The sequence below is a fragment of the Dipodomys spectabilis genome, unplaced genomic scaffold (assembly GCF_019054845.1).
Source record: "Dipodomys spectabilis isolate Male_0828 unplaced genomic scaffold, ASM1905484v1 ptg000134l, whole genome shotgun sequence".
NCBI lineage: Eukaryota > Metazoa > Chordata > Mammalia > Rodentia > Heteromyidae > Dipodomys > Dipodomys spectabilis.
This window is the reverse complement of record NW_024870811.1, coordinates 2,092,803-2,164,891: the sequence shown is the minus strand read 5'-3', so window position 1 is coordinate 2,164,891 and position 72,089 is coordinate 2,092,803.

Sequence of the window (72,089 nt, the reverse complement as noted above, 5' to 3'; positions counted from 1 at the left end):
TATATACACAATGGAATTCTATGCCTCAATCAGAAAGAATGACATTTCCCCATTTGTTAGGAAATGGAAAGGATTGGAAAAAATTATATTAAGTGATGTAAGCCAAGCCCAAAGAAACATAGGTCCCATGGTTTCCCTTATTTGCAATATCTAGTATATGTATGAGTCAAGCAGGAAAGGTCAGATAATATGATGTTAGGAAAATGAACCCTTTGATATGTATTTAAATGTTTTTTTTTCTTTCATGCATTTGTTTCTAACTCATTTATAAGATTATTTCTTTGTAGGTTTGTATGTTCCTCCCCCACAATATAACTCCTGCTTTCACTATATTTGATGTCGGTATAATTTGTGGAGGAGATGGGGGAAAACATGTCGTTTAAGGATACAGGTGGACCCGATGCAACTATGAGAAGTACAAATCGTCATGACAAAAACGAACTTTACAACTTTGGTGCTGGGGGGGGAGGGACTGGGTGGGTGGGTGGGGCTGGGAAGGGATGTGAAGGGTAAACAAAGGAGGAGGCTGCAGTGCTTGATAAGAAATGTACTCTTTATCTTGCCCATGTAATTTAACCCCTGTGTACAGTATGTTCACAAAAAATAAAAATTAAAATTAAAAAATAAAATAATTAAATAAATAAATAATATACTTCACTACATAAAAAAATACTACGTGTGAGTCCAACAATTTCCTCTAATTAGAGACCAGTCTGCCCCAGTTTATGAAAAAAGTCCTTTATTCAGGTGCTGCTACTTTTGCTGACTACCAATATAATTAAATCTGTAGTAGTCTGTAGAATTGCATACCACAGCTGTCATTTTAATTCACAAGAAATTCAGACATTAAAATGTTTATTTTTTGTCAGTTTTGGGGCTTGAACTCAGGGCCTGAGCTCTATCCCTGAGACTTGTGATCAAGTTAGATAACACTCTACCAATTGAGCCACAGAACCAGTTCTGTTCTTTTGAGTTGTTAATTGTAGATAAGAGTCTTATGGGGACTGTTCTTCCTGGGTTGAATTTGAACTGTGATCCTCAGACCTCAACCTTATAAGTAGGTGGGATTACAGGCATCAGACCCTGGCACCTGGCATCAAATAGTCATTTTTAAAATAATGAGCTGCTTGGTGCCTCTGGCTCACATATATAATCATAGAAACAGTTAAGATTACAGGTATGAGTAACAAACACGAGTGTGTTGTGTGTGTTGTTCATGATGGTTTGTATTGGCATGCTTTAATATTGTTTGTTATACTAAAATGCTGTTATTTTTATTTTAACCTAGGTAGGGGTGATAGGTGCTAGCCAGTGTTGAGATGGAGCCATGTGGAAGTTCTTGCCTTGAATGGCATGGAATTGAAATCCTCCTGCTCTCAGCTCCCCATGGACCTGGGATGATATACGTATTCCATCATGCATAGCTAGGGTTGGGGAGCATTGCAGGTAAAACTACACTGGTCTGGAACTGATGTCCCAAATATCTAGCTTTGCAGGCAGAATCTTGTTGTATTCCATTTCACTTTGAAGTGTTGTATGTACATACCTACAGAGTACAGTGAGAACACACTACATGTCTAATATATAGAATAGTCAATATAATTAGCACGTTTATGTCATAAAAGATTTAAACTAATGTATTTTGGTAACCTCCTGACACTGCTAGTTATTTTGGAACATACCATAAACCTGAATACATTGATAATATGCACTAGAAGATTGGAAGTTGATAGAGATAGAGACAAGTTAGACTATGTGTACTAAATATATATTCATCTATTTCTGCTCTGAAGAACATTATCATATATTCACCATAACAATACCACCATATATTCACCATGGCAATAATTTTCCTGCAGTGTAGAATTTTCCATTTCATAATCTGCCATCTTTTATCTTTTTTAACATTCTCCTTATAAGTATAAATATTTTTCCTGTGTCTTATAATGTTTTGAAATTATTATAAAATGGAATTAAAAAATTTGTAGAGTCCACTAAAATTATCTTTTGGTTTGATTTTGTGATTCCAAATCATTAACACCAAGGTTTCCTGAAAATTATGCTAGCAGACTATATCACTAAATTGTATTCTAATTACATCTAATTATTGTATTTTGATATAGGACTTTGCTGTTGTTGTTTTATGATATAGAATGTTGTGAAGCTGAAATGAAACTTGCAACCCCACAGCCTCCAGTAACAATGCTTTATCATCAGGTTCTGGAGGTTCATAATTATATGTCTAGCTAATCAGGAGGTTGAGACCTGAGGTTCAGTTCAGATAGCCTGACCAGGAAATTTTATGAGGCTCTCCAGTTCACTACAAAAAAACTTGAAGGGGAACTGTGGTACAATTGGTAGAGCATTACAGTCAAGGGAAAGATACCTCAGGATTGTCATAGAGCCCTTGAGTTCAAGTCCTAAAACACACATATGCACAGACACACATTCACACACATACACATACACTCCCCACATATGAGCACACAGTAGCCCACTTATTTGTGAAAGTTTTTCTTGATTATTTTGAAGGAGGAGGATAGTTTATGGGACACAGATGACAAGATTTTAGTGAGGAAAATTTTATAAACGACTAGCTTATAAAAAGAACAGGAGTACAGTTTTTATCTTTAAATCTTACATTCCTTCAACTATAGTATTTTTAAATAATAATCATTGAATTATGAGAAGACAATGCAGCACCTTTTCGCTTCTCCACTTCCCCTCTGTCATGAAATGTGACAAATGTATCAAAAATAGTCTTTTACAAGAATGTACACCTGTAAAAATGTCTGACTATATGTGCAAGGTTTGTTTTTCAATACTTGTATGATTTTCCCACCTCTAAGTACTTGCGTTTTTTTTTTTTTTAGGTAGGTAGAAAGTGAACTGTTTATTTTTTCTTTCTTTCTTCTTTCTTTCTTTCTTTCTTTCTTTCTTTCTTTCTTTCTTTCTTTCTTTCTTTCTTTCTTTCTTTTTCTTTCTTTCTTTCTTTCTTTCTTTCTTTCTTTCTTTCTTTCTTTCTTTCTTTCTTCTTTTTATTGTGAGAATACCATACAGAGGAATTACAATTACATAGGCAAGATAACGAGTACAGTTCTTATCAAGCATTGTTGCCTCCTTTTTGTTTCCCCTTCCCATCTGTACCCATACTCCCCCCACCTCTCTCCACTCGATCCTCTCCCCACACACACAACAAAGTTGTAAAGTTCGGGTATATATACACTATGAATTCTATGCTTCCATCAGAAAGAATGACATTTCCCCATTTGTTAGGAAATGGAAAGACTTGGAAAAAAATATATTAAGTAAAGGAAGCCAGGCCAAAAGAAACTTAAGTCCCATGGTTTCCCTTATTTGCAATAATTAGTATATGTCTGAGTCAAGCAGAAAAGGCCAGATAAGTTGATTTTTTTTTTCTTTCATGCAATTGTTTCTAACATATTTATATGATAATTTCTATGTTGCTTTGTATGTCCCTCCTGCACTGTTTAACCTTGCTTTCACTGTATTTGATGTGGGTATAATTTGTGGAGGGAAAGGTAAAAAAATAATTTAACTAGGGATACAGGTGGACCCATTGCCACAATGAGATGTACAAGTACTTGCTTTTTTTCCACATGACTGCACACAGGGGCTTTAAGAGCAAACAGAAGATTAGGAAACAAAAACCTAACAATGTCCTAGGAAGTAGATTTCAAAAATGGATGCAAGAAGCAAATGGCAGGCTGAGAGGGCCCTGAGAGCAAAATGATTTGGGTAGGATGAGAGGAATAGTGACAAATAAGGCATGGATCTGACCTAGGAAGTGTTCCTTGAGACTGAGACCATGCTGTTTCCTAGATCTAGTTGAGGATGTTGGGATTTGACAATGTCCACATGTGTTTAGAGTGATGTGGGAGGGGATATTTCAGCCTCCAGTTCGTCTTTCGGATGGTCGTATGTGGGCAATCAGTTTAGATCATTGAGATCTGAGAAATGACACTACTTCCCTCAAAATAAAATAGAATATGGAACTCTGAGAGCCAGGCAACTATAACTGACAGTCAAATCAAGCCAGATCACGTGGCCTGTGGTTCAGGAACAAGAAAGATGTTCCTGTATTATTTTATTATTTTATTGTGAACATACTGTACAGAGGGGTTAAAATTACATGGGGAAGATAGTGAGTACATTTCTTATCAAGCATTATAGCCTCCTCCTTTGTTTACACTTCACATCCCTTCCCTGCCTCCCCCTGCCCCCCCTATCTTCCTCCCTCCAACAAAGTTGTGAAGTTCGTTTTCGACATGACAAATTGTACTTCTCATTGTTGCAACGGGTCCACCTGTATCCTTATTAAACGACTTGTTTTTCCCCTTCCCCTCCACAAATTATACCGACATTAAACACAGTGAAAGCACGGGTTATACTGTGGGGGAGGGACATACAAAGCAACAAAGAAATAATTGTATAAATGCGTTAGAAACAAATGCATGAAAGAAAAAAAAACATTTAAGTTCAAGAGACTCAGATCTCAGGCGTGAGAGGTGTGAGTGCCTCACTCGATGCTGCAGACATTGGATCAGTGCCAAACCAGGAATCCAATGTCTCAGGCCTTTTTAAAGGAATCACAAGGCAACTCAGTTCAGGTATAACTATGACAGGAAACTTATTTAATCTCATCCTAGCCCACAGTACAACATTCTCTTGTGTGCTTTTATATGTGTATATTGAGAAAATATTTACTGTGTTCATTTCAATCAACTCTATTACTAATTTTGAAGTGTACTCCCATTTCCATGTTTCAAAGATCCATTCTTTTTACCATCTAAGAGTGACTAAGAGTCAGCCCAAACCCTAAATGTGCCTTATAATATATGGACCTTGGACTCAGGATTGTTGGAAATGCTGGTAATGGACCTGGTCCTGCCTACCAGAAAGTTGATCTCTTTTATGTTGGAAACTTCCTCCACCACTATAGAGAGTGGGGGACAATGGAGAAGTTGCTGGAAATTCTGTTTAAAAAGTGTGTTCCTCTTTCAAACCCAGGGCTGATGAGACACAGCTGGCAGATTATTGAAATATTTGGTACCTCTCAGACTGTTTCACTGGGGTCTTATCACAGGAGTTTGGCTTGAGACAAGGAGGTGCACTCTCAGGCTAATTTCTTAGGATTGGGCTGCCAGAAGATTTCATTTGACTCAGAAGGTAGTGGAGACTTAGCAGTTTGCTTGCTGAAAAACCAGGATTAAAGGAATGAGCCAGTGGCACCCAACGCCCACCCTCACCTAGGAAATCACTATTTGGAGGGCTTTGAAAGAATATAGACAGAAGAAAGGATGAAAGTTGAACTTGAATTTGGGGCCTGAGCACTCTACCATTTGAGCCCCAGGTATGGCCTTTGGCTGGTTAATTGAAGATAAGTGTCTTTAGAATTTTACAAACTAGTATTTCCATAAAATCATGTAGACATATCATCAGTTTTTGTCTGTCATTTTTCCATTACCATGTGGGACTTAGCTAGTAACATGTGTGTCGTGTTCAGGAAAGGAGATTCATACAGTTAGCCTCTTTCTCTCCTCCCATTGGTACAGATCCTTCTACAGTAACTGGGAGGAAGATGAACAAGATAAGAAGTGGATGTTGGCAAAAAGAGAACTTCTGTCCTTGCAACTGGGTATCTTGGAGGCTTCTGAATCAAAGTCAACTTCCTTCTTTGCACACCAGTTATGATGTTCACCACAGGGTTGAGGCTTAGCACTTTAGTAGATAGCAGATTACACAGTTGTGGATGTGGTTGTAGTTTTGGACTCTCATGGATGACAAGGAGGGCTGTGTATAACAAGTCAGATCCAGTGGGGAAACAACATTCTCCTCCTATCACATGTGGAACTTTAGAAGATTGCATTTGAGAAATTCCTAGATGTGGGTTGTGAGGAGCATCCTGCTTACAGAAGTCTCTTCCCACTTCTGAACATGCACGTCCAGCCAGAGAAACGCTATAGTATAAGGTTCAGGATAGGGAGGGCAGGCTCACATTTTTCTTCTCACCAATCTGCCCACAGCATGGTTTGCTCCATCTTCCCTATGTGGATGGACTTCTACCCTGATGATTTCTATGAGCACAAAAACTATGACACCCTGAAAGAACTTACACAGTATGTCAAGCTCAAGATGCCCTCTTCAGACTTGCTCTTCTGCTTACATATTCTTCTGTACCAGCTGGAGGAATGCATGACCCATGAGACCAAGAAAATGGGGAAGAAGTCCTTGTTTAGATGCCTCAGAGCTGGTGAGTAGGGATGGAACCTGGGTCCCTAGGGATGGGCCTAATTGGTCAACAGCCCTTAGAATGCCCCAGCTTCGCAAATATCCCTTTATGGATAGTCTTTGCTTGGTAATATCTGTTCTCCTTTTGAAAGAACTTGGAAGTAGCCACTCATTAGAAACATCCTACCTTCTCATCAGTGTTCATTCCAAACTAAATTTCTACAGCTTCCCCCATTAGATCCTCAAGAAAGTTTAGTCACACCTTAACTTCTAGAGTTATAACACTCCTGTACCTATTTTCATGCTCAGGTTTGCCTCACAGTAGAGCAGCTTCTGCAGAACTCCAGATAAAGAACTCATCAATCATGTCACCTATGGTGATTGATAGAGATTGGAAGCCATCACTAATCTCCAGAAAGCATGTGAATATCGAGGATTTTTTTTTTGAATTTGTAGAAAGGAACAAGCAGCTTTTGAATCCTATGGAGAACCCACTGGTTCTGAACCCCACATGTGATGCAGGTTCACCTCCATATACCACCAAGGAAGAAGATCCAGAATATCTTTCATTCATACTCAAAATCCACCTATATCGGCTCCAAACCAGTCAAAAAAAACATCTTGGTGTGCAGGGTAAATGTGTGCTAATGGAAAATGACCCCAGTCTATGTTCAGGAAAACCAATAAGTAAGGTTTAAAATCCAGAGTCAGTTGAGGAAAGGGAATCTTTCCTCACAGAATACCCAGACCCATCTGTACTCCTGTAGGAGATCTAATTTCCAATTGAGAAATTAGAATCTGTTCCTCCCTGGACTCAGGAAGAAAATCCTGTCTGTAATGAGGAAGTCAATCCCTTTGAGGCAGAATTTCTGCCTGAAGGCAACTTAGAGGCAAATCTAGATTTACAGATTCGTTTCACCCTTCCTGGGAAAATCTTTATTTTTCTTTTTGTTCTGATTTTTGTAAAATGTTCATTCTATTTATTTTTCTAAATTTATTAAAATGTCAATGATTTTATGTATTCTAGATTCATGAATCCAAAATATGTTTCTTTTTAAGCCTAAAAACTAGAGCATCGTGCATATGTGTTATGTTGGGGGAAAACACAGAGTGACAGGGGGCTGTACTAGAGAGCCTACTGCATATAAAGGGAACTGTTAAATGTACAGGGAACTGAAAAGAATCCAGGACATGCCTGCATGGGGAGATAAGGTGCCTAGAAAAGGTCTAGGACAGCGGATAAGATGTCCTAGAAAGCTATTCGTTCAATTGGGACAAATGCCACAATTCTTATAGTGGTATGTGGGACACCCTTCCAACAGTGAGTTCAAATCTGTATGCATATTTATTGTGCTTTGGGTAAATATGGAAGAAAAATTTGGCTCCAATAATATAAAAAATCTACTTAGGGTTGAAAATATTTGACAAAATATATAGGAAATATGTATACTGGAAAGTAAAAGCCATCATCAATAGAAAAAAGGCTTACATACATGAACAAACACAAAATCAGGAAGAAAAATAACACAGTTAAATCAGTTATATGTAAATACATATTATATTCATTAGGTTATAAATGGTATAATATATAATGTAAGAGATTGAATAACTCCATACTGCTTTCCAAAGTGGTTGAACAAGTTTACACTCCCACCAAATAATAGAATGGAAGAAAGACAGCCTCTTCAGTAAATGGTGCTGGCAAAATTGATTAACTACTTGTAGAAAACTAAAACTAGATCCTTATATATCACCCTGCACCAGAATCAACTCCAAATGGATCAAAGACCTTGGAGTCAAAGCAGACACTCTGAAAACATTACAGGATGGAATAGGAGAAACCCTAGGCCTCCTTGGCTCAGGCCAAAATTTTCTTAATAGAGACCCAGAGACACAACAAATCAAAGAAAGGTTGGACAAATGGGATTGCATGAAGTTGCAGAGCTTCTGCATGGCAAAGGACATAGCTAGCAAGGTCAATAGAAAGCCCACAGATAGGGAGAAGAACTTCACTAGCCATACAACAGACAAGGGTCTCATATCTAAAATATACTTGGAACTAAAAATATTAAATCCCCCAACAACAAATCCTCAAAGAAACAACTGTCCAATAAATAAGTGGGCTAAAGACTTGAAGAGAAACTTCTCTGAAGGAGAAAGAAGGATGGCCAATAGACACATGAAGAAATGCTCAACCTCCCTAGCCATAAAAGAAATGCAAATCAAAACAACATTGAGATACCACCTCACCCCAGTTAGAATGGCTATAATCAAGAAGTCTAACAACAACAGATGCTGGAGGGGATGTGGACAGAAGGGAACCTTACTTCATTGTTTGTGGGAGTGTAAACTTGTTCATACGTAGTATTTTTTGGTTGATTCTGTTTTGTCTTAGGATGAGAAACCTTATTTCTGCCAATGGCCATTTGGATATGTCTAACATCATTCACAGGCCATGGAGAATTAACAGTAAAGACAGGACACAGTCAAATGGCAATAAACTTACTTGTCTTTATGCCATGTTCCAAGTGAATTGTTTAGCTTATATGTCCCTATGGTCTATAGTTTCCTATTCCTACCTTCCTGAAAATACAAGCATATTCCACCAATTCAGATTTGAGTCAGGCAATATGTAGTATTAGTGCCAAGAGTCGAGGAAAATTGTAACACAACTAGGGAAGCATGAAACCAACACTTTAGTAGCTGGACAATGGGGACTCGGACCTATAATCCTAGCTACTCTGGAGGCTGATGATCACATTTCAAAGCCATCTGGAGTGAGAAAATCTGTAATACTCTTCTCTCCAATTTGCCACCCAAAAGCTTTAAAGCGAGTTGAGCCTCCAGAGGTAGAGTAGCCTTGATTACAAAATCTCAGGGGCAGCACCCAATCCTGAGTTCAAGCTGAAAGTCAGGCACAAAAACAATCAACAACAAAAAAAGAGAAACTGGGAGAAAGCTCAGGAAAGAATGGCATTGTCTAAAAGACAAATGTGTATGTTACTTGAATTGTGAAATGGTAACCTCACTGTACACACCTTAGTGACAATTACATTTAAAAAGGAATCTGAGAAATCCCAAAGGCATGGGGCCTTATGATGTGCATCTGCTTTCCAGAATTTCAAAGTCCCATCATCTGAGCTGGTAACACACAGGTTGTAGCCAAGGGTGATTAGAAAATATGAAGGCAAAGATCTTTTCAGCTTGTCCCACTAAATCTTTGATTAAGCAAAAAACAAAACAACGCAAAGTAAAAACAATAGACTTTAAGGTTAATTAGGCTGCTATTAAAGATTCAGATGGTATACTTTGTGGAGGGGAAGGGAAAAAACATATTGTTTAAATAGGTATACAGATGGACCCATTGCAACATGAGATGTACAACACATTATGTCAAAAAACGAACTTTACAACTTTGGCGGGGGAGGTGGGAGATGGGAATGGATAGGAAGGGGAAATAAAGGAGGAGGCAACAATATTTCATAAGAAATGTACTCATTACCTTGCTCATGTAATTGTAACTTCTCTGTACGTTATTTTCACAATTAAAAAATTGGAAAAAAAAAGATTCCAGGCAGAATTATTCTTTTATATCATGAGCTAGTACATATGTTTTGTAGATACTGAACTCACATATATCAGAAAAATATCCATGGATTCATAACTAGAAAATTTGAAATGTAAGGTATATTAATTAGATAAGTTTCATTGGGTAGCCAAGAAGAAAACACCACATGGTATTGTCAGGTAAAGTAGTTTATTAACTGAATTGGTGCCCATGCCATACATGGTGAGAAGGCATGTAAAAAAAATGGGGTGACCCAACCTAGGGCCAGGATGTTTCTAGGCCAAAGACTGGATGAGGTATGGCCAGGTGGGGGAAATGTCTGGCCACACTGGATCTGGATGTGACCTCAGGGCCTGGGACTCTCCTATGGTCAGACAGAAAGTGTGACCAGAGGCTGACCAGGTTGTGACTTAGCAGGAGGGGGAGGTGGCTGCCTCCAGGTGTGCCAGATACCTAGGTAACACATAAAGGGTGGAAACTTAGCCACGAAGTGAAGGGTGTCTTCATAGGTTAGGCATGGCTGGGGCAGACCTAATACCAAATACAAGTAGTAACTCTGCGTTGTGACTCCTAACTCCAAACCATTCATTCTCAATCATTTTCTTTCCTTCCTTCCTTCTTGCTTTCTTTTTTGTTTGTTTGTTTATTTCTTTCTTTCTTTCTTTCCTTCGTCCTTCCTTCCTTCCTTCCTTCCTTTCTTTTCTCTCTTTCTCTCTCCCTCTCTCTATCGATTTCTATCCCCTACCTCAGTATTCTCAACTCTCAAATAATGAACACTTGGTGAGTTGAACTCAGAAGCTGGGAAGAGCAGCTCAATTGGCCATTGTGATATTTAATTTCATGTTTCCTTACACCTCTTCCACAGGTCACTGGAATCAAATAAGGAACACAGCAGCATGGCATCTCAAAGCCATTTGGAGGAGGAAAGCAAGCACGTTCACTGCATTCTGTCAGGTCCACCCTGGGAAGGTGAGGCAGACTCCACCCTCCTCTTGGCTAAATCTCAGCACAGTTTCTGCGTCAGGAGAGGTGACTGCTTCCAAGTGAGCCAGTTACCTACATGACACAGGTATTGAGCAGAGGCTTATCCTCTTGTCATGCTGAGATTAATGGCATGATTCAACATGACCCACTAGATTGTTGCGATTGGGACTTCCTAAATTTTTGGTTAGGCTATGTTCAAATTGTGATCTATTTATTTCTGATTACTAACCATGATTATAGATGTGAGCCAATGTGAACCAGCACATCAGACCATTCAAAGTTCTTTATCACACATGGAAGACACGCAGTTTCCCAAGTGACATACAAGTTGACAGACAGCAAAATAAGTCCTTAATTCTGGTCGAGACGTGTTTTTAATGTAAAACGAAATTACTTAGCAAAATATCTGACTAATGTGATTATACTTACAAACTTACCCTACATTTTAATAACAAATCACCTATATTAGACAATGTTTAACCCAAATTACCTGTAATCATTTATTTTTGTCATATCTTCTAGAGGTAGGCAGAACTGGAGCACACACTATTAACTGAGGTGGTAGAATTTGACAGGATCATAGTTCTGAATCAGTCTAGGAAGGAAAGTATCACCCATATCATCCTACTAGGTAGGGATATTGGAATGTAATCATGATCCCTGCTTTTTACGCTTGGTGCAAAAGTTGCTACTCTATGAGTAATGTAACTTAAACAAGAAAGGATTGGTGGAGGGACTCCAGTGGTGGAGTATCTGTCTGGCAAACACAACATCAAAACTCAAATCAACTTCCTAAAGATAAAAATAAGAAAAGGAAAGAAAGAACAACTCACAATGAGCATATGTTCAATGTAAAAATTTACACTAAATCATTGTAGTTATAATGCCATCATATAATTCTAGGGGCAAATACATTTTGTGTCAAGGCTAAATGAGAAAATAACATACTATATACAAAGCTTTGGTAAAGCATAGGTCTGGCTTACAATGGTGAACACTTAAGTTTGCATGTGCAGTGCTGTGCTGGGTTGTTAAGGTTTATGGAAGTCCATCATTTTGATGAGCTTGGCATGATGAAATTACCTAACCATACAGTTCACTGAACAGATACTGCTGACATATATATATATATATATATATATGTATATATATATATATATATACACATAAATACACAATACACTAAATATACACATGTATGTATTTATATATTAAGTGGCATGTAAATCAAATAAAATTTAAAATGAATAAATTTAGTGAGCATATACCTTTCCCAAATAATTATTTTACCTGAATAACGTGTCTTAAAGTCTCCAATACTATATCACACTTACATGTTTGCTGATCCCCTTCAGCTTTTTTATGATATTGTTTTTTTCTTTTTCAGATGAAAAATCCAGCCAATAAATATACTTTTATAACATTCCTTTCTTTAGAAAATGAAAAACACGTTGTGTAATCTGGCTCTTTATGTGTCATCAAAAAATTGTTTATAATTTCAAGTACCTATTTTCTTAGACTTAGGTCTCACTCATTTCTTCCAATAATATCTATGGAAAGGAGAAAATGAAGGATCATTCTGTTACTTTGGGAGCTTTTGTTATTAATCACTGCAATAAATATTATGAAAATAAAATTCTGAAATTATTTAGAGAGATGACATGAAAGTTACCTTTCTACACACCTATGATACTCCCTCAACTAAGTCACAGAACTTGAAATAAGTAACATTTTAGCTGGGAGCCAGTGGCTCATGCCTGTAATCCTAGCTACTCAGGAGCTGAGATCTGAGGATGGTAGTTCATAGCTAGTCCTGGCAGGAAATCCGTGACGCCCTTACCTCCAATTAACCACCAGAAAACCGGAAGTGGCACTGTGGCTCAAGTGATAAAGTGCTAGCCTTGATCTAAACAGCTTAGAGACAGTGCCCAGGCCCGGAGTTCAAGCCCCATGACCATGAAAAGTAAAAAAGGAAAAAAGGGAGGAAAGCAATATTTTAAAGCTAATGTGCACATATACACAAATGTTGTCTAGAAATAAAATTATAACAGCTCCTGGACTGGTAAAAAATAGATTAAAGTGAAATTGCCTTCAATCATTTATTTAGACCATCTATACTGAGGGCAGGTTATTGGAGCTCACATAACTATCTAAAGAGGTAGAATTTGAGAGTATCACAGTTCAGAACCAGTGTGCAAGAAAAGTAATAAGGTTTTCATATCATCCTAAAACCTGGCATGTTGGAATGCATTTGTGATCCCAGCTACTTGGGAGATAGAGGTGAGGATCTTAGCCTCTGTTCGGCGCTCAGCAAAATTGATAACCTATGAGCAAAGTAACTAAATTGAAAAAGGATTGTTCTAATGGTAGAATACTTGTTCTGCAAACAAAATATCTAAATTCATACTCATTTCCTAAAAGAGGAACGAAAAGAGAAGAAAGATAAAAAGAGAAAAGAGAGAAATAAAAGAAAGTAGAGAAGGAGGAGGAGAGAAGGGGAGGAAGGAGGGAAGGAAGAAAGGAGGGTAGGAAGGAAGGAGGGAAAGAAAAGAAAGAAAGGGAGGAAGAAAGAAAGGGAGAGAGGTACAAATAAAAACCTCAGAATGTGTTAGATTTTAATAATGACCCCAAATCCTTTTAGATACAAATGCTGTCATTTAATTCTCTGGACAGAGACATTTTGTATCAAGCCCTGTTGTAAGGTCTTGGGACCCCCGAAAGACCACGAGAGACCACAACCAATGTGAAAAGCAGAAGAGTCCTTTCTTTTCAAGCTCAAGCTTGTTCTTCCATGCTCTAGGTAACTGGTGAGGGTGAGAGACCCCAAGCACAAAACCAGCACAGCTTTTATAATATTGAAAAAACAAGTTTAGGGAATTTCCACACAAGCAGTTACATGATTGGTTTGAGGCCACCCTAACTGCAATGTCTTTTTTCTGAACTATTGGTATGTTCTGTTCCTGGAACACTTGGGTAACTGTTCTGCTTTCTTAAGGGTGGGCAGGGTTGGTGGCAACCTGTGTTTTTTTTTCTCTCTCTTGGTTACTCTGAGGACAGCCTAGCACAAGATGGTGGCGTTAATCTCAAATTGGATTTACTTTGGCTCTTCATTCTCTCCTCTTCTAGAGCATCAGGGACCAATCATGGTCCCATAATTGGCACAGTCTTCTATATATACAGTTTGGTATTGGGGTCTCAGAGCTAATAGATGGATTGTGCTGATTCTCTCTTTTACAAAGGACACCAGTCTACAAGGTCCGATTGTGAGTAACAAAATTAACCGTATCAAAGGCCCTAACATTTCCTTCCAGCAATCCTGACTCCGTATGTCACAGCTAACATAATTTTATACCAACTGTACTCCTAAGCTCCAATTTTAAGACATACTCATAGTATTTGCTACATACTTAAACTTTCTGAGGTTTGTCTTCTTTACAAACATTTTAAGACGATCAGTGCTTTTTAAATCCTTTCTTATCCAGAGGATACCAATTTTTCCCCAATTCATTTCTTAAGGCTTTCTTTACTACCCTTCTGTTCTTTAAAATTCCATAAGCTTCTTTGTGGCTAGAGTTTAAAACTGCCCATTTTTCCTTTGTCTTGTGGAACCAAGTTATCTCAGAAAGCCTCAATGCACCAGTGGGATGAAAAGCATGCTAGATTTTTAAGGCTAAGATTAGGTCTGGGTCTCATTCCTCTTACTACTTCCACTGATTAAAAAAATCTCTCCTTTATCTTTAAAACACACATAGGAGGAAGCAGGCTATTACCATACGAGAGCCAAACTAGGCTGTGACCCTGGAGTGCCTAAGGCAAGACAGTGATATCCTTGCCCCCAATATCCACTGGGGGATTAGAGAGGGTTACTGGATATCACCAAAAGAATATTCCACAAGAGCTTAGTTTTAGCAGCTTTCAACCGGGAAGCAGTCTCAGGTGATGGAATCAGGCAGGAGTTCAGTCGACATCTACCACAGTGGAGATGAACTAGGTGATGATGAGATTTCCTCCAGGTGACTGCCAGGCTGTTGTTGACCTTTACCTTGCAGTAGCATGGTCTCTTCGTGGCTGCAAGGGACTGTCACACCTTGTGCTGGGCTGCAAATTCATACACAGACTGGTTAAGGATACATTGCATAGGCTTGGCAGTCTGTGACTCCACTAGTTTTTAAGACTGTTTAGACAATAATCCAGGACAATTTACCAAGATGCCAACTGTTTAAACTACAGTTTTTAATAAATCTAGGATTTTCTAGGCAGAAATAGAGGGCTCAGGTGTGTACTATTTTTTCCCATGCCTTTCCCTTCTGTCAATTTTACCACATTTTTAAAAAGGTGACTCTGGTCCCTTGTTCTTCAACGGGGAAGATGGACGAAGATTCATCTTCTGTCATTTCTTTAAGCTGATTCAGGGTTGTTGATTGTACCTAGCCAGGAAGCTATAACCTTAGCCCATTTTACAAAGAGGTTACCAGGGTTAAATGTCATTAAGAACAATATTTTAACTTTTGACAAATGCACAGACCTTTTGTTCTGGCTACAAGAGTGGAGCTTATTTAGCACTCTGGTTTGTTAAAGCATCTTTCTGGATGGTTTAGGAATGTGATCTCTAGTAATCCTAACAATGTGAGAGTTCACTATGCAGCCCTTCAGACAGATATCAATAGAAACACACTCTCAGGTTTACAAACATTTTTCCTGAGTAGATGAATTTCATGTAGCTGGTTTCAGCTCAAAAGTTACTGCCAATTAGAGCTTTTGGCACATACAGGGGTTGGGATCTAAACTATCCTCCATATTCTACAACCTTAGCTTTTTACTACTATCACAGATGACCGACAAGTTCCTGTCGCTTACAAGGTAGATAGTCATAGACATTAGGCATGCTTACAATCTATCTTTCCATTACCTTCTGGCTCTGACCAATTTTTGAAGGGCCACACACAAATGACTCTAGGATCTGATCTTATTTCTGCAATCCAAGCAGTGGCTTACAGTCTCTGAATGCTCCTCCATTGCTTTCATCCCAGAAGTGTCTTCTCCACACTGGGAAAAATGCCTCATTGGCATTTCTCTTAGTTGGTTGCTGGACTTGAACTCAGGGCCTGAGTGTTGTCCCTCAGCTCTACAGCTCGAGGCTAGCACTCTGCCACTTTTGAATCCTAAAGCAGCACTGCTTGCTCTTTCAGCTTTCTGCTGGCTGAGTAGAGGTGACATTCTCATATGGACCTTTTTCTACTCGGGCTGGCTTCGAACCGGTTTGCAGATCAATGAGTCTCTTAAAGGCCACTTTACTCAAATTAAAAGCAACAGGGTGGTCAACATAGAAGTAGCTTTTAAGCATGTTCTTACCTGAAACATATTAAGTGCTAAAGTTACATGTGACAAACTTTCAAGAATCCTCCCTCATTTTTGTGGGCCTGATGGGAACTGTTACTAAAAAACCTATGAGAGCAAACTGAAATGGGAATTAAGCAATTATTTTGGTAATCCTAATTTTTCCTTTTTGCACTTTGAGGCAAATGTTTAGAACAAATTTACTTTTAAACTTTATATACAGAAATCAATTCCTAATTTGTAAGCCTCCTATTAATCTCTGTTTCAATATTCTATACTTTAGTTTTTGGTTGCATTATGAAAAATCCCTTGAACTCTCGATGCTAGGTGTCACTCATTTCCTCTTGGATGCTTGTTTTAAAACAGATACACATTCAAACTTTTAAACTCAAATAACAAATTTTTCTTAATGCAAAAATTACAATCACCATCATTGTACCAAGAAGCTAGACATAAAACACCTTTATGCCTTAAAAAAATTCCTATGGCAGAATATCATTGAGAGCAAATCACATTATACAAATAAACTTTTTAACCCTCTTTTTAGGGCCACCTTAATTTTAATTTTAACACATCCAAGGGGCAGTTTTAGCAATGCTAATCAGATCATCACATCAATCATTTTTACCATTAGGTTTCCAGTGTCTATCTGCAGGGAAAGGGGACAGAATAAAGATGGGCCACTTGACCCTTCCTGTGGAATGGGCACGCACCCAGTCCAACTCTTTATGGTTAGATGAACTATGTTGGTGCCAGCTTCCCCTCTTTCGCCATGCATAGACTCCTCCCAGGGCCTGTTCCACCATGCATGTCCAGCAGAACTGTACTTGTGTCTGTTCACCCTTCACTCCTAAAACTGAGTCTTCTGTTGGCTTCTAATTTTCTCCTTTTTGTTAAGCCAGATATCTTGATTACAGTGTTGATTATGCATTCTAAAATACCAGATTTTCTAATTTTCAAGTTAAAGAATCCTTAAAAAGCCATTAAAAACAATGTGTAAATTCTTCAAAAGATTTTGGTAATGTCCAAACCTTATAACCTTTTGAATTTTAAACTTAAACTCACCCAATTGTTATAGCATGCTGACAATTTATATCATGAACATGTTCACAAACACATACAAAACACACTCACACAGATCTTTAAGCATGCAAAAATAAAAATCAGTTGTTTGTAGACATTCTAAAGTTTTCAAACAAAACATTAAGACAATATTTCTTTTAAACTAAGTAACTTTGTTGAGTTTCGTTTTCCCAGGGCTTGCTTGTTTAGCAGGGAATTTTACCAATTGGTATTTTGAATCTCTTCTGTTGGAGGAAGGCTGGGGGTGACGGGGGTCACCTGAAACTAAACTGGCCTGATTTTTTTAATCAATTTTAGATAAAATCACTTTACATTTTTGGGACTAGCTGAAAAGTCAAAAACAGCCACATAGCCTTCTCTGTGACTCAGGCCAGCTGGAGGCTGGAGCTTTTATTTCCCCAGAGATGTTCAAATAAATAAGAAAAACGCAAAACCAAAAACATACATTTAAAACTAATACCAATTCTAAAACAGAACTAGACAAGACAACAATCAAAGGCTGCCTTTGTCTCTACCAGAACTCTGTGCCATTCTCACTCAGCAAACTGTATTCAGAGTGTTCTGAGTGAGCCTGCCACTCTCACCCAGAACTTCTCTATCTCAGGAAACATAAAACAGAGAACAGTCAAATCTCAGTGAATGGGGTGACATCTCACCAACATTTGTTTACCCAGGGTCCTTCCAAGGTGGAAGGGAAGTCCCAATCATTTTGTAGCAAGGGAAATAAATCCCCTCTGACTGGTAGATTCTCCCCCATACTCACACCTCCCTGGGCCAAGGCCTAAGGCTAAGATAAACACCTAATGACAAACAGAACACTCAACACAAAGACACAACTTACAAAGGCACGCTGCAGCATTGTAAATTACCAACCAGAAAGTGCCAGACTATAGATGGAGAGTTTCCCCTAAAACAGAAAACTTCCCAATACAGATGGAAAACTTCCCAAAAAAAATGTCTGCATGAAAGTGTGAGACTACAAACGCAACATTTCCCAAAAAAAAATGTCTGTACTAAACAGCAATCTAACCAGAGGGGTCTGGGGACGTCTCCTCACAGACCCCGTTGGCAGTCTTATAGCGCGTCCACCAAGACTCCTTGCCACCCAGAATACAGACTCCGTGGGAAAACAGAATTACAGATACAGAACCTACAGGCAACCAACTATACAGAACAGCAATGCCTTGACTTAACAGATGGGTTTTTTGGGACTCTGTGGTGGGGCGTCTGGAAGGTCTCATGAGGGGGATTCCAGATGAGCCCCCAAAAATGTTGCATGGACTTGGGAACCCCGAAAGACCACCAGAGACCACGACCAATGCGAACAGCAAAAGAGTCCTTTATTTGCAAGCTCAAGCTTGTTCCTCCATGCACCCGGTAACCTGTGACAGTAAGAGACCCGAGCACAAAATCAGCACAACTTTTATAGTATTGAACAAACAAGTTTAGGGAATTTCCACACAAGCAGTTACATGATTGGTTTGAGGCCACCCTAAGTACACTGCCCTTTTTATGAACTATTGGTATGTTCTGTTCCTGGAACACTTGGGTAACTGTTCTGCTTTCTTAAGGGTGGGCAGAGTTGTTGGCAACCTGTGTTTTTTCTCTCTCTCTTGGGGTTAATCTGAGGGCAGCCTCCACAAGATGGTGGCATTAATCTCAAATTGGAGTTACTTTAGCTCTTTAGCCTGAATAAACTACAGCATACCACATACAAAGCTTTGGTAAAACACAGGTCTGTCTTACAATGTTGGACCAATAAGAGTGTATGTCTAGTGATGTTGCAGTTGTGTCTTAAGGTGTGTGGAGTTTTCCATCCTTATGATCTTATAATGATGAAATTGACTAACTACACAATTACCTGGGCAGATCCCTGCTGAGACCTATATATATTAAATCACAGCTTAACAAAGAACAATATTTACAATGAAATATGTTGACCAAAATTATTTTTACCTGATTCAGTGTGTTTTTTAAACTCTATATCACATGTACAACTTCCTCATTCCCTTCTGTCTCATTATGTTGTCTTTCTTTGTTTTGGTTTTGTTTTCAGAACCATGGTGTAACAGGGTATTTCTTATTTTCTTGTCTTCTAGTCTTCAGAAAGTCTGCAGTTAAATAGGCTTAAGTTCCTTTTGTTAGAAAATTAAAAGCAATTGGGTGGGGTCTTCATCATAATTTTGTCATGATCTCAAATATGTTTTCATATCTAACATTTTACTTGTATAATCTCACTTCAATCTTTTCCAAAGGTCACTTTAGTGGAAGGAGGAAATTCAAAGTGGATTCTGGTAGATAATTTCTGGTACATATTAAGGTAAGCAACTCCAAAATTATTCATTAGAAAGATGAGTTGAAAGTCATCTTTTTACACACTGATACTCTTTCCTCAACGAAACCAGAGGATTTTAAATAGCTAATATTTTTTAAGTTAATGGGCAGTAATGTGCACGAATTTTCTAGAAATAAAATGATCACTCATGAAACCTTACTGATACTTCAAAGAATACTTTCAATAAGAAGAATCACCTTCAGACATTTTCACCCAATGTGTATCTTCCTGGTAACAGAACACCAAACTAGATTAAGACATCTAATAGATATCTAATTTTTGTTGCCTTTTTGCAATACTTCTTTCTTCTCATATTGATTAGTATGAAGTCTATGACCATTATAAAATCATATTTGTAATAAAAGTTACTAGATGGGACCTTCATGGATGAGATGGTGTGGGGTTTCTGGTGTAGTCCTGTCTCGTTCAAAGGAGGAGTTGGTATTGGCCAACCTCTGTGGTGGAGCAGAGCGGGGCTTTGAGGGTGAAAGCCAGTCTGTGTAGGGCTTTGAGACAGCAGGGAAGGGACAGGAATGGCTAAACTTGTTAGGGACATGGTCTCTTGTGGAGTAGGCAAGATTTAAGATGGAGGCTGGCAGGGAGACAGGTTTTCAGTTGAAGAAGGCGGGTTCACTGGGGAGGAGTCTGTTTGGGGCAGAACTTTTGGAAGGAAGAACAAGGCTACAAAGGAGGAGCTTACTTAGAGGAGCGGTGCTGGTAGAGCACTGTGAGCCCTTGTGGGATATGTAGGGTGAGGTTTCCCATAAGGCAGGGCAGGGAATGGAGGCAAGAGGCAGACAGAAGGTGGGGATTCTGGTGCAGGAATGTGCAGCTATGAGGGAGAGGCCTTTCAGGTTCTAGATTTGAGAGGGCAGGGTGGTACTAGGAAGACATGGGCTAGTAAGGGGCAGGGTTTCTGGTGGAGAATGGCAGGCCTTTGGGAAGTGTGTTAGGGTGGAGGTGGAGTTTCCTACAGAGCAAGATGTAGTCACAATGTATGTAGGAGTTTTTCAGGACCAGAGCTTTGTGAGAGCAGTGATAGTATCCAGTGCTCTAGAATAGTTAGGATGGGGTTTCTGGTGTAGCCAGTCACAACTCGAAAAGAGAAGTTTGGGTGGGGATCTCAGAGTTGCAAGTCAGGACATGGACTTTGGACAGGGTTTCCAGTAGGGCAAAGCAACCTTCAAAAGGGACTATGGAGGGAGTGTTTTACAGTTGAGCCTGGTGAGACTTCCAGAGGGAGGGCAACTGGTGCAAGTGTTTTCCAGTGGAGCAATGTGGGTGTTGAGAGATGGAGTAGTGTGGGTTTTCTGGTGGAGTTTTTCTGGACCAGGGCAGGGCTTGGAGCCATGGGGCTAGTTGAAGGAGGAGCTTTGAGAAGGAGTGGAAAGGCTACAATGGTGTAGGATAATTATGGGCAGGGTATCAGGTGGAGTATCGTGTAGATCTTAGGGAAGAGCCAATAGGGGTTGGGTTTATCTGGGGAGCAAGGCAGGGCATTGAGAAGGTAGATGTGGGAGGTGAAGAGTCTTGTGGAGGAACAGGGCTGGCTCTCCAGGCAGGAGATGGGCTGTGTGAGAAGCTTCTGGCCAAGCAAGGTGGGGCTTCAAGGGAAGTTATAGGGAGGTGAAGGTTTTTTGATATAGCACGATGGGCTTTGTGGGAAGAGGTAGGTTCAGGGCTGTGTTTTAGAATTTAGGCCACTTAGAAGTAGGCTAGTTATGGGCAGAGATTCTGATAAAATCAGGAGGAGCTCCAGGGAGAAGGCTGGTTGGGGGTGGGGAAGAAAGGGAAGGGAGGATCTTGGAGGTAATAGAATATGGGAGCAATGGGACTGAGAGGGACTAGAGTAGTTAGGAGCAGGGTATCTGGTGGATGAGATGGGGCTTCGAGCGAGGAGCCCCATGTAGGCCGGGTTCTTGGTGTAGTATGTTGGGACATGAAAGGAGATATAGATGTGGCCTGGTATCTGGTGGTGCAGAACAGGGATTCCAGGAAGGGGTGGAGTGGAAGAGGGATTTTACTATAGCAGAGAAGGCATTTCAGTAAAGCGTCTTGTTGCAGTTAAGCCTTTGAAATTTTATAGCAGGTCTACCAGGGGTAGGTTAGTTTAGATTAGGCTATTTAAGGAGGAAGCTGCCTGGAAGTGGGTTTCCAGTGGATCCAGTCAAGTTTTATGGGATGGGGGGGATAGGAAAGGGGCAAGACAGTGCAGAGTGAGGCTACAAAAAATGAACAGTTACCACGAATAAATACCATATAAGAACACCATTTTCTGTCAGTGTAGACTTATATTACTTTTATGTATGCAAGAGATGCTGGAGAAAGTAAACAAGTAATAATCCGTCCTAGTGAAATTTTTCTTTATTCTAGTTGATTGAAAATAAAACTACAGGACGCATTAGGCTCAGAGGCACACAGGAGACTAAGACACATGAAGGACTAGAATTCATTCCCCAGCACCAACATTAAGGACCACAAATAAAAGTTTAAAATGTCTCACTTGGTCATAATGGACAATATTGTCTTAAAATTGTGAATGAACAGAACTTTTACTCTGACCATTTTAGAAATCCTAAAGCTAAATAAATAGTAATGTTTTTAACTTTATACAATATTGGAACATGTACTAAAAATAATTAGGAAAATATAAAACTGTACGCACAATTTCGTTTTCCAGTATCAATTCAAATCTAAAAGAATTTAAAACCAGAAAATTGCCATATAGTGAGGTTGCAGCATGGTTTCTTTTCCATCATCAAAATGGTGACTTAAGCAATGTGTCTTTATCATTGGATGCATCGATGTTAAAACATATCTAAGAATATGAAGCACTACTGAAGAAACTCAGAAGGATCTATGAAATGATGTTGGAATAAAATTAATGACTAATTACAGCAGGAATTGATCTTCACTAGGGCCATAAATACTTTCCAGAAGAAAAGGCTACATTGAAAAATAAACAGTGAAAAGGAAGCAGGTAGGCAGACCTTGAAGTAAACATTATCCAATGAACAACATCTAATGAGGCATGATTGCAATCTTCTTTTACATAAGTTAGAGTTACTGACCTATGTTCTTCCCTAATGCCAAATAACAAAGTCATGAAAATGCAGTAATCATTTTCAGGACATTGGAATTCAATGAATGTATTGCTAGAATGTAAAGATAGATGTCTGATCTAAGGCGTGAAGAAAATATCCCCAATCTCTGGCCCTCCACTGTGAGAAGTGTACAAGACAAAGCACAAGGAGAATGGACAGAAGTACAGTAGTGCGTACCAGTAGTTCCCAAGATGCATTGATAGATGTAACAGGGGAGAATATCAACAAGATCACCATAGGACTTAGCATGGAGAGTAGAAAGAAGAACAGTGAAAATGCAAGGAGAATTGCAAAAGATTCCCTTCCATATTTGGCAGAAGAGTGCATGGCATTGAGGTCTAAACTACGTGGAGGTATTATAGAAAACTACCTGTGCTCATATGGTGCCACGAGAAGTGAAGAACTTATGATTTACAAGACATTGAATAATCATAAATGTCTTGCTTCAGTAGTGCAGAGTTAAACCTTGATAAATTCTGTTTTGAAACACCTAACAAAGTATAAAACCAAGACAAGAAGATTCAAATTATATATACGTGATTTGACTGTTTGCAACAATAGAGTTCAAAAAAATCAAATCACATAATGTGGATGTAAAAGGATAACATTACTAAGGTAATCTTTATACAATACACATTTTATGTGAATAGTCCTGATTATAAATGATTTGTTTTCCTTACAGATTTTGGATGCACAATACCAACAAAAAACAAAAACAAAACAAAATAAAAAACACTTGGCAGCTAGATGCTTGTGCCTCATCCCTATTCCTATATAGTCACGAGACTGAGATTGGAAGATCATGGCTCACAGATGACTGGGGTAGCAATCCATGAGACATTTATGTTCAATTATTCATAGACAGAGTGAAACCTTGGTTCAAATAGTACAGACTGAGTCATTCATGAGTGAAAAAACCAAGCAAGAGTTTGAGGCTCTGAGTCAAGTTTCATTACTGTGTGTGTGTGCACGCATGTGCGTGTGCGTGCGCGTGCGCGCGCACACACACACACACAGAAATGGAATGAGAGAAGAGGGAGAGATAAAAGGGAATATTAAGAGTTTAAGGACTATAATAAGCATATATTAATAAAAATGAGGGAAACCATGGAACCTATGTTTCTTTGAGTCTGGCTTCCTTCACGTAATGTGATTGTTTTCCAAGTCTTTCCATTTTCTTATGAAAGGGGCTTTGTGATTCTTTCTGATAGAAGCATAAAATTCCATTGTGTATATATACCACATTGTCTTGATCCATTCATCTATTGAGGGGCATCTTGATTGGTTCCAATAATGCTGCCAGAAACAAAGTTGTAGATTTAGTGTGTTTAACTTGAGATCATTTTGACAAATGCCCAAGAGTGGGATTGCTGGTTCCAGAGCTATGTACATTTGACCTTACAAAATAATGTTAATTGAAATGAACTCCAAGACATGGAAAAAAGTTTTGTTTTTTTTTCAGATGTCAACCTTGATGTCGGTAGATTGTCTAGATCGTATTTTATTTGATTTGTCTTTTGTCATTGTTTATCCCTTGCAATCTCTGTCTTGATTCTGGTACCTTCCACCTTGTATATAGATTTATCTGATTTGTATAAGTAAAGGGAAAAATATAGTGATGAAAGAAGTACAAAGAGTGACGCATTGCAACAATGATATTCACAAGACACTATATCAGAAATGAAATTTACAACTTTGGGGTGGGGAGGAGGTGTACCGGGTGGGAAGGGATAGAAGAACAACACGGTGTGGGTAACAATATTCAATAAGGAATGTACCTTACTCATGTAAGTGTAACCCCTCTGTATAGTATTTTTGAAATAAATTTAAAAATTGAACCTATCCTAGAAAATATATAGTTTTCAAAATAATACATCTGTCACAGTACTTGTGAGGGGTTCTAGAGTCAAGCTGTTAGACTTGGAAAAGGATAGATTGGGAAGCCATCTCAAACAGCAATCAAAAGTCTGAGAGCTGTGCTCTGGAAAGGTCGGTCAAGGGAAGACAGGGGTATGAGTCATTACCTCAAGAGTATTTAAGTTAGAGCTGTTGGACACTAAAAGATTGAGACTTTGGAGACAAGATGGATGTCTGTGCTATGGTTGTAATGACTATTGCTCCTTTGCTCCCTAAAAATAAAGGCATTTAATTATCACCATGTATCCAAACAATACCTCATGTTAATAGTTGTAACCACAAGCTAGATTGATGTCTTAGTTTGGCAACATACCTGTAGCTACTAACCCCCCCCCCCGCACTGTAGTAGAATGAATATAAAACATGTTTAGGAGGATATGGGGATCCAGAAGCTGGCAATGAGAATTTGGATCCTCTGATGTCATCTTTCCTATCACTTCCTGTGAATTCTCAGTTCTTTGGCCAGGTATCCTATCATCTTTGCTGTCCCATGGTTGTGGTAAGTGACAGTACTGATATTCTGAACACTTCAAAACAAACCATGAGAAAACACTTCCTCAAAGAACATTGACATATGTATAAGAGCACCTGGAAAGATACCAAACATCAGCAGTCACCCAGTGATCCTCTAGCAAGAATGTACAATTCAGGAGTATCTTTACTTCTGATAATATGAGATGGATAATTGTCCCTTTTGTATATATGGTATTTGATATTGCATACATTTTTAGAAACACATATACATTGTGAAATAATGTGATTTATTTCACAGGTCACAGACCATGTCACTGGATTGATAACCCTAATGCCTTATCTCAGTTGCCTGATTCAGATTTAGATGAGTGTGAATTGCCTAATTATGAATATTTCTCCATGAAACTCAACAACACAGAATGAAGTGTCAGTGTCAGGCCATTCTATACTTGCAAGGATTTTTTCATATATTAGAATAATATACACTAACACTGCTCAGCACTCGTGGCACATTGATGTGTTATATGTTCTTCAGATCAGAAATAGGCTATAGCTTAATGTAGAATGATGGGCTATACATTTTCAACGAAAAAGTGATGATTACCTCCTGCAATTATTATCAGTGAAGAATCCTTCCTATACATTTTAATGACTTAGATTCTGCTCTGTGCCTTACCATTATCAGGCAGGGTCACACTATATCGAGCTACAATACTGCAGCAACCTTAGCTGCCTTTGAATTTTAAATCCAATATTGATACCAAGGTCAACTCTGCAACTCTAATCACATAGACAGTGGACAACTGAACTTTTCAAGCCTTGTTAAAAATTCAGCTATTACTGCTCATTGTCAGTGTTAAAGATCTCACTCCTTTAGACTTATTGTCTATCTTCTAGTATTTCCAACACTGCCTTAGATGTTGGTTTTTGAAGTAGATCTTTTAGTTTGCATTTGATTTATGGAGGTGCTAGTGATGTCAGTTGAATTGAATATATAATAATGTAAGTTATTTGATATTTTGACATATGAATTTAATTTTGGCAATTGAGGAAGTGAATACACATCACTCACAAAAGTTGCTTTATGCGTATTGGTATTGCTATATTGTGAACTTCCTAAAAGCCAGCAATGGGATCACATGTCCCAAATCCCATCACTTCTGTCACTGAGACAAGTCTAGAAAGGTCCAGACCAATTGACTCTTCACAGAGAGAAGCTATCTACAAAGAAGCAGGAGAGAATAGCAAATAAAGCAAATGAGTCTCCCAACAGTTTATTTTATTTTATTTTATTTGAGAACATACTGTACAGAGGGGTTACAATTACATGGGCAGGATAATGCATACGTTTCTTACCAAGCATTGCAGCCTCCTCCTTTGTTTACCCTTCACCTCCCTTCCCAGCCTCCCCCCGCCCCCCCACCCAATCCTTCCCCCCCCCCACACCGACATTGTAAAGCTCGTTTTTGACATGACATTTTGTACTTCTCATTGTTGCAACAGGTCCACCTGAATCATTAAACGACTTATTTGTCCCCATCTCCTCCACAAGTTATACTTACATCAAATATAGAGAAAGCGGGGGTTACACTGTGGGGGAGTGACATACAAATCAACAAAGAAATAATCTTATAAATGCGTTAGAAACACATGCATAAAAGAAAAAAAAACATTAAAATACGTATTCAAGGGTTCGTTTTCCTAACATCACATTATCTGAACTTTTCCGCTTGACTCATACGTATACTAGATATTGCAAATAAGGGAAACCATGGGACCTATGTTTCTTTGGGCCTGGCTTACTTCACTTAACATAATTTTCTCCAAGCCTTTCCATTTCCTAACAAATGGGGAAATGTCATTCTTTCTGATGGAGGCATAAAATTCCATTGTGTATATATACCACATTTTCTTGATTCATTCATCTACTGAGGGGCATCTGGGTTGGTTCCATATCTTAGCTATTGTAAATAATGCTGCAATAAACATAGTTGTGCTGGTAGCTTTAGTGTGGTCTTGTTTGTAAACATTTGGGTAAATGCCCAAAAGTGGGATTGCTGGGTCATAGGGGAGTTCTATGTGAAGTCTTTTGAGGAACCTCCATACTGCTTTCCAAAGTGATTGAACAAGTTTACATTCCCACCAACAATGAAGTAAGGTTCCTTTCTGTCCACATCCCCACCAGCATCTGTTGTTGTTAGAGTTCTTGATTTTTGTCGTTCTAACTGGAGTGAGGTGGTATCTCAATGTTGTTTTGATTTGCATTTCTTTTATGGTTAGGGAGGTTGAACATTTCTTCATGTGTCTATTGGCCATCCTTCTTTCTTCTTCAGAGAAGTTTCTCTTTAAGTCTTTCGCCCACTTATTTATTGGGCAGTTGTTTCTTTGAGGATTTGTTGTTGGGGGGTTTAATTTTTTGAGTTCCAAGTATATTTTTGATATGAGAACGTTTTCCATTGTATGGCTAGTAAAAAACTTCTCCCAATCCGTGATCTTTCTATTGATCTTGCTAGCTATGTCATTTGCCTTGCAGAAGCTCTGAAACTTCATGCAATCCCATTTGTCCAACCTTTCTTTGATTTGTTGTGTTTCCGGGTCTCTATTCAGAAAATTTTGGCCTGAGCCAAGGAGACCTAGGGTTTCTCCTATTCCATCCTGTAATGTTTTCAGAGTGTCTGCTTTGAGTTCAAGGTCTTTGATCAGTTTGGAGTTGATTCTGGTGCAGCGTGATATATAATGACCTGGCTTTAGTTTTCTACATGTAGTTAACCAATTTTGCCAGCACCATTTACTGAAGAGGCTGTCTTTCTTCCATTCTATTTTTTAGCTCCCTTATCGAAGATTAGATGGCTATAGGTCTGTAGGTTCTTTTCTGGGTTTTCAATTCTATTCCATTGGTCCTCAGGTCTGTTCTTATGCCAATACCAAGCTGTTTTGATTACTATGGCTTTATGGTAGAGTTTGAAATTTGGTATTGATATTCCTCCAGCAGTGTTCTTTCCGTTGAGGAGTGTTTTTGCTATTCGGGGTCTTTTATTGTTCCATATGAATTTTTGGATTGCCTCTCCTATTTCCTTGAAGAATAAGGGTGGAATTTTGATAGGTATTGCGTTGAATTTGTAGATAGCCTTGGGAAGTATTGCCATTTTCACGATGTTAATCTTTCCAATCCAGGAGCATGGGAAGTTTTGATATTTTTTAAGTTCTGTGTTTATTTCCTTTTTCAAGATTTTAAAGTTTTCATCATAGAGGTCCTTCACTTCTTTAGTTAAGTTAATTCCTAGGTATTTTATTTTTTGTGGGGCTATTACAAATGGAGTTGCTTTCTTAATTTCAACCACACTTTTCTCATTGTTGGCATACAGAAAAGCCGTTGATTTTGGGGGTTAATTTTCTAACCTGCTACTTTGCCAAAGCTTTGAATCAGCTTGAGTAATTTGGGAGTGGAGTCTATGGGATTCATTATATATCATTCTTTAAATGGGATCATGTCATCTGCAAAGAGGGAGAGTTTTATTTCTTCTTTCCCTATTTGGATCCCCTTTATGTCTGCATCTTATCTTATTGTTGTAGCTAGGCATTCTAATACTAGATTGAAGAGAAGTGGAGAGAGTAGGCATCCTTGAATTGTTCCTGAGTTAAGAGGAAATGGCTTTAGTTTTTCACCATTGAGTATAATGCTGGCTGTAGGTTTGTCATATACACCCTTTATGGTATTGAGGAATGTTCCATGCGTTCCTAATTTTTCCAAAACCTTCATCATAAAGGGATGTTGGATCTTGTCGAATGCTTTTTCTGCATCTATTGAGAAAACCATGTGGTTCTTATCATTGCTCCTGTTGTTGTGATGAATAATATTAATTGATTTGCGTATATGGAACCAGGTTTGCATCCCAGAAATGAATCCTGTCTGATCGTGGCGTATGATTTTTTTGATGAATTGTTTATGTCGATTGGCCATAATTTTGTTGAGAAGTTTTGCATCAATGTTCATCAAAGAAATGGGTCTATAATTCTCTTTCTTTGATGAGTCCCTGCCTGGTTTTGGGATGAGGGTTATGATGGCTTCATAGAATGTGCTCGGTAGTGAGCTTTCTCTTTCACTTTCATTGAAGCTTTGGAGGAGAATTGGTGTGAACTCTGCTTTGAAGGCCTTGTAAAATTCCGCTGTAAAACCATCTGGTCCTGGACTTTTCTTAGCTGGGAGGTCTCTTATTGCTGTTTCTATTTCAATGCTTGATATGGGCCTGTTAAGATAGTTTAATTCATCTTGGTTTAGTGTTGGCCTGTCAATATTTGCTAGGAAGAGGTCCATTTCTGTCAAGTTCTCAAACTTATTAGCATAAAGTTTTGAGAAGTATTCCCTTAAAATGTTCTGAATCTTGGTTGTTTCCGTGGCGATGTTTCCATTCTCATCTCTGAGTTTATTAATTTGGGTGTGTTCTCTTCTTTTTCTGATAAGATTTGCTAAGGGTCTGTCAATTTTGTTAATTTTTTCGAAGAACCAACTCTTTGTTTTGTTGATTCTTTCTATAGTTTTTTTGGATTCCAATTCATTTAATTCTGATTTAATTTTGATTATTTCTTTCCGTCTACTGGATTGGGGTTTATCTTGCTGCTCTTTTTCAAGGAGGTTTAGATGTGTCATTAAATTCTTAGTTTCAGATCTCTCCAATTTGTTGATTTAGGAGTTCAGAGCTATAAACTTGCCTGTGAGTACTGCCTTTGCTCTGTCCCAGAGGAGCTGGTAATTTGTGTGCTCATTTTTGTTGAATAGCATGAACATTTGAATTTCCTTTCTAATCTCTTCCATGACCCACTCATGATTCAGCAGTGTGTTGTTCAGCCGCCATGTGATACCGGATTTTCTTTGGTAGCTTTTGGTGTTGAGTTCTAATTTTATTCCCTTGTCATCAGAGAGAATGCAAGGTATAACTTCAATGTTTCTGAATTTAGACAAGTTTGCTTTGTGGCCTAAAATGTGGTCTATTTTAGAAAACATTCCATGTGCTGCTGAGAAAAACATGTATTCTGATGATGCTGGGTGAAATGTTCGGTAGATGTCTGTTAAGTCTACTTGATCTATGCAGCTGTTTAGATCTGCGGTTTCTCTGTTGAGTTTTTGCCGAGTTGATCTATCGAGTGGGGAGAGTGGTGTGTTAAAATCCCCAACAATTAATGTCTTTGGATCTATATGGGATTTAAAGGAAAGTAGTGTTTCTTTGATAAATTTGGGTGCTCCATTGTTTGGCGAATAGATATGTAGAATTGTAATATCCTCCTGAAGGAGAGATACTTTAATTAGCATGTAGCGACCTTCTTTATCTCTTCTCACAAATTTTCATTTGAAGTCTATTTTATCTGATATTAGGATTGCAGCTCCCGCCTGTTTATGGGGGCCGTTTGCTTGGTAGATTTTGTTCCAGCCGTTAAAATTGAAAATGTGTTTGTTTTTACAGGCAAGATGTGACTCATGCAGGCAGCAGATAGAAGGGTCTTATTTTTTAATCCAACTAGACAGTCTATGTCGCTTAATTGGAGTGTTCAGTCCGTTAAAGTTAAGACATAGGACTGAGAGGTATTTGGGAGTTGTTGCCATGTTTTCCACCTTGTTGGGGGCTGCTAAAACTGGGTTGTTCCTATGGTTCTTGGATTCTCAGTTTGGGTGCATTTTCTTGGCCTTTATTGCGGTCTTATTGGTTTTCTATGTGTAGGACATCTTTAAGAATCTTTTGTAGGGCTGGTTTGGTGGAGATGTATTGTTTCAATTTTTCTTTGCTATGGAAGGTTTTTATTTGGCCTTCAGTTATGAAGGAGAGTTTAGCTGGGTACAGTATTCTTGGTTGATAGTTGTTTGTTTTTAGGGCATGGCATACATCATTCCAGGCTCTTCTTGCTTTGATTGTCTCTACTGAGAAACCTGAGGTGATTCTAATTGGTTTCCCTTTATAAGTGATTACCCTTTTCTCCTTGACAGCTTTAAGGATCTTTTCCTTGGTCTGAGTTGATCCTGTGTGGATTATAATGTGACAGTGGGATGTCCTATTCTGGTCTGGTCTATTTTCGGTTCTAAAGGCTTCTTGTATCTGAATAGGCCTATCTTTTTGCATGTTTGGGAAGTTCTCTGCTAGGATCCTGTTAAACAAATTTCCTAGACCATTAACTTCTGTTTCTAGGTGCTCCTCTACACCCATTATCCTTAGATTAGGCCTTCTGATGGTGTCTTCCAAGTGTTGGATAGATCTATCATATTTCTTGGACTTGTCTTGGATGGTTGTATGTTCTTTCTCTATAATATCTAGGCTGTCTTCAATCCCTGAGATTCGATGTTCTGCATGGTCTAACCTGCTGTGAAGACGCTCTACTTTGTTTTTTATCTCTTTTCCTTCTAATTAGTCAGCTTTGATGGTTTCAAGTTCTTTGTTGAAGATCTGTTTTAGGTCTTGTATGAATTTCTTTACTTCCTTAATTTGGTGTTCAGTGTTTGTTCTCAAATCACTTAGTTGATTGGTTATGGTTTCTTTGGACTCCCATTCCTTCTGTTGGGTTCCATTCAGCATTCCCTTTGTGGTCTCCCTGACTTCCTTCAGCTCTTTGTTAATGGATTCCATGAATGCCTTTAGTGATCTTTGTGTGTTCTCTACCTGGTCTCTCAATTCCTGAATTACTCTTTGATTAGCTTCCTCCCGTTTGTGGTATTCCTGCAGTTCTCTTTCCTCCCGTTTGTGGGATTCCTGCAGTTCTCTTTGAGTGTTCTCAGCCTGCTCACGCCTATCCTCCCTTTCTCTTTGAGTATTCTCAAGTTGTTCACGCAAATCCTGTATCAGTTTTTGAGTAGCTTCCTCACGCTTATGATATTCCGCTATAAACTTCTGGGATGCCTCCTCTCTCTCCCTGTCATGCTCATACAGAGTCCTTTGTAAGTTGTCAAACTTCTCATTTATCATGTTTGCCAGCAGTGTTTGTAGAGCTATTTGCGAACTCTCCTCTGAATTATTCATTATCTGTTCTGACCCCTGATTATCAAGATTGGGAATTGAGATACCGAGTTTGCCATTTTTCTTGTGTTTTTCCGCCCATTTCAGATGAAGATAGCACCAGTTTTGTGCTAGAACACTATCTTTCGGCAATCATCAACCAAAGTTTGCATTTGTACAGTCAATAGTCTACAGATACAATCTAGTTCAACAGATACATCTATTCAACATCAAACAACTATATGTTAATGATCTTCGAACCACAGAGAAGAATTTGGAAATCCAGAAATTATTAGGGTTAGGGAAAGATATGGTAAAAAACAGGAATAGATTGGTGTGGGGAGGCACAGCGAGAGTTAACTATGTCCTAATCACAATGCAGGAAATAGGTTAGGTAGGATGCAAGTAGAGAGAGAGAGGAAAAGAAGAAAGGGAAAGGGGAATGAAAAGAGACCTGAAAAAAAATAGAAACGTAAAAATTAATGTTATTATAGAGATTAAAAGGCCATCTATGTAGAGAGGAATGTGAATATATTGAGAGAAGGGGAGGGATATACAGGAGATGTGAAAAACTTAAAAAAATGCTTAAAATATTATATAGGTATAAAGAGGTAGTACTGCTATTAAGGAATTTAAGTCTCAGAGGTTTTGAATTCAGTAATAAATTTGTGGATTAAGTGTGTACACAATTGGGGATAGGGTCTTCTAGTTAAGTACGGGTTTATCTGAGGATGTGCAGGACAAGAGTTAAGTCACATAAAGAAGAACAAAAGAGAGGAAAAGGTGGAAAGGATAGGAAAGGGAGAAGAAAAGATCAGAAGTTCAGTAGAGCTAGACAAAAACCAAAAGATAGTTAAGAAAGAAAGAAAAAGAAAGAAGATAAGAAAAGAAAGGAAAACCCACATTCACGTATTTCTAAAATAAAAATTATAAGAGGAGAAAAAAAAAGTTACTGGAAAACAATTATTTTTTCAAAAGAATCAAAAATGAAAGATTAATAAAAGTTTTAGAAAAGGAAAAAAATTTTTTTTATATATATAAGGTACCAAAAAAAAAAAAGAAGAAGAAAAAAAAGAAAAGATGAAGAAAAAAAAAAAAGTACTTTGATTTTTTTTGGGGGGGAGGGGTTGGAAGAATCCTGTATCTCCGTTTTGTCTGTAACCAGCCTCTTGTTGGAGTCTCTGGTCAGCTTGAGGACCTGTGGCTTGATTGGTTTCTTAAGTCAGTTTGTACGAACAGGCAGAAAAATGCTCTGCTTTACCCAAGATTTTGAGTTCCCCGCCCAGGTTAGTTTACTGAGAGGGTGATCTGCTTTGAGAATCACAAAAGAGGGGGATGCAGTGATGAGGCTAGGTCCTGGGTAGAGTTGAGGGCTTTCAACAAACAGTAGCTTTTCCCTGCGGCTATTTTGTGAAAAAACTCACAGAGCCCAGGGTGGAGCCATTCTCAGGGTTTCTGTTTTTCAATTGATTGTTGAGGCTGCTAGAGGGATGAGCAGCCTCTGGCTCTGGTTACCCGGTGAGGAGAACCACTCCAATGGCTGGCGCCTGCGCTGGGTGATTTTCCCTGGATGGAACTGAGTCTGTGAGGTCACTTCACCATTAAGTTCTTGTGACCAGCTAAATGACTCATTTTATTCCAAGGCCTGAGCTGGAGCTAGCAGCTCCTCCGAGCTTTGTCGGTATCCAAGATGGAGATCACCGGTGCTGGGGGGACAGGGGTGGCCTTCCCTCCTCTGCTCCCTGAGGAGTGAGGACGTCGGGTTTCTACTCACGCCGAGTCTTGGATCCTGGGTCGTCACTTGTCTGCAAACTGCAGGATGAAGATGTCTGCTCCTTGTCGGTTCTTGCTGGTTTTGAGTAGAATTTGCTCGTCCGCTGCTTCTGGCTCCTTCATCCCGGACTCTCTGTGTCTCAAGTATGACCGCGGCGGTGGTCGCCTCCATGACCCTGCCGCTGCCGCGGTGGCTGCTGGCAAGTGCTCAGATGTGTCTCCTTGCCTTGGCTTCCCCACTCTTGACTAACTCTCTGTCCTGTGATGGCACACTTGGTGTGATTCTTTGGCTTAGGACTGTTCACTGGAACTCTAAAACTGCTTCCTATGCGAGAACTTGTTCAGATTCCAGCTTCTGCTCCGCCATCTTCCCGGACGTCTCCCAACAGTTTTGTTACATATTCTTTACACTTTGCCATTAAGACCAATATAATAGTATTCTTTATAACCTCTTTCCTAATCTTTCCTGTTCTGAATAGTTTTATTTATGGATCTCCAAGAAGTCCCATAAGAATAACATAAGAGGAGTTCCGGGAAGATGGCAGAGGAGAAGATGGAGGCTAAACAAGCTCTCGTTTAGAAAGCAGTTTTAGAGTTCCAGTGAACAGTCCTAAGCCAGAGAATCACACCAAGTGTGCCATCACAGGACAGAGAGTTAAGCCAGAGAGGGAAAATCCAGGCAAGGAGACAGCTCTGAGATGTTTCCAGCCGCCACTGCTGCAGCGGCGTTGGCCACATTCACCATACCTGCAAAACAGAGTCCAGGACGAAGGAGCCAGACACGGTGGGGGAGCAGATTCTACTCAACACCAGCAAGAACCCACAAGGAGAGGACTTCTTCATCATGCATTTCACAGACCAGAGACAAACCAGGAACCAAGACTCAACGAGAGTAGAAGCCTGCGGTCTTCACTCCTTCTCAGGGAACAGAGGAGGGAAAGCCACCCCGCCCCCCACCCTCCAGTTTCAGAGATCTCCACCTTGGATACCTACAAAGCTCGGCGGAACTGCTAGCTCCAACTCAAGCCTTGGACGAAATTTAGAGTCATTTAGCAGCTCACAAGAACCTAAAGAGACCTACCAGACTCAGCTCCACCCAGGGAAAAGTCACCCAGCTCAGGCATCAGCCTCAGGAGTAGCTTTCTTCACTGGGTAATCAGAGCCAGAGGCTGCCCCTCCCTTTTGCAGCCCTGACAATCAATTGAAATTCAGTAAACATAAACCCTGAGAATGGCTCCAGGCTGGGTTCTGTGAGTTTCTTACAAAGTAGCCCCCGAGAAAAGCTACTGTTTGCTTAAAGGCTTCAACTCTACCCAGAACCTAGCCTCATCACAGCATCTCCAGACATGAGAACAAAGCCATCTCCCTCTTTTGTGATACTCACAGCAGATCTCCCTCACATTGAACTAACCTGGGAGGAGGATCTCAAAATCCTGGGTAAAGCAGACCATTTTTCTGCCTGTTCAAACTGACAAGAAACCAACCAAGCCACCGGAAAACCAAACACCACCAGGAGACAAGAGGGTCCAACAAGAGGCTGGTTAGTGACACAAGGGCCAAACAGGATTTTTCCCACCCCTCCCAAAAAAATCAAAAAAAATTTTTATTTTTTTTGTACTATTTATAAAAAAATTTTTTTTCTTTTCTAAAGCTTTTTTTAATTTTTAATTTTTACATTTTTTGAAATGTTGTCTACTTACATTTTTTTCCTCTTATAATTTGTATTTTATGGGTATTTGTGTGTGTGCGTTTTTCTTTTTTTCTTTCTTTTTAAAAAATTATTTTTGTTTTTTGTTTAGCTCCACTGAACTTCTGATCTTTTTTCTTTCTTATCCTTTTCACCTTTTCTTCTCTTTCATTCTTCTTTATGCGACTTAATTGTTGTTCTACACATCCTTAGATAAACCTGTAGTTGATTATAAGACCATATCCCCCATTGTGTATACACAATCCAGAAATTTATTACTAAATTCAAAACATCTGAGACTTAAATTCCTTAATAGCAGTACTACCTCTTTATACCTATATAATATTTTAAGTATTTTTATTTTTAAGTTTTACATCTCCTTTATATCCCTCTCCTTCTCTCAATATATTCACGTTCTTGTATGAATACTTTGTATTCGTATCTGCATAATATATTTATTTTTTACTTTTCTATTTTTTCTGGTCTCTTTTTTTCCCTTTACTCTTTCTTTTTTTCTCTCTCTCTACTTTAATCCTATCCAACCTATTTCCTGCTTTGAGATTAGGACTTAAGTTAACTCTCCATGTGCCTTCCAACATCACTCTATTCCTATTTTTTACACACATTTCTCCCTAAACCTAATAACTTCTGGTTTACCAAATTCTTCTTTGCGGTTTGTAGCCCATTAATATATAGTTGTTTGATGTTGAATAGAGGTATCTGTTGAACTAGATTGTATCTGCAGACTATTGACTGTGCAAATTCAAACTTTTGTTGATGCTTGCCTTAAGAAAGTGTTCTAGCACAAAACTGGAATTATTTTCATCCCAAATGTTTAGAGTAAGCCGGAAAAACACAACAAAAATGTCAAGTCCGGGTATCTCAACTTCCACTTATGATAATCAGGGGATAAAACAGATAATGAATAATCCAGAGGAGAGTTCTCAAATAGCTCTACAAACACTGCTAGCAACATGATAAATGAAAATATTGAAAACATACAAAGGACTCTGTATGAGCATGATAAGAAGAGAGACGAGGCAAATAAAAGGTCAATACAGGAAAAGATTGCAAACCTACAAAGGACTCTGTGTGAGCATGAGGGGGGGAGAGAGGAGGCAATCCAAAGGTTTATAAAGGAATATCATGAGCGTGAGGAAGCTACTCAAAAAATGATACAGGATTTGCGTGAGCAGCTTGAGAATAATCAAAGAGAAAGGCAGGAATGGCGTGAACAGGATGAGAACACTCAAAGAAGACTTCAGGAATGGCATGAACATCAGGAAGCTAAGCAAAGAGTAATGCAGGAATTGAGAGAGCAGGATGAGAATACACAAAAATCACTAAAGGCATTCATGGGAGCCATTATAACAAAGAGCTGAATGAAGTCAGGGAGACCACAAAGGGAATGCTGAATGGAATCCAACAGAAGGAATGGGAGTCCAAGGAAACCATAACCAATCTACTAAGTGATTTGAGAATAAACACTGAACACAAAATTAAGGAAGTAAAGAAGGTCATACAAGATCTAAAACAAAGCTTCAACAAAGAATTTGAAGCCACCAAGGCTGACCAATTAGAAGGGAAAAAAAACCCAAAGTAGAAAGCCTTGACAGCCGGTTAGACCATGTAGAAGATCGAAACTCGGGGATTGAAGACAGCCTAGATATTATAAAGAATATACGACAATCCAAGACAAGTCCAAGAAATATGATAGATCTATGCAACACTTGGAAGACACCATCAGAAGGCCTAATCTAAGGAAAATAGGTGAAGAGGAGCACCAAGATAGAAGTTAATGGTCTAGGAAATTTGTTTAACAGGATCCTAGCAGAGAACTTCCCAAACATGCAAAAAGATAGGCCTATTTAGATACAAGAAACTTTTAGAACTCCAAATAGACCAGACCAGAATAGGACATCCCACCGTCACATTATAATCCACACAGGATCAACTCAGACCAAGGAAAAGATTATTAAAGCTGTCAAGGAGAAAAGATTAATCACTTATAAAGGGAAACCAATTAGAATCACCTGAGATATATCACCAGAGAAAATCAAAGCAAGAAGAGCCTGGGATGATGTATGCCATGCTCTAAAAACAAACAACTAGCACCCAAGAATACTGTACCCAGCTAAACTCTCCTTCATAACTGAAGGCCAAATAAAAATCTTCCATAGCAAAGAAAAATTGAAACAGTACATTTCCACCAAACCAGCCTTACAAAAGATTCTTAAAGATGTCCTACACATAGAAAACCAACAAGACCACAATAGAGGCCAAGAAACTGCATCCAAATTGAGAATCCAAGAACCATAGGAAGAACCCAGTTTTAGCAGCACTGAAGAAGGTGGATAACATGGCAGCAACTCCCAAATACCTCTCAGTCCTATCTCTCAATATTACCGTACTTAACTCTCCAATTAAGTGACATAGACTGTCTAGTTGGATTAAAAACAAGATCCCTCTCTCTGGTGCCTTCAGGAGTCACATCTTGCCCGTAAAAACAAGCATATTTTCAATATTAAAGGCTGGAATAAAATCTACCAATCAAACGGCCCCAATAAACAGGCAGGAGTTGCAATCCTAATAACAGATAAAATAGACTTCAAATTAAAATTTGTGAGAAGAGATAAAGAAGGTCACTACATACTAATTTAGGGATCTCTTCTTCAGGTGGATATTACAATTCTAAATATCTATTCACCAAACAACAGAGCACTCAAATTTATCCAAGAAACACTACTTTCCCTCAAATCCCACATACATCCAAAGACAATAATTGTAGGGGATTTTATCACACCACTCTATCCACTAGATAGATCAACTCGGCAAAAACTCATAAGAGAAAGAGCAGATTTAAACATCTACCTAGATCAACAAGTTTTAATAGACATCAACCGAATATTTAACCCAGCAGCTTCAGAATACACGTTTTTCTGAGCAGCACATGGAACATTTTCTAAAATAGACCACCTTTTGGTCACAAAGCAAATTTGTCCAAATTCAGAAACGTTGAAGTTATACCTTGCATTCTCTCTGACCACAAGGGAATAAAATTAGAACTCAGCACCAAAAGCCACCAAAGAAAGTCCGGTATCACATGGAGGCTGAACAACACACTGCTGAATCACGACTGGTTCATGGAAGAGATAAGAAAGGAAATTCAAATGTTCATGCTATTAAACAAAAATGAGCACACAAATTACCAGATCCTCTGGGGCACAGCAAAGTCAGTACTCAGAGTCAATTTTGTAGCTCTGTGTTCCTACATCAACAAATTGGAGCGATCTGAAACCAACAATTTAATGAGACATCTGAACCTCCTTGAAAAGGAGCAGCAAGAAAACCCCCAATCCAGTAGACGGAAAGAAATAATTAAAATTAAATCAGAAATAAATGAATTAGAATCCAAAAAGTCGATAGAAAAAATCAACAAAAAAAAGAGTTGATTCTTTCAAAAAATTAACAAAATTGACAGACCCTTAGCAAATCTTATCAGAAAAAGAAGAGAACACATGCAAATAAATAAACTCAGACATGAGAATGGACACATCACCACAGAAACAACCAAGAATCAGAGCATTATAAAGGAGTACTTCTCAAAACTTTATGCTTATAAATTTGAGACCTTGGCAGAAATGGACCTTTTCCTAAGAAATATTGACATGGCAAAATTAAACCAAGATGAGTTAAACCATCTTAACAGGTCCATATAAAGCATTGAAATAGAAACAGCAATAAGAGACCTCACAGCTAAGAAAAGTCCAGGACCAGATGGTTTTACAGCGGAATTCTACACAGCCTTCAAAGCAGAGCTCACACCAATACTCTTCCAAATCTTCAATGAAATTGAAAGAGAAAGCTCACTATCTAACACATTCGATGAAGCAATCATAACACTCATCCCAAAACCAGGCAGGGACTCATTAAAGAAAGAGAACTATGCACCCATTTGTTTGATGAACATTATGCAAAACTTCTCAACAAAATTTTGGCCAATCAGCTTCAACAACTCATCCAAAAAATCATACACCACTATCAGACAGGATTCATTTCTCGGATGCAAAGCTGGTTCCATATACGCAAATCAATTAATATTATTCATTTCATCAACAGGAGCAAGGATAAAAACCACATCGTTATCTCAATAGAAGCAGAAAAACATTCGACAAGATCCAGCACCCCTTTATGATGAAGGTTTTGGAAAAATTAGGAATCCATGGATCATTCCTCAGTACAATAAAGGCTCTATATAACAAACCTACAGCCACCATTATTCTTAATGGTGAAAAAGTAAAGCCATTTCCTCTTAACTCAGGAACAAGACAAGGATGTCCTCTCTCTCCACTTCTCTTAACTCTTGTATTAGAATACCTAGCTATAGCAATAAGAAAAGATGCAAACATAAAGGGGATCCAAATAAGGAAAGAAGAAATGAAACTCTCCCTCTTTGCAGATGACTTGATCTTGTATTTAAAGAATTCCATAGACTCCACTCCTAAATTACTCAAGCTGATTCAAAACTTTGGCAAAGTAGCAGGGTTTAAAATTAACCCCCCAAAATCAATGTATGCCAACAATGAGAAAAGTGTGTTTGAAATTTGTAAAGAAACTCCATTTGTAATAGCCCCACAAAAAATAAAATACCTAGGATTTAACTTAGCCAAAGAAGTGCAGCACTTCTATGATGAAAACTTTAAAAACTTCAAAAAGGAAATCAAAACAAAACTTAGAAAATGGCAAAAAACTCCCATGCTCCTGGATTTGAAAGATTAACATCACGAAAATGGCAACACTTCGCAAGGCTATCTTCAAATTCAATGAGATACCTATCAAAATTCCAACCTCATTCTTCAAGGAAATAGAAGAGGCAATCCAAAAATTCATATGGAACAATAAAAGACCCGGAATAGCAAAAATGCTCCTCAACGGAAAGAACACTGCTGGAGGAATATCAATACTAAATTTCAAACTCTACTATAAAGCCATAGTAATCAAAACAGCTTGCTACTGGCACAGGAACAGATATCAGGACCAGTGGAATAGAATTGAAAACATAGAAATGAGCCTACAGACCTATAGCCTTCAAATCTTTGATAAGGGAGTTAAAATAATAGAATGGAAGAAAGACAGCCTCTTCAGTAAATGTTGCTCGTGAAATTGGTTAACTATTTGTAGAAAACTAAAAGTAGATCCTTTTATATCACCCTGCACCAGAATCAACTCCAAATGCATCAAAGACCTCGGAGTCAAAGCAGACATTCTAAAAACTTTACAGGATGGAATAAGAGAAACCCTAGATCTCCTTGGCGCAAGCCGAAATTTTCTTAATAGAGACCCAGAAACACAACAAATCAAAGAAAGGTTGGACAAATGGGATTGCATGAAGTTTCAGAGCTTCTGCATGGCAAAGGACATAGCTAGCAAGATCAATAGAAAGCTCAGGGATTGGGAGAAGATCTTCTCTAGCCATACAACGGACAAGGTCTCACATCTAAAATATACTTGGAACTCAAAAAATTAAATCCCCCAACAACAAATCCTCAAAGAAACAACTGCCCAATAAATAAGTGGGCTAAAGACTTAAAGAGAAACTTCTCTGATGAGAAAAGAACGATGGCCAATAGACACATGAAGAAATGCTCAACCTCCCTAGCCATAAAAGAAATGCAAATCAAAAGAACATTAAGGTACCACCTCACCTCAGTTAGAATGGCAAAAATCAAGAACTCTAATAACAACAGATGCTGGAGGGAATGTGGAAAGAAGGGAACCTTAGTGCATTGTTACCACTTTGGAAAGTAGTATGGAGGTTCCTCAAAAGACTCCACATAGTGCTCCCCTATTACCCAGCAATCCCACTTTGGGGCATTTACCGAAGTGTTTACAAACAAGACCACACTAAAGCTACCAGCACAACTATGTTTATTGCAGCATTAGTTACTATAGCTAAGATATGGCACCAACCCTCAGTAGATGAATGTATCAAGAAAATGTGGTATATATACACAATGGAATTCTATGCCTCCATCAGAAAGAATGACATTGCTCTATTTGTTAGGAAATCGAAAGATTGGAAAAAAATTATATTAAGTGAAGTAAGCCAAGCCCAAAGACACACCGGTCCCATGGTTTCCCTTATTTACAATAGTTATTATATGTATGAGTCAAGCAGAGAAGTTCAGATAAGCTGATGTTAGGAAAATGAACCCTAAGATATTTATTTAAATGTTTTTTTTTCTTTCATGCTTTTGTTTCTAACACATTTATAAGATTATCTTTGTTGCTTTGTATGTCCCTCCCCCACAGTATAACCCCTGCTTTCACTGTATTTGATGTCGGTATAATTTTTGGAAGGAAAGGGGAAAAACAAGTCTTTTAAATTAGGATTCAGGTGGACTGGTTGCAACAATGAGAAGTACAAGTTGTTATGTGGAAAACGAACTTTACATCTTTGGTTGGGGGGTGGGGGGAGGTTTGGGTGGAGGGGAAGGCTTGGAATGGATGGTAAGGGTAAACAAATGAGGAGGCTACAATGCTTGATAAGAAATGTACTCATTATCTTGCCCATGTAATTGTAACCCCTCTGTACAGTTTTTTCACAATAAAAAAATAAAAAAAAGAGTAAAAAAAGAATCAATGAAGAAATCTACATAAATCATATAAGAATTCATACAAATAGTTTGTTAGGGATATATAATTCAAAAGGAATAATTTCAGGAAAGTATTAATCACATAAAATGTAATGCATTGACTATTTATTGAAAACTTCAGCAGTTGTAGATTATTTATTCTGATAACAAAGTTTATAACCTACGTTCTAACAGTATTCCAAATAGAACATAGAACTAGAAACATGAAGGGTACCACTAAAGACAGCTACTGCTACCACTAGTAGAATAAAAATGAAATTTAGGCAAAACTGCTTCAGAACAAATGCCACAGGACAGCCACAACATTACTTCCATTGTTCATATGAAGAAAAGACCTTTTTTTGTAGTAAAGACCAATTTTCACAGATATTAACATCAGTTGGTTATATATTTCTTAAGGCCTTCAGGAGGGATGCTGTGACCCTGTTGATGGAAACTGACTTCTTTAGGACCAACTACACAATATGCAGACACCATTCCAAGCACTGCACCTACATTAGTGTAATTTTAGTGCTCATGAGTCTTCTCTAAGTTAGGAAATGAGTTAAGTATTTTATTAAAAACAGATGTAGGCAAGAAGGCCAAACAAATATCCTAAGTACCTAAGACTGATCAGTTGTAGACCAATAATTCAAATCCAGGTTTCCAACAGGCCTATCTGAGGATATTCTGTGTCACATTCATTACATTTCAAGAGCTATGGAGCCTATGAACCCACATTATCTTCCTAATTATGATTATAAGGGCAATAACAATGCTACAGAATATAAATATTTTTAAATGAAAAGGGTGTGGATAAAGACAGTGTAAGTGATCTTTATACCAAATAAAATGGGATTAATTTCTAAAGAAATACCTGAATGAACATCATTCAGCTTCTACTGTTTATTATTCCTGGAGTAATTTCTTAAGGAGAACAAATCCAGGCCAAAGGCCAAAGACATTTTTTCTGATGAACACAGGCTTTTAACATTAAGTACCTTGAATACACAGGGAATAGTTTGTTATAGATATATAATCCAAAAGAAATAATTTTTGTGACTACTTACTTTCTTGTTGTACCTAAGGAAACTATTACCTATTCTAAAACATATATAAATTTAATGGATATTAGTGTTATTGGTCTAAATTAGGTGTGCATAATATATGTAATGTATTCTATTATGTAACACATAAATGATATATTTATAATATATGTATCATTATTGATATTCTATGACCACTATAAATAATATAGGTATAAAACTGGTTTTAGTATTATTCTGTGAAGGATACAAGGAATGACAACTTTATTTAAATAAATATATTTGTATGTTTTAGTCACATAATTTATTTTTGTACCAGTACTGAGACTTGAACTACGGTCTTGGTCTTGTCCCTGAGCCATTTCACTCAGACTGGCTTCATATAGCTATCTTCAAATCTCAGCCGATAATTAGCTGGGATTACAGACATGAGTCATGTTCTATTTTTTGAATTCTTACATAATTATTTCTGAATGTTCAATTATATTGTGATATTCCATTTTTAACCAAATTGAGAATAAATAACTAATTATTGGGTAAAACTCTGTGTTGCAATCCAAATTGTAAGGACCCTACTTTACTATCAATTTTCAAAGTATTTCTAGTTTAATTCCTGGACAGATAAGTAGAAAAATTAAATTATGTGTGCATAACATACGTAATATACCATATTACATTACATATAAATTATATGTTTATAATATATGCATAATTTGTGATATTCTATAATTACTTTAAATAATATATTATAAAACTGGTTTTAATATTATACTGTGAAGGATACAAGGAATATCAACATCCCTACATTTTCAACAGTATATAAACTACGCTATAAACACATATCTTCAAGAAAGCACACCTCTGTAGTCACATATTCATCTTCAAATATTCTCTTAATCGCTATGAACATCTTCTAAGATTGGCTACACTTATCCACAGCAAACACTCTGCGATACTTTGTGGATAAAGTTGCTTGTCCTCATCCTTATAGCCTTTCACCTACTTCAGTGAAGAGCATTTTCTCCTGCTTTGCCTGTAGACAATCACCCTTTGTTATTTCCCAGCAAAGAAATTGTGGCTAGCAGGCTTGAGCACTGGTACATTCAGAGGTTCTTTGGTTGTGAATTTTCCCCTTCCTTTCTTGGTAAGAGAGCTGGAATAATGAAAAACATTTAAGGCAATGTGTTTTAGTGTAGATGAAAACATACTGATTTGAAAATACTACAAATATTCATTCTTAAATTTATTTTTAATTCATATATAATAGGGGTGGTTTTAGTGGTGCATGCCTTTAAATATAGCTATTTAGAAGTCTGAAAACCAGATAAATGGACCAGGAGACACTTATCTTCAACTGAGAACTAAAAACCTAAAAGTGGAGCTGTGGCTCAAATGGAAGAATGACACCCTGAACACAAAAGAAAAGTAAAAGAACTTAGGCCCTGAACGTAAGTCATAGTATTAGCACTCATATACTATATATTTGGTTCCTAAAATATTCTGTGAGTTAATTTGTCAAAACTTGGTCATGGATTACATATGAGGTGTGAAGAAGTATGTAAGTTCGAAATGACTCCAAGGTATTTTGACAAGACAACTGGAAGACTTATCACTTAATCAAATAGTACTGAGGGATAGGTTTGTAGATAAAGATCAAAGCTCAGGTTGGGATCTTTTGAGATTGCTAAAATCAGTAGTTAGGAGTTGTCAGTAGACAGGATGCTATTAAGGACTTGAATTAAAGAAAGAAGAGACTTGGAGGAAAAAAACAGAAATAATTACATGTACTGAGTAGTAACAATCATGAGAAGGAAGATTACAGAACTAAGCCCTGGGATACACAAATATGTAAAACATTACAAATGAAGAAATACAGTAATAAATATGTAATGCAGACTTGTATGGATAGGTATTTTTAATGTTTATGCAATGATTGTGTGATGACCTAAAATTTAAGAAATTGGTAAGGTCAACTATCCCTTGGACCAACCATAGCTGATAGTTTAAAGAAAATGGGTCCACAATAGTGTGTCTTGATTTGCCAAAGTGAAAACAGGTCAATATTTGGAAAGCCATTTTTTGGACAAGTGGTTGGAGTGACAATTACTGCAGTTTGTTCAAGTGTCAGTAGAAGGGTTCAGTTTTTAGCACAACAATAGAAATCTTTCTGGGATCTGATAGATTTTCCCACTGTCTTCAATTTCCATTTTTTCAGAAAAATAAAATATCATTACTGGAAGAGAGTCTAAAAATTAGGCCTTTGGCAAGCTATCAGATATGCAGTCTATCACATGCCCAAATAATAGAAAATGTGAACAGGTCTACATTGAGCACTCACAGTAGACAGGTCTCTGGACTTTCTCAGGAAGAGACTTCTGCCATTGTGGGATGGATAGGGCTGGATAATTTACAAAATAGCCATCATAGATTGAGAATATTCTGCTAAGTCGACAGATGAGATATTGAATGTGTTAACTGCATTTTATTGATTTTTATGAATCAGTTAGTCAGATTCTTCATACCATATGACGTTACTAGATAATGAAATGCATGTTTATTGCATTTTCTTTGTATAGCATATAGTATATTTTGAAATTTGGTATAAATCATTCATCTTTTTTTTTTTTCCAATATGGATTACTCCCAGTTCTCAAGAGTGGGGAAATGCCCTGGAACTTTGAACTTGAAGTCATATGTTGCCATGTGTCATATCCTATTTTCCTATACAGAGTTAGTAATAAATTATATGCAATTTATTTTTTATTTGTATTTATTGTCTATTGCAGAGTTTGAACTCGGGTCCTGGGCACTGTTTCTGAGGTCTTTGGCTCAAGGTTATCTCTCAACAACATTGAGCCAAAATGTCAATTTTAGTCTTGATTGATTAATTGGAAACAAGTGTCTCCCAGGAACTTTTTTGCCCAAGCTGGATTTGACCTGTGATCCTCATATATCAGCCTCCAGATTATCCAAGATAAACTGACTTAAGAAACCAACCAAGCCACAGGACTACAAGCAGACAAGGAGCTCCAACAAGAGGCTAGTTATGGACAAAAAGGAGATACAGGATTTTTCCCAACCCTTCCAAAAAAAATCAAAGAACTTGTTTTTCTCGTCTAATTTTTGTACCTTTTATAAAAATTTATTTTTCTTTTCTAAAACTTTTTTTTTTAAATTTTTACCTTTTTTGAAAAAAAATTGTTTTCTAGTAACTTTTTTGTCCTCTTATAATTTTTTTTTAGGAGTACATGTGTGTACGTTTTTTTTCTTTCTTTTTTAAAAAAAAATTTGTTTTTTGTTTAGCTTTACTGAACTTCTGATCTTTTTTTCTTTCTCTCCTGTCCTTTTCACCTTTTCTTCTCTTTTGTTCTATTTTATGTGAATTAATTGTTGTTCTGCACATCCTCAGATAAACCCGTAGTTGACTATTAGACCCTGTCCCCCATTGTGTACACACTTAATCCACAAATTTATTACTCAATTCAAAACCTCTGAGACTTAAATTCCTTAATAGCAGTACTACCTCTTTATACCTGTATAATATTTTAAGTATTTTTATTTCTAAGATTTTCACATCTCATTTATATCCCTCCCCTTTTCTCATGATATTCAGGTTCTTTTCTGAATAGTTTGTTTTTGTTTCTGCATAATATTTTTAATTTTAACTTTTCTATTTTTCATGGTCTCTTTTTTTCCCTTTCTCGTTCTTTTTTTCTCTGTCTCTATGTTCATCATATCCAACCTATTTCCTGCTTTGAGATTAGGACTTAGTTAACTCTCCCTGTCCCTTCCCACATCACTCTATTCCTATTTTTTACCCACATCTCTCCCTAACCCTAATAATTTCTGGTTTTCCAAATTATTCTTTGCGGTACGTAGCCCATCAATATATAGTTGTTTGATGTTGAATAGATGTATCTGTTGAACTAGATTGTATCTGCAGTCTGTGCAAATACAGACTTTGGTTGATGTTTGCCTTAAGTTAGTGCTCTAGCACAAAACTCTTGTTATTTACATCACAAATGGGCAGAGTAAGCCAGAAAACACAAGAAAAATGGCAAGTCCGGGCAGCTCAACTCCCACTCATGATAATCAGGGGACAGAACAGATAATGGATAACCCAGAGGAGAATTCTCAAATAGCTCTACAAACACTGCTGGCAAACAAGATAAATGAAAAGATTGAAAACCTACCAAGGACTCTGTATGAGCGTGAGAGGGAGAGAGAGGAGGCAATCCAAAGGTTTATACAGGAAAAGACTGAAACCGTACAAAGGACTCTATATGAGCGTGATAAGGAGAGAAAGGAGGCAATCCATAGGTTTATACAGGAAAATCATGAGCGTGGAGGAAGCTACTCAAAAATTGATACAGGATTTGCGTGAGTAACTTGAGAATACTCAAAGCAAGAAGAGCCTGGAAAGATGGATGCCATGCCCTAAAAACAAACAAATATCAACAAAGAATACTGTACCCAGCTAAACTCTCCTTCATAATTGAAGGCCAAATAAAAAGCTTCCATAGCAAAGAAAAATTGAAACAATATATCTGCACCAAACCAGCCCTACAAAGATTCTTAAAGATGTCCTACACATAGAAAACCAACAAGACCACAATAGAGGTCAAGAAACTGCACCCAAGCTGAGAATCCAAGAACCATAGGAAGAACCCAGTTGCCGCAGCCCCCAAGAAAGTGGACAAAATGGCAGGAACTCCCAAATAGATTGTCTAGCTGAATTAAAAACACGATACTTCTTTATGCTGCTTTCAGGAATTTTGCCCCTTAAAACAAAAACATTTTCTTTTTTTTTGTGAACATACTGTACAGAGTGGTTACAATTACATGGGTAGGATAATGCGTATATTTCTTATCAAGCATTGCAGCCTCCTCCTTTGTTTAACCTTCACATCCCTTCCCAGCCTCCCCACGCACCCAATCCTCCCCCACCCCACCCCCCACACCAAAGATGTAAAGCTCGTTTTCGACATGACAACTTGTACTTCTCATTGTTGCAACAGGTCCACCTGTATCCTTAAAAGACTTCTTTTCCCCATCTCCTCCAAAAGTTATACTGACATCAAATATAGTGAAAGCAGGTGTTATACTGTGGGGGAGGGACATACAAAGCAACAAAGAGATAATCTTATAAATACGTTAGAAACGAATGCATGAAAGAAAAAAAACATTAAAATACATATCTAAGTGTTCATTTTCCTAACATCACATTATATGACCTTTTCTGATTGACTCATACATATACTAGATATTGCAATTAAGGGAAACCATGGGACCTATCTTTCTTGGCTCCTGGCTTACTTCACTTAATATAATTTTTTCCAAGACTTTCCATTTCCTAACAAATGGGGCAATGTCATTCTTTCTGATGGAGGAATAGCATTCCATTCTGTATATATACCACATTTTCTTGATCCATTCACCTACTGAGAGGCATCGGGGTTGGTTCCATATCTTAGCTATGATAAATAATGCTGTAATAAACATAGTTGTGCTGGCAGCTTTAGTGTGGTCTCGTTTGTAAACATTTGGGTAAATGCCGAAAATTGGGAATGCTGGCTCATAGGGGAAGTCTTTTGCGGAACCTCCATTCTGATTTCGAAAGTGTTTGAACAATTTTACATACCCACTGACAATGACGTATGCTTCCCTTCTGTCCACATTCCCTCTAGCATCTGTTGTTGTTAGGGTTCTTGATTTTTGCCATTCTAACTGGGGTGAGGTAGTATCTCAATGTTTTGATTTGCATTTCTTTTATGGCTAGGGATGTTGAAAATTTCTTCATGTGTCTATAGGCCATCCTTCTTTCTTCTTCAGAGAAGTTTCTCTTTAAGTCTTTAGCCCACTTATTTATTGGGCAGTTGTTTCTTTGAGGATTTGTTGTTGGGGAATTTAATTTTTTGAGTTCCAAGTATGGTTTATATATGAGACACTTGTTCATTGTATGGCTAGTGAAGATCTTCCAGATCCGTGGGCTTTCTATTGATCTTGCTACCTATGTGCTTTGCCATGCAGAAAGCTCTGCAACTTATGCAATCCCATTTGCCCAACCTTTCTTTGATTTGTTGTGTTTCCAGGTCTCTATTAAGAAAATTTCTGCCTGCTCCAAGGAGGCCTAGGGTTTCTCCTATTCCATCCTGTAATGTTTTCAGAGTGTCTGCTTTGACTTCGAAATCTTTGATCCATTTGGAGTTGCTTCTGGTGCAGGGTGATATATAAGGATCTAGCTTTAGTTTTCTACAAGTAGTTAAACAATTTTGCCAGCACCATTTACTGAAATGCCTGTCTTTCTTCCATTCTATTGTTTTAGCTCCCTTATCGAAGATTAGATGACTATAGGTCTATAGGTTCATTTCTGGGTTTTCAATTCTATTCCATTGGTCCTGAGGTCTGTTCTTATGCCAATACCAAGCTGTTTTGATTACTATGGTTTTATAGTAGAGTTTGAATTTTGACATTGAAATTCCTCCAACAGTATTCTTTCGGTTGAGGAGCGCAAAAACATTTTCAATGTGAAAGGTTAGAACAAAATCTCCCAACAATTGGCCTCCATAAACATGCTGGAGTTGCAGTCCTAATATCAGATAAAATAGACTTCACATTAAAATTAGTTAGAAGAGATAAAGAAGGTTGCTACATACTTATTAAGGGATCTCTCCTCCAGGAGGATATTACAATTCTAAATGTCTATTCGCCTAGCAATGGAGCACCCAAATTTATCCAAGAAACACTACTTTCCCTCAAATCCCACATAGATCCAAAGACATTAATTGTAGGAGATTTTAACACACCACTCTCCCCAATAAATAGATCAATTCGGCAAAAACTCAACAGAGAAACTGCAGATCTAAACAGCTGCATAGATCAATTAGATTTAACAGACATCTATAAAATATTTCACCCAGCAGTATCAGAATACACGTTTTTCTCAACACCACATGGAACATTTTCTAAAATAGACCACATTCTAGGCCACAAAGCAAACTTGTCCAAATTCAGAAACATTGAAATTAAACCTTGCATTCTCTCTGACCACAAGGGAATAAAATTAGAACTCAACACCAAAAGCCACCAAAGAAAGTATGGTAACACATGGAGTTTGAACAACACTCTGCTGAATCACAAGTGGGTCATGGAAGAGATTAGAAAGGAAATTCAAATATTCATGCTATTCAACAAAAATGAGCACACAAATTACCAGCTCCTCTGGGACAGAGCAAAGGCAGTACTCAGAGGCAAGTTTATAGCTCTGAATTCCTACATCAACATACTGGAGAGATCTGAAACCAACAATTTAATGAGACATCTGAACCTCCTTGAAAGAGAGCAGAAAGATAAACCTCAATCCCGTAGACCAAAAGAAACAATTAAAATTAAATCAGATTTAAATGAATTAGAATCCAAAAAAAAACTATAGAAAGAATCAACAAAAGAAAGTGTTGGTTCTTCGAAAAAATTAACAAAATTGAGAGACCCTTAGCAAATCTGATCAGAAAAAGAAGAGAACACACACAAATAAATAAACCCAGAGATGAGAATGAAAACATCACCACCGAAAAAACCAAGATTCGGAACATTATAAGGGCATACTTCTGAAAACTTTATGCTAATAAGTTTGAGAACTTGGCAGAAATGGACCTTGTCCTAGCAAATATTGACATGTCAAAACTAAACCAAGATGAGTTAAACCATCTTAACAGACCCATATCAAGCATTGAAATAGAAACAGCAAAAAGAGAACTCTCAGCTAAGAAAAGTACAGGACCAGATGGTTTTACAGAGGAATTCTATACAACCTTAAAGCAGAGCTCACACCAATACTCGTCCAAATCTTCAATGAAATTGAAAGACAAAGTTCACTACCAAACACATTCTATGAATCCATCATAACCCTCATTCCCAAACCAGGAAGGGACTCATCAAAGAAAGAGAACTGTAGACCCATTTTTTGATGAACATTGATGCAAAACTTCTCAACAAAAGTTTGGCCAATCAACTTCAACAATTCATCCAAAAAATCATACAACACGATCAAACAGGATTCAATATACGCTATTTCAATATACGCAAATCAATTAATATTATTCATCACATCAACAGGAGCAAGGATAAGAACCACATGGTTATCTCAATAGATGCAGAAAAAGCATTTGACAAGTTCTAACACCCTTTTATTATGAAAGATTTTGAAAAATTAGGAATCCATGGGACATTCCTCAATGCAATAAAGGCTGTATATGACAAACCTACAGCCAGCATTTTACTTAATGGTGAAAAACTAAAGCCATTCCTTCTTAACTCAGGAGCAAGACAAGGATGTCCACTCTCTCCACTTCTCTTCAATCTAGTATTAGAAGGCCTAGCTACAGCAATAAGAGAAGATGCAAACATAAAGGGGGTTCAAATAGGGAAAGAAGAAATGAAACTCTCACTCTCTGCAGATAACATGATCTTGTATTTAAAGAATCCCGTAGACCCTACTCCCAAATTACTCAAGCTGATTCAAAACTTTGGCAAAGTAGCAGGGTATAAAATTAACCCTCCAAAATCAATGGCTTTTCTGTATGCCAACAATGAGAAAAGTGTGGCTGAAATTAGGAAAGCAACTCCATTTGTAATAGCCCCACAAAAATTAAAATACCTAGGAATTAACTTAACCAAGGAAGTGAAGGATCTCTATGATGAAAACTTTAAAATCTTGAAAAAGGAAATCAAAACAGAACTCAGAAAATGGCAAAAACTCCTATGCTCCTGGATTGGAAAGATTAACATCGTGAAAATGGCAATACTTCCCAAGGCTATCTACAAATTTAATGCGATACCTATCAAAATTCCAACCTCATTCTTCAAGGAAATAGAAGAGGCAATCCAAAAATTCATATGGAACAATAAAAGACCCCGAATAGCAAAAACGCTCCCCAACGGAAAGAACACTGCTGGAGGAATATCAATACCAAATTTCAAACTCTACTATAAAGCCATAGTAATCAAAACACCTTGGCACTGGCACAAGAACAGACCTCAGGGCCAATGGAATAGAATTGAAAACCCAGAAGTGAACCTCCAGACTTATAGCCATCTAATCTTCGAAAAGGGAGCTGAAACAATAGAATGGAAGAAAGACAGCCTCTTCAGTAAATGGTGCAGGCAAAATTTGTTAACTACTTGGAGAAAACTAAAGCTAGATACTTATCTATCACTTTGCACCAGAATCAACTCCAAATGTATCAAAGACCTCGGAGTCAAAGCAGACACTCTGAAAACATTACAGGATGGAATAGAGGAAACCCTAGGTCTCCTTGGTGTAGGCCGAAATTTTCTTAATAGAGATCCGGAAATACAACAAATCAAAGAAAGGTTGGACAAATGGGATTGCATGAAGTTGCAGAGCTTTCTGCATGGCAAAGGACATAGCCAGCTAGATCAATAGAAAACCCACGGATCTGGAAGATCTTCACTAGCCATACAATGGACAAGTGTCTCATATATAAACCATACTTGGAACTCAAAAAATTAAATCCCCCAACAACAAATCCTCAAAGAAACAACTGCCCAATAAATAAGTGGGCTAAAGACTTAAAGAGAAACTTCTCTGAAGAAGAAAGAAGGATGACCAATACACCCATGAAGAAATGCTCAACCTCCCTTGCCATAAAAAAAATGCAAATCAAACCAACATTGAGATACTACCTGACCCCAGTTAGAATGGCAAAAATCAAGAACTCTGACAACAACAGATGCTAGAGGGAATATGGACAGAAGGGAAGCTTACGTCATTGTTGGTGGGAGTGTAAACTTGTTTAACCACTTTGGACAGTAGTATGGAGGTTCCTCAAAAGACTCCACATAGAGCTCCCCTATGACCCAGCAATCCCAATTTCGGTCATTTACCCAAAGATTTACAAACAAGACCACACTAAAGCTACCAGCACAACTATGTTTATTACAGCATTATTTACCATAGCTAAGATATGGAACCAACCCAGATGCCCCTCAGTACATGAATGGATCAAGAAAATGTGGTATATATACACAATGGAATTCTATGCCTCCATCAGAGAGAATGACATTTCCCCATTTGTTAGGAAATGGAAAGTCTTGGAAAAAATTATATTCAGTGAAGTAAGCCAAGCCCAAAGAAACATAGGTCCCATGGTTTCCCTTATTTGCAATATCTAGTACATGTATGAGTCAAGCAGAAAAGGTCAGATAAGGTGAAGTTAGGAAAATGAACCCTAAGATATATATTTAAATGTTTTTTTCTTTCATGCATTTGTTTGTAACGTATTTATAAGATTATTTCTTTGTTGCTTTGTATGGCCCTCCCCTACAGTATAATCCTTTCTTTCACTGTTTTTGATGTCAGTATAATTTGTGGAGGGGCAGGGGAAAAATAATTCGTTTAAATAAGGAAACAGGTGGACCCATTGCAGCAATGAGAAGTACAAGCTGTCATATCGAAAATGAACTTTACAACTTTGTTGCAGGGGGTGGGGGGTGAGAAGGATTGGGTGGGTGGGTAGTGGGAGGCTGGGAAGGGATGTGAAGGGTAAACAAAGAGTAGGCTACAATGCTTGATAGGAATTATACTCATTATCTTGCCCATATAATTGTAACCCCTCTGTACAGTATGTTCACAATAAAAAAAAAGAAAAAAGAACAAAATAAAATAATTAAAAAAAGAAAACAATACACACACATATAACCCCAAAATAAGAATTATAAGAGGAAGAAAAAAAAAAGTTAATAGAAAACAAAAATTTTAAAGTTAAAAATTTAAAAAAAAAAGGTTTAGAAAAAATTTTTATAAAAACTACAAAAAAAGAGAATTTGATTTTTTGCGGGGATGGGGTGATCCTGTATCTCCCTTGTGTTCACAACCACTCTCTTGTTCGATTATCTGGTCTGCTTGTGGTGTTTGATTTTCCTGTGGTTTGGATTGTTTCATTAGTCAATTTGTTTGAGCATGCAGAAAAATGCTCTGCTTTACCAAGGATTTTGTGATCCTCCTCCCAGGCTAATTCAATGGGAGAGAGATCTTTGAGTTTCACAAAAGGGGGACATGGTTGTTTCCTCTAATTTGGAGATGCTGTGATGAGGCTAGGTTCTCGGTAAATTTGAGGCCTTTTACCAAACAGCAGCTTTTCCCTGAGGAGTTAGCTTCTGAGAAACTCACAGAGCCCAGCCTGGAGCCATTCTCAGGGTTTTTGTTTACTGAATTTCAATTGATTGTCAAGGCTGCTGTAGGGAGGGGCTGCCTCTGGCTCTGTTTACCCAATGAAGAAAGCCACTCCTGGGGCTGGCTGCTCAAGCTGGTTGACTTTTCCCAGGGAGGAGCTGAGCCTAGCAGGTCAGCTTAGGTTCCTGTGACCTACTAAATGACTCTTGTTTTCTTCCAAGGCTTGAGTTGGAGCTAGCTACACAGCCAAGCTTTGTCAGTGTCCAAGATGGAGATCTCCCGTAATGTGGGGAAGAGGGTTGGCCTTCCCTCCTCTACTCCCTGAGAAGGAGTGAGGATGTCAGGCTTCTACTCACGCCAGAGTCTTGGTTCCTCCCTCATCTCTGCTCTGTGAACTTCAGGATGAAGATGTGTGTTCCTTGTCAGTTCTTGCTGGTGTTGAGTAGAAACTACTCACTTGCCGCATCTGGCGCTTAAGTCCCAGACTCTCTGTGTTGCAGGTATGGCGGCTATGCCTGCCGCTGCTGCCGCCACATCTGTGGCCACTGGAAAGTGCTCATATCTGTCTCCTTGCCTGGATTTTCCTTCTCTGGTCTAACTCTCTGTCCTGTGATGGCACACTTGGTGTGATTCTCTGGCTTAGGGCTGTTTGTTGCAACACTAAAATTGCTTTGTATGTCAGAGCTTGTTTAGTCTCCAGCTTCTCCTCAGCCATCTTCCCAGAACTCATCAGAAAATAACATTTAAAATCAAGCCCATGCAGGAAAGTACAGGGGACATTTTTTCTGTGTGTGCCAGTCATGGGGGTTGAATTTGTTCTCCTTTATTCAAGGCTGATGTTCTATTATTCTCAGCTAATCGGTGGGATGACTACCAGCTAATTGGAGGTAAAGAGTCTCATGGAATTCTCTGTGCAAGCTGACTTCAAACTGATAATCAGATTTCAGCTTCCTGAGACATTCTGTGCTTTGCATGAGACACTTCTCTCCAATGAACCAACAAAAAGAAGAAAAAAAAAACACCTGGGGTTGAGATGTGGCTCCAACGGCAGAAATGAGACAATGATTTCTGGGACAGCACCCACACCTTGAGATCAAGCTCCAGGACCAGCACACACAAAAATAAAATAAATAAATGAAAAGAAAGGTGGAAGAAGAAAAGGGAGAGCCGATTTCAGAGGTTAAAATGAGCAACATTGAGTTAGCTTACACTTGTTACTGTACTTACTCAAGGGTCTCACATCTGAGGATCAGTACTCAAGGCAAGTCATGACAGGGGAGTCCATGAACTCTAATTAGCCAACTACAGTTTTTTGTTTTTTTTTAAAGCTCCGAATTGTGCTGTGGCTCACATATTAGAGGACTAGTATTAAAAATGTACTGGGAGGGGACTGGGAAGGTGACTCAGTGGGAGATTGTTTGCCTTGAATGCATGAGGCCCTAGGCTCAATTCCTCACCAACACATCAGCAAGAAAAGCCAGAAGTGGCACAGTAGCACAAGTGGTACGGCTATAGCCTCAAGCTGAAGAGCTGAGGAACAGCACCCAGGCCCAGAGTTCAGGCTCCATGACAGACAAAAAAAAAAGGAACTGGGACAATACCTAGGGTCTGATTTATAGCTCCAAGCCCAGCATACATATGGAAATAAAAAGTAGAAATTTAAAAATGTATAAGAAAATCCAATTAAATTTTCAAAATGAGTCATGAGTTTTTGGTTTTTGTGTGTAATCCTCTTTTTTTGGTCGGTTGTAAGGCTTGAACTCTGGGCCTGAGCGCTGTCCCTCAGCTCTTCAGTTCAAGGCTAGTGCTCTACCACTTGAGCTACAGTGCCACTTCCTTTTGTGTGTAATCCTAAATACTAAGATAGATTAAATCTGAGGGCTATGGTCTCTCATCTTCAAATCACCAGCAAAACAAATAAACAAGAAAACAGTAATAAATCTGTGATGGAGTTGTAAAGCACCAGGCTTGAATGAGAAAGCTATGAAACAGTGTTCTTGCTCAGAGATCCAGCCTCAGGATCACAAAAATGTAAATAAGAAGAGAACCTGGGGCTGGTGACTCATGCCTGTAATTCTCCAGGAGGCAGAAATGTGGGTATCCAGTGTAAAGGCCAATTCTAGCAGGAAAGTCCAGAAGACAGTTGCTTGTGGCCCATCCTGGGGCTAGAACTGTAGTACTCCCAGATTTTTGGCAGTTAATTGGAGGTAAAGATCTGAGACTTTCCTGCTCAGCCTGGCTTTGAACCATGATGGTCAGATTTCAGCCTCCTGAAACAGGCCAGGCCTTGCATGAGTTCTGGCTCCAGCACTAGCACACTCACAAAAAATGAATACATGCAAAGAAGACTAGAAGAGAAAGAAAAACCAATAACTGAGGTTGCAATGAGCCAATCAGCCCATTACTGGTGGTTCATAACTGTAATTCTGTTTACTCAAGAGGCTAAAATGTGTTGATAATATTTAAAGGCCAGACCGAGTAGGAAAGTCCATAAGACTTGTGTGTGTGTATGTCTATGTGTGAGTCCTGTGCTTTAGTTTGTACTGTTTTGCTCAAAGCTCTACTAATCTCAGCTTTTTAGTGGTTATAATTGGAGATATTATGTACTTTCCTGCCCAGGCTGGCACCAACATTGATTCTCAGATTTCAGCCTCATAAATCCGGTCTGGCTCTACATTATATTCATTTCTAATTAAACACCAAAACAGAAAAAAAATCCTGGAGTTTAGCTGTGGTTCAACTGTCAGAACTGGCAAAATTTCTGGGACAGCACCCAGACCCTGAGTTCAAGCTGGAGGACAAACACAGAAGAAATAAAAAGAGGATAGAAGTACAAAAGGAAGAGTCAGTGACAGAGGTTGAAATGAATCAAACATTGGTTTCTCACACATGTTGTACAAGGTCCTCAGGAGAATTAAATCTAAGGCTCACTGTTCATGGTCAGCCCAGGCAGGAGAGTCCATGAGACACATATATCTAATTTGCCACCAAAAATAAGCTACAATTTGTACTTTGGCTCATTCAGTTGAGTGCTAGTCTCAAACAGAAACTTTGGGACAAAACCTAGGCCCTGTGTTGAAGTCCTAGACATACATTTCAAAACAAACAAACAAAAAAATACCCACACTATTTAAAAAATGATGGGAAAAAGAAAACCAAGGTTTAAGTTTGTTCATGTGTGTATTCCTATACATTCTAGGTTCAAAGCTAGACTGGGCAAGAAAATACATGAAACTACCCCAACTACGCAGCCAAAAGTTGGAAGTGCAGATATGACTATATATGTAAAGCACTGTATTTGGTGCAAAAGCTAATTAAAAAAAGTGCCGATCCAGAGTTCAATTCTTAGTGCTAAAAAATTGTAGGAGAACTGAAGAAAGGCCAATTGTAAATTTAAATATAAGCCTGGTGTTTGTTGATCATGGCTGTAGTTGATCCCTGGCTACAAAATTCTTGGGATCAAGTTTCAAGGCCTACCCTAAAAGCAAAGTCCAGGAGACTGTGTGTGTGTGTGTGTGTGTGTGTGTGTGTGTGTGTGTGTGTGTGTGTGAATGTTTGTGTGTGTGTGTGTGTTTCTGTAATATCAGCTTCTGTGTGGTGAATTGGATGGCTTTGAAACATGGTCCTCAGATTTCAGCTACCTTATTTAGCTGGAAGTTGAGCTGTGGCTTAAGTGGCAAACTGGGCAAATATTTTCTGGAACTGCACGCAGACTCTGAGTTCAAGCCCCAGGACATGCACAGAAGAAAGAAAGAAGAGTAGAAGTAACCAAGGAAGAGCGAGTGACAAAGGCTTAAATCAATCAAGCATCAATGGCTCATACATATTTTACTACCTATTCAAGAGCCTGAAATCTGAGGATGATGGTTCATGGCCAGCCTAGGCAGGAGAGTCCATGATTCTCGTCTTTAATTAATCAACCCCCCAAAAAAGTGCCAAAAAGTTATGATGTTTCTCATGTAATAGAGGATATCCTTGAATAAAAACTTTTAGGACAGAATATGAGGCCCAATTTGTAGACCCAGGAACAGCACACACATGCAAAAAATAAAAAGTAAACAAAAGAAGGAAGTGGCAAGCACATATTAAAGTTTTATAATGACACAAGGGTTGTTGGTCCTGTGGATAATCCTAACTACACAAGAGACTGACATCTGAGGATTGTAGTATCAAGTCAGCTTGGGTAGGAACGTGCTTGAGATGCTTATCCCAGCTACTTAACACAAAGCCCTGAGCTGGAGCTGAAGTGGTAAAGCAACATCCTTCAGTTAAAAAGCTAAGAAACAGTCCCCAGAGCCAGAGTCAAGCTGCAGGGCCACTAAAAATTACAAATAACAAACAATCAACACAAAGGAGAGCGGAAGAAGAGAGACTGAAATCTGAGGATCCACAATTCAAAGTTAATGCATGCAAGAAAATCCATGAGACATTCAGGTATGTGTGCATCTGGGTGCCATCTTGCAGCTTGTGTGTGCCTCCTTGAACTTGTGCTGGTTTGTTCAAGGACAAAGCTCTACCACTCCAAGATTTTCAGTGGTTAATTAGAGGTCATGGTCTCATGGATTTTCCTTCTCAGCCTGGCTTTATTCATGGTAGGCTTTCCTCAGACTCTTATCTCCAATTAATTGTCAAAAAGAAAAAAAAAAACCTGGGAATTGAGTTATGGCTCAAGTGGCAGAATTGGGCAATCAGTTTCTGGGAAAGCAACCAGGCCCTGAGTTCAAGCCCTAGGACAATCACAGAAGGATTAAAGAAAGAGAGACTAGAAGTGCAGAAGGAAGATCCAATGAGAGATGTTTAAATAAATCAAGCATTGGTAGCTCACCGATGTTCTATCAGCTACTCAAGAGGATGAAATCTGAGGATCAGCATTGAAGGCCAGCCCAGGTAGGAGAATCCACGAGACCCTTATGTTTCATTTGTTACCAAAAATATGACACTAGCTGTGCTCTGGTTCATGTGGTATACAAAAATAAAGAAAAAAGAGTACAAGTTATGAAAGATGAGAGAAAGAGAAAATTATCATTTCAAAATGAGCCATGGGTTGTTAGTTTATTTGTGTATTCCTAGCTACTGAGGAAGTTGAAATATGAGGATCACAACTCAAAGCCAGCCTGGGTAGGAAAGTTATTGAAATTCTTATCTTCAACTACCCAGCAAAAGCTGGAAATGAAGGTGTAATAGTAGTTGTAGAGTACTGAAATATGGCGAAAATCTGGGAAATGGATCCCTGGTCCATAATTCAGCCCAAAGTCGACCAAAAACAAAACTGAAAGAAGAGAAGAAATGACCATTTGAGATTTAAAAATAAGCCTGGCGCTAGTGGTTCATGCTTATAATTTTAGCTTTCAGGAGGCTGAATTTGAAGACAGTATTTAAAGGCCAGTCCAAACAGGAAAGGCCATGGGGCTTTTTTCCTTTGTGCCAACCTAGGGCTTGAATTTGTGTAGGAGCTCTACCACTCCCAGCATCTTGGTAGTTGATGAAAAGAATCTTATGAACTTTCCTGTTCAGGCTGGCTTCAAACGGTGATACTCAGATTTCAGCCTCCTGAGTCTTGCTGGGCTTTACATGAGACTCATCTCCAAAAGGAAGAAAAATAAAACCTGGCGATTGAGCTGTGGCTCCAATGGCAGAAATGAGAAAATAATTTCTGAAACAGCACCCAGACCTTGATATTAACTTCAGGGCCAACACACATACAGAGAATAAAATAAATGTGGAGGAGGGTGGGAGAAGAAAGAGCCAATTTCAGAGTTTAAAATGAGCCAAGCATAGGTGGCAAACACCTGAGATGGTAGCTACTCAGGAGGCTCAAATCTGAGGCTCACAGTTGAAAGCCAGCCCAGATAGGAGAATTCATATACTCAACTCTATGTAGCTACTTAAAACCAAACCACATAAAAAAATAGACACAAGTTGTGTGGTGGCTCATGTCTTAATTTGCTAGTCTTGAGTAAACCCTTCGGGGATAGCACCTCGGCTGATTTGTAGACCGAGGACCAGCATACACAAGGAAATAAAAATACAAATAAAAAGGTGTAAGAATGGCAGGAAATATGGTTTAATGATAGAGTGCTTTTGTAGCATGTTTGAATTCCTGGGTCTGTTTCCTCAGTGCCTGATGAATAGAAAAGGCTGGAAGTGGCACTGTGGCTCAAGTAATAGAGTCCTCACCTTCAGTAAAAGAAGCTCAGGAACAGTGCCCAAGCGCTGATTTCAAGTCTCAAGGCTAGACGAAAAAAGTTGTGAGAAAATCCAATTAAAGTTTCAAAATTATCCATGAATTTTTGGTTGGTGTGTTTAATCCTAGTGATTCAGAAGGCTGAAATCTAAAGGTGGTTGTTCATAGCCAACCTGGGCAGGGATGTGCCTAAGTCTCCAACTAATCAGCAAAAAAAGCCAGAAATGAGGATGTGCTTGTAGTTGGAAAGCACCAGCCCTGAGGAAAAACCTATGAAACACTGCCCTGGTTCAGAGATCCAGCTTCAGGATCACAATAAGAGAATTAAATGATTGAAGTAAAGAACCTTGGGCTGTTGGCTCATGTCTGTAATTCTAGAAAAGCAGGAGGCTGAAATATAAGATCCAGTGTAAAGGCAAACCCAGTCAAGAAATTCCAGGAAACCATGGGACCCATGTTCCTGAGGGCATGGCTTACTAACTGAATATAATTTTTCCAAGTCTTTCCATTTCCTAACAAATGGGGCAAAGTCATTCTTTCTGATGGAAGCATAGAATTCCATTGTGTACTGAGTCAAGCAGAAAAGGTCAGATAAGGTGATGTTAGGGAAATGAACCCTAAGATATGTATTCAAATGATTTTTTTCATGCAATTTTTTCTAACACATTTATAAGATTATTTCTTTGTTGCTTTATATGTCCCTCCCCCACAGTATAACCCCTGCTTTCACTGTATTTGATGTTGGTATAATTTGTGGAGGGGAAGGGGAAAAACAAATTGTTCAAACAAGGATACACGTGGTCCCATTGCAACCATGAGATGTACAAGTCGTTATGTCGAAAACGACCTTTACAACTTTGGTGCGGGGGGTGGGGAGGGAGAGCGGGGACGATTGGGTGGGGGACAGGGAGAGGATGGGAAGGGATGGGAAGAGGAAACAAAGGAGGAGGCTACAATTCTTGATAAGAAATACACTCATTATCTTGCCCATGTAATTGTAACACCTCTGTACAGTATTTTCACAATAAAAAAAAGGAAAAAAATAAAAAGAAATTCCAGGAGACTGTTTTGTGTGTGATAGCCACACTGGAGATTGGATTTTTTTGATTGAATGGAAATAAGAGTTTCATGGACTTTCTTGCTCAGGCTGCTTTCAAACTATGATGGGCAGATTTCAGCCTAATGTATCAGGCCAGGCCTTGCATGAGTTCAAGCTCCAGGACCAACAAACACAAAAATAATGAAATAAATGAAAAGAAGAGTAGAAGAAGAGAAGAAAGAGGCAATACCAGAGGTTTCAATGAACCAATCATTGGTGGCTCATATCTGTGATTCTAGCTACTCAGGCTGAAATTTGAGGGCGCTGTTTAAAGCTCAGCTCAGTTATATGAGTTCATACGATCTCTCTCTGTATCTCTTTCTTTGTCTCTCTCTCTATCTCTCTCTGTCTCTGTCTCTCTCTCTGTCTCTCTCTCTCTCTCTCTCTCTATCTCTCACTCTCTCTCTGTGACAATCCTTGTGTTTGAACTTGCACTGTTTTCTTCAATGACCTACTTACTTTCAGATTTTTAGTGGTTAATTGGAGAAAAGACTGTTAAGGACTTTCCTCAATGTTCAGCTTCCCGAATCTGGCCTACCTCTACATGAGTCTCTTGTCTCCAATTAACTTCCCTCCAAAAGCCAAATGTTATGGTTAGTCCCATATATGCACTGAGACAGCATCTGAGCTCCAATTTCTACTCCCAGGACAAGCAAAAATGAAGAAAATAAGAAAAGAAGGTGGAAGCAAGCATATATTAAAGTTTTAAAATGACCCAAATGTTTCTGGTTATGTGTGTAATCCTTACTATACAAGAGGCTGACTTCTGAGGATTGCAATGTCAAATCAGCCTGGGCAGGAATGTGCTTGAGACTCATCTTCATCTACACAGCACAAAACCTTGAGCTGTGGCTGAGGTTGTAAAAGCATCAGCCTTGAGTGTAAAAGGTAAGATATAGGCCCCAGAATTAGAGGTCAAGCCACAGGACCAATAAAATTTTCAAAGAAGAGGAGATGAAGAGAGGTTGAAATCTGAGGATCATGGTTCAAAGCTAGCCCATGCAAGAAAGTCCATGAGGCTTTCTCTGTGTGTGCATCAGTGTGCTGTCCTATGGCTTGAACTTGTGCTGTTTTGTTCAAAGGTAGAGATCCACCACTCCCAGCTTTTCATTGATTAATGGGAGCTAAGATTCTCATGGACTTTCCTGCCTTGGTTGGTTTTGAACTATGATCCTCAGATTTCAGAAAACTGATCCATGCTGGGCTTTGCATAAGACTCTTATCTCCCATTAGCTACCAAGAATTAAAAAAAAACCTGGAGTTGAGCTGTGACTCAAGTGGTAAACTGGGCAATCACTTTCTAGGACAGCACTCAGGGCCTTATTTCAAGCACCAAGACAAAACAAGTATAGCCACAAGTTATATTTTGGCTCACGTGGTAAGCCACTAGTCTTGAAGAAAAAGCTCTGGTATTGTATCCAGGCCCTGATTTGTAGCCCCAAGACTAGCACATAAACAAAAATAACAAACAAGGACATTTTTAAAAACAAAAATTGGAAAAAATAACATATTAACGTTTTTAAACGTTTGTGGTTCATGTGTATAATCAGAGCACTTCAGGAAGCTGAAATCAGAGGATCATGGTTTGAAGCCAGACTATCCAGAAAAGTACATTAAAATCTTATGTGCAATAAGCCAGCAAAAAGCTAGGAGTGGAGCTATGGTTGAGTTTTAAAACATAATCCTTGAGTCAAAAAACTAATAAACATAAGGGCGCTGAGACTCTAGCCTGTAATCCTAGATATTCAGGGGTTTGAGATATGAAAATCATGGTTCAAAACCAACCTGCGAAGTAAAGTTAATGAGAACTTATCTCCAATTAACCACCAGAAAACCTGAAGTGGCTCTGTGGCTGAAATGGTACAGCATTCGCCTTAAGCTGAAGATCTCAAAGACAGCACTCAGGCCGAGGGTTCAACTCCACCCTCCTTAAAAATAGATAAGAAACAGCAATGAGGCCCAAAGATCAGGTCTACTGACCGCAATTAAAAGGCATTGAGGTTGAAGTCAAGAAAGAGCTGAGTAAAAATATTTAAATGTCAGAAGCTGGTTGCTCATGCCTGTAGATTCTAGCTACCCTGGGCACAGTTCAAAGCCAGCACTAGCAAGAAAGTCCATGAGATTTGTGTATGTAATTACCAGTACTAGGGGTTGAACTTGCCCTGTTTTACTCAAGTCTAGAGTACTACAACCCCCAGCTTTTTGGTGATTAATTGGAGATAAGAATCTCAGACTTCATCTGGGAAGTTGGCTCAGTGGTAGGGTGCTAGCCTTGCATGTATGAGGACCTAGGTTTGATTCCTCATAACCACATAAGCAAGAAAAGCCAAAAATGTTGCTGCAACTCAGTTGATAGAGCACTAACCTTAAGCTGGAATGCTGATGGACAGCACCAAAGCCTAGTTTTCAGCCCCATAACCAATGGCAAAATAATAATAATTTTAAAAAGCCCTCAGACTTTGCTGCTCAGACTGGCTTCCAACCAAGATCCTTAGATTTCAGCCTCCTTAGTAGTGCTGGGGTTCTCATGAGACTCTTCAAAAAGAAAGAACCTGGAAGTTGAGCTGTGGTTCAATTGGCAGAACTGAACAAAATCTCTGAGACAGTGGTCAGTCCCTAGATGGAGAAAAAAACATAAAAATTTCAAAAATAAATAATAAATTGTAATACAGAAAAAATCATGTTTAATATGATACAAAGGAAAACTTTTTTTTAAGTGCAGCAAACAAAAACATACTACAAAGTTTCAAAATGACATACTGAGAGTAAGGGGAAAAGGAAAAATTTTAATATTTATGTAAATATTAAATCCAAACTGACATGACCAAAACATAATATGATCAGAACCTTATCTCTCACTTGTAATTGCTTACAAACAATTGTCCCTCCAGTTTCAGCAGTAGCATGGGGATTTAGGAAGGACCTCTCTATGCAGCCTTGACTGAATAGGAATCTTCCTGCTTTAGCCTCTTGAGTTAGAAATACAGGCTTTGCCCTTATTTTAATACACAAATTACACTTTAAAACTCAGCATCAATATTCAAATAATGGATTATGTGTAAAAACATGAATAAACATCCACCAGAGAAGCTCTGAGCAATATAATCATAACAGTAGAAGTGCACCTACCACTTAAGGTAGGTAACAGAAGGAAGATTTAGCATTTTTTTGGAAGTTCAGGGGTTTGAACACAGGGCCTCATGCTTGCTAGGTATAAAATTCAGTGACATTAATTATATCCACACTACTTTTTTACCATTACCTCTGCTTGTGAACTTTCTTTTCAATACTGATGGAATCCACACAATGACCTGCAACAAAGGCTTTTTTGTTTTGTTTTTGGTCGGTCATGGGGCTTGACCTCTGGGTTGGGCACTGTCTCTGTGCTCTTCAGCTCAAGGCGAGTCCTCTACCACTTGAACTACAGCGCCATTTCTGGTTTTCTAGTGTTTTATTGGAGATAGTAGTCTCACATACTTTCCTGCCTGGGCTGACTTTCAACTGTGATCCTCAGATCTCAGCCTCCTGAGTAGTTAGGATTACAGGGGTGAGCCACCGTCCCCCAGCCCCAGAAATTTTAATCTTTCCTTTTTCCCTTAAGAAATAGTTTAGTCAATGTATTTCACATAAATAGATTATTTTGTGTCCATCCATGACAGACATATATTAATTGCAGCCTTTTTTGGATGAGTCATAATTTATGCACACCTCACATTTTATAAACCTATTCATCTGGGCCCATATTTAGCAGCTTGTTCTGAGAAGAATGGTAGCTATTTTGCTAGCCACCTCTATCCTCTGCAGTTTCCTATTCAAATTAGTCTTTGGTATCATTATGAATCTGCTCAAAGGCTAGAGCCATACAGGCTGGCTTTGAACCATGATCCTCAGATCTCAGTCTCCTGAATAGCTAGGATTATAGGTGTGAGACACCTGCACCAGGCCATCATTTCTTCCAAGAACATTTCAGGGGAATGGAATAGCACTGTACCACATACATTCATTAGCAACTGCCCCAGGGTGAGCCAGATGCTCATACCAAATCCACTGACTTGATACTGTCTTTGGTGTCCAAAAGGATATTGTTGGACCTAAGGTCTTCGTGTATGATTTTGTTTGGTGTAAGTAGTGAACAGCACTTACAACATGTGTGACAAGCCTCCTGGCTTCATCCTCATATAGGCGGCAGAATTTTCAGATCCACCCCAAGAGGTATCCCCTAGTGGCCAGTTCCATGATGAGATACACAGACTCTTCATTTTCTATTACCTGGTACAACCTGATGATGTGTTTGTGCCATACCTTCTTAAAAATGTCCACCTCATTCTTTATCCAATGATGAGGATTCTCACTTCCAGAGTATTTTACATGCCTGGGAGGAGGCTGTGAGGAGGGAATGGGCCAGCTTCACTTTTCCATAGGTACCTGTGTCGAAGAGCTCTTTCTTCTGGTATTGTTTGATGATCTCCTCCTTCAAGGAGCTTGAGATTGATTCTTTCTGTACTTCCATCCTTCTGCTACAATGGGAGGTAGCAAGTCTACCTAAATAAATTAAATTAAATTAAAGAAAACCCAGAAAGAGTAAAAAGAAATACCAAAATCCAAATAACAGCCCGTCCCCACTACCAAAAAAATCATTTAACTTTGATTCAGTCCAGGGGGTCATCAAACAAGAGCTCCAAGCTCTGTTAACTGACATAGGTTGGAGCACAGTGGTTTCCTATATATCCTTCATGACCTCACACAGTGGAGCAATCACAACCAGGCATAGTGATGTCATAGAAGAAATGGACCAATCAGAGTCTGGGTCAGTGAGGTCAGAGAAATAGCGGACCAATCACAGCCTGCCAGCCTTGACACTCTAGCTCTTAGATCTCAAAGACTTGCTAAGGAATCCATGTGGCTTGAGGTTGCTCTGGTCATTCTCATGGCATTTCTGAAACCACTAGGACAGTAGTCAAAATCCTCTGATTTTCTAGAGGACTACTGAATCTTATAAATTGCTTCTCTGGAGACACTAGCTAATAACCTCAATTCTTGATGTCCACCTTATCCAATGTCTTTTTTCAGCAATAGCACTGCGCAAAGGCCTCCGTCCTTCTCAAGGACAGCTGTGTAATACAACTTCCTCCTGAGGGGACAAGTTCCAGGGTGGCTTTGAGCCACCACCCTCACAATTCACCTTCCTGAGTAGTTAGGATTATAGGACTGAGCCATCGGTAGGTTCTTAGCTCATCTCTACATTTGGAGGAAGTATATTTGTTAGAAAGGCGGGTTTTAGATATGTCCTTTTAACACTTTAAATTTGTTGCCTTTGCTGTCTGATAGTGAATCTAGTTTCTGATGAGAAATTTGTGTTAATATCATTGAAGATTACTTGTGTGTGATGAGTTGTGTCTTTGTGCTTTGGGTGGTTTTCTGTTTTTGTTTAATTAGAATGTGTCTTAATGTGGACCTGTGTAATTAAGTTAATTGACTTTTTTGAGTTGATAGATTCCTGCATGGAAGGGTTCATGCTTTCAATCACAATTGGGAAGGTATTGGTTTTTATTCCTTCAAATATTATGTATTTCTATTTTTCCCTCTGTAGACATATATATATTATACACTATATATTTACATTGTATATGTGAATATACATATATATGCCTACATATTTATATTATATATACATTTATATACATATATAGTTTCACATAGCTTCCACTTTTGTGATTGTTTATGGTAGGAAGTTTAGATTGGTCCTAGCTACTCCATCAGAGTTAGAGTTTGAAGTTTTCCTCTTTATTTCTTGATAAAAATATGCATTACTCGCCAAGGATATTGAAATAGGTATTAAGGACAGATAGCCTCTCTCTCTCTCTCTCTCTCTCTCTCTCTCTCTCTCTTTCTCTCTCTCTCTCTCTCTCTCTCTCTCTCTCTCTCTCTCTCTCTCTCTCTCTCTCATTTCCTACCTTGGTCAGGTCTCTGAGCACAGGGCCATTGCTTGTCGGGTTCTTCTAGTGTGCTGTGAAATTTTGCAGTGTCATATTCTGCTTCAACGGCCACCAGGAAGGCCTGCACTTGGAAGAGGAGCTTCTCAAAGGCAACCTGCATGGGTGCACCTGCCTGCCTCTGTCTTGATGTCATAGCTCCACAGCTACTTGGGGTGGCCTTAGCAGATGCCCCTTTGCCTGGACTGCTGACAGGTGACTGTGCCAGCACAAGCACAGCCCCTTTTTTATTACACATCAGAGGTCTGCGGTGGAACCTGGGGGTGTTCCCTTGTTGGTGGCTATGCATGGAGCAAGGGTGGGGGCTGCAGAAGCCTCACTGTGGCCTGACTTCTGGGGCACAACAAATGCCAAGGGTTTCTCTCGGCTCTTTACAGAATACATGGGCAGGTTCAGGAGCAGAAGCTGAGCTCAGGGGGCCCCTAAATACAGGGTGGGCTTTAGAGCTGGGCATCACAGATTGATTTTTTTGAAGGGCTGCCGACACCATCTGGAAGCTGTTAGGAGGTCTGAGTACATCATGAGATTAGGTGGTGTGGGCCTCTGAGCTTCATCCATTGTTTGCAATATGGCTGAGCCCTCCCTCCCGAATTATCCTGGTGCCCTCTGAGTGTGTGCTGGTTTCTGGCAGTGAGAAAAGTTTAATGTGTCTCATTCCCTGAGCCTCACTAGGAAGTTCTATTGTTGGCAGGGATGATTCTGTCATTGGGAGGTCTGTGTGTTCTCTGAGGAAGGGAATCAACAGACCTCAGAGCACATCTTGGCTTTCTTTCTGAAAGGCCTGTTTAAAGCTTCAGATGCTTTAAAGGTTTCTAGACATATCCATGGATTGTTCTTTTTTATCTTTCAATGACAGCTCTAATTTCCTCCCTTAATCATGGTCTATTGACCCCTGGCATAAATGAGGGAACACAGGCAGGGCTGTTGTGTTGCTAAGGAAAGCAGACAAGGCTGCCTTGTTGCTGAGAAAAAGCAGGCAGGCCTGTCTTGTTACATAGTTTCATTTTATTCCCTGATGTTGGTAAATAAAACCTCCAGGTTGGACTTCAGGAGCTGCCCATGATCATTGTTCCATTCCTTTTCCCTGCTCTTACCATACTGCCTTTCTATTTAAATTTATTTTTACTTTTAATTTTTGTCAGAAAGAAAGAGGCAATTAAAATTCTATATGTAATGTTAATTTTTATTCTTGAATTACTAACATACATGAAAAACATGTCAATTAAAGAAGCATAAAATGGCAGATGGCGTGAGCTTGATCACTGTCCCTCTACTCTGTCTCTCTTGCTCTACCCTGGGGTGACCACTGCAACTAATTAGTTATGTATCCCTGCATCTAAACCAAATGTGCACAAAGAACAGCCTATTAAAAAGAGACTTGCCCACAGCTATCCAAGTCCCTCAAACTGCTATCTTAGTAGGAGGCCAAATTTCCATTCACACTATGGAGATTCAAACGTCTACACTCAGGTTCACAGACCTGATCCAAGTCTGTGCTGGAACCAGGACTGAAGGTGGTAACTTATTGTTCACTAAGGGAGAAGTCTGCAATAGCTAGAAATCAGCCCTTTGCCTTTCCCACTAAGTCACAGTATCAGGTATGAGGATCAAGGAGTTACACAGGCCTTTTAGAGGTTACTAGACTTTGGGTTTTAACTTTTGTAATTCCAAGTTTCTCTTCAGATCAAATATTGGGCCTGCACAACAGCAGCCCATGAGGAAGTGATGTCCAGAACTTGTGTAAGTGTCTCAGAGTCTTTGAATTTGTTTTTACTGAATTGTCTTTTTTTCTACAATCCACACCAATGGCCAAATAGGTGTAGAAAAACAAGGCCACTTCCACCAAACCAGATTGTTGGTGTTCAATACCTAACTTGAGTCTACTCCATTTGATGCAATACTGTTAAAAGGAACATTCATTAAGTGAGGAGTAAAACATTGTACATCTGATAGAGATAGATATTAACAGATATCCTTGACTTTTAACCTTATAGGTGGTATTTGAGGCAGATGCAGGTGGCATAAACCTGTAATCCTGGCTACTCAGCATTCTAGTTTGAAGGCACCCAGGTCCAGAATGTCTGTGAGACTTTTATCTCCAATTATCCACCAATAAGCCCGAAGTAGAGTTGTGGTTCAAGTGGTAGAGCAATAGTCTTGGACACAAAAGCTCAGGAACAGCACCCAGTCCTTCAGTTCAAGTGCCAAGGCTAGCAAACACATACCAAAAATGTGGTATTTGTAAACAAAGAATAAATTTTAATTTGATCTCTTTTTAGCCAATTTAATGTCCGAGCTCTTGATCTGCAAGCCTCTTAGCCACTCTACTCCTGGAGAATAACAATTATTCAAGTGGAAAAGGATCTACAATGATTCTCCATTAGAGATGCTGATGTTTGAAAGACTATGCGAAAAAAATACTTCAGTCTCTAAAAGAATATAGCACTCACAGTGGAACCTCTGAATTTGTTAATTGATGGTCAGTATCTAGGCTTGAACTCAGAACCTGGGCTTTGTCCCTCAAGGCTAGCATTCTTCCACTTGAGACTCATCTCCACCTCTAGTCTTTTTGGCAGTCAATTAGAGTAAGAGTCCCGTGGATTTTCCTATCTGAGCTGGCTTTTAATAATGATCCTCAGATCTCAGCCTCCTGGGGAGCTTGGATTACAGGCTTGAGCCTGTGATGGCTAATTGAAATTTAATGGTACCAACTACCAGAGATGCTAGTTAAGACATTTACATCCACCACAAAAGTCCAAGTTAATTTCAGCTTTGGTTTCTCCAACAAACTTAAGAGAAAGATCAGTAGAGATCTATCATTAAACCTTAATAGTAGAATTCAAATACTCTTGGCTTTATTTTTAATTGTGAGAATACCACACAAAGGAGTTACAATTACATGGGCAAGATCTTGGTTTATTTTGAGTCCCGCTAAATCCTATATTTCCAGGGACAAATCCCAAAATACAAGTGTTAGGAGGTCAGAGACAGGAGAGTTCCCTGAAATTGCATTAAAATTAATATTAACAATAATATCATTTGTTTAACTACCAATCTAACAAGTACACTTAATATAATTTTTCCAAGCCTTTTCATTTCTTAACAAATGGAGCAATGTCATTATTTTTGATAGAGGCATGGAATTCCATTGTGTATATATGCCACATTTTCTTGATCCATTCATCTACTGAGAGGTATCAGGGTTGGTTCCATATCTTACTTATGGTAAATAATGCTGCAATAATAAACATAGTCGTGCTGGCAGCTTTAGTGTGGTCTTGTTTGTGATCATTTGGATAAATGCCCAAAAGTGGGATTGCTGGGAAATAGGAGAGCTCTATGTGGTGTATTTTGAGGAACCTCCATATTGCTTTCCAAAGTGGTTGAACAAGTTTACACTCCCACCAACAATGTAGTAATATTCACTTCTCTCTGCATCCCCTCAAGCATCTGTTGTTATTAGAGTTCTTGATTATTGCCATTCTAACTGGGGTGAGGTTGTATCTCTATGGTTTGGTTTGCATTTCTTTTATGGCTAGAGAGGTTGAGCATTTCTTCATGTGTCTATAGGCAATCCTTCTTTCCTCTTCAGAGAAGTTTCTCTGTAAGTCTTTAGCCCACTTATTTATTGGGCAGTTGTTTCTTTGGAGATTTGTTATTGGGGGATTTAATTTTTTGAGTTCCATGTATATTTTAGATATGAGACCCTTGTCGGTTGTATGGCTAGTGAAGAATATCTCCCAAGCTGTGGGCTTTCAATTGATCTTGCTAGCTATGTGCTTGGCCATGCAGAAGCTCTGCAATTTTGTGCAATCCCATTTGCTCAACCTTTCTTTGATTTGTTGTGTTTCTGGGTCTCTATTAAGAAAATTTCGCCCAGTGCCAAGGAGACTTAGGGTTTCTCCTATTCCATCCTGTAATGTTTTCAGATTGTCTCCTTTGACTCTGAGGTCTTTGATCCATTTGGAGTTGATTCTGGTGTAGAATGATATATAAGAATCTAGCTTTCATTATCTACAAGTAGTTAACCAATTTTGCCAGCACCATTTACTGAAGAGGCTGTCTTTCTTCCATTCTTTTTTGAGCTCCATTATCGAAAATTATTTGGCTATAGGTCTGTGTTTCTGGGTTTTGAATTCTGTTCCATTGGTCCTGAGGTCTGTTCTTATGCAGGTACAATGCCGTTTTGATTACTATGGCTTTGTAGTAGAGTTTGAAATTTGGTATTGATATTCCTCTAGCCCGATTCTTTCTGTTGAGGATTGTTTTTGCTATTCGGGGTCTTTTTACTGTATCATATGTATTTTTGGATTGCCTCTTCTAATTCCTTGAAGAATGAGGTTGGAATATTGATAGGTATTGCATTGAATTTGGATATAACCTTCAGAAGTATGGCCATTTTCCCGATCTTGATCTTTCAAATCCAGGAGCATGCGAGTTTTTGCCA